Here is a 52061-nt window from a genome sequence, read left to right on the forward strand (position 1 = left end):
TCCAGGCCTGATTCCTGCACACACTGACTGTGTAGACGCGGGACACTTTACTTACCCCTTTTAAGCCTTGTTTTATTCTGCTGTCCGATAGCCACAGTCATATCTCACCCAGGGTGCTGTCCCAAAGAACTGGATATGTAGATCATATATCCTGGGTATATTCTGAGTGTCAGCTTTTTAAAAAATGTTTGTTTATTTATTTTATTTTTTAAATTTACATCCAAGTTAGTTAGCATAGAGTGCGACAATGATTTCAGGAGTAGATTCCTTAATGCCCCTCACCCATGTAGCCCATCCCCCCTCCCACAGCCCCTCCAGCCACCCTCTGTGTGTTCTGTGTATTTAAGAGTCTCTTATATTTTGTCCCCCTCCCTGTTTTTATATTATTTTTGCTTCCTTTCCCTTATGTTCACCTGTTCTGTATCTTAAGTTCCTCGAAATGAGTGAAGTGATATATTTGTCTTTCTCTGATTTATTTCACTTAGCATAATACCCTCTAGCTTCATCCACATAGTGGCAAATAGCAAGATGTCATTCTTTTTGATGGCCGAGTAATACTCCATAGTATATATGTACCATATCTTCTTTATACACTTATCCGTCGATGGACATTTGGGCTCTTTCCATACTTTGGCTATTGTTGATAGCACTGCTCCTATAAACATTGGGGTGCATGTGCCCCTTCGATTAATGTTTATTTTTGAGAGAGAGGAAGAACACAAGCAGGGGAGGGGCAGAGAGAGAAGAGGGTAGAGGATATGAAGCGGGCTCTGAGCTGTCAGCACGGAGCCCAGTGTGGGGCTTGAACTCATGGAACTGTGAGATCGCGCCCTGAGCCAAAGTTGGATGCTTAACTGACTGAGCCACCCAGGCACCCGGGTACCAGCTCAATCAAAGACTCTAACGGTATTTCTTGTGACACGTGCATTAGAGGAGCACAGGGGTGACACTCTCGTCCTGGGGCTTTCAGGGAGGGCCAGGGAGAGGCAGGGACATGTGGGCTGAGTCTCAAAGAACGAATAGGAGTGTGTCAGATGGACAAGAGGAGAGTGACCTTCATCTACCGAGAACAGCGTGGGCAGCTTAGAGGTAGGAAAATGCAGGGCATTAGCATCCGGGGGGGGGGGGTTGGCAGCGGAGCGGAGGGAGAAGCCGGAGTGGGCAGCTGAAAGCTGTGGTTAAGGCCCCCAGAACCTCAGAGAAGTTAGGGCTTTGTCCCCGGGGAGCAGGTGATGACCCACGATTCTGGCCACAATGTCAGCGGGGAAAGACCGGAGGTCTGGGGACCCGGGCGTTGAGGCAGGGAGATACTTAGGCTGGGACTGAGGGAGAGAATGGCTTTGAGGATGGCCTCTGATTTCTGGCTTCGGGGGGTGCAGGGGACAGGGTGCCTTCCGCGAGACAGAGCGGGGCAGGCAGGAGCGCCTGAGAGGTTTGGGGGCAGGTGTAGAGAGCGACATGAGTGTTGGACTCTGGCACCTTGAAAGGCCTGTGGGCTGTGCGAGCGGACACGTGGGGTGATCGGAATGGACATGCTGGCGCTCAGAAATAGGCCTTGAATGGATCTGCTGGCTCCCGGGGACCACGCAGGTGGTGACCTTGCAGTGGGTTAGACACCTGACGGCCGTTTGCAGGAGGGGCCTGGGCAGATCTTTCTGGCTTCTCTGTGCAGTTCAATCAGCTTTGGGCTCTGTTTCTTCTTCCTCCTGTCTCTTTCATATACTCTCATCTATCTATCTATCTATCTATCTATCTATCTATCTATCTATCTATCTATCTATCAATCATCTATCCACTCATTCAACAGGCACGGACTGAGCGTGAGCCAGGCACAGTCATAGGCCCAGAGGTACTGAGCTGAAGCACCTGGAAAGGTCTGCGCCCTCACGGAGCCAGCGCCTTGAGGGATGACCAGATGACAGGGCGCTCCGTGGTCCTGGGGTTTGGGATGCAGACTCGGAGGTGGGCGGGCAGGGAAGGGCTCTCAGAGGCAGGACCTCCCCCTCTGTCCCTCCGCCAGAAGCTTTGACATGTGATGTCTCCCCCTTGGAGAGTCTCAAACCCCCATTTCATCTCGGGGCTGGACACCTCCACGTGGGTGTCCCCCTCCCTGCCCAAGGTCCTCCCTGCCTGCTCTGTGTTGCCCTCCGCCATCTCCAGCCACAGCCCCGTAGGCCCAACCTGTCCCCTCCCTCTCACTCGCCCCTCCCGTCAGTCCCCTGCCCTGCTCACGGTGGGCCTGGCACCAGGCTGCCCTCTGCGTCCGCTTCCCTAAGCTATCGCTCCAGGGTGTCTTCCAGACTCACTGGGGTTACTGAGAGCCTCCTCTGCCCCCTGGCCATCTGCTGTCACCGACCCTGTCCGCGTTCTGCTCCAGATTCCGTCTGTGCCCTCTTCACCTGCCTCCATCCAGCCCCTGACCCCTATGCCCCTGCGTGATCAGCAGACCCTTCCTTCTCCCCACACCCAGCCCCTCACTGTCCCATATCTGGCCTGGCCTCATGCCTTTCCCCTTTTCTGGAAGGTTCTCTGCCCCTGCCCATCTCCACATGTGAATTCCACTCCTCCTTCAAGATCCAGCTCAGGACCTTCCTCAGTGAGAAAGCCTTACCTGACCCGCCTCTGCCCTCACTAAAGCGGCCCTGGTTCTGGGGCGCCTGGGGGGCTCAGTAGGTTAAGCGTCAGGACTTCAGCTCCGGGCATGATCTCATGATCCGTGGGTTCAGGCCTCGCGTCGGGCTCTGTGCTGGTAGCTCAGAGCCAGGAGCCTGCTTCAGATTGTGGGTCTCCCTCTCTCTCTGTCCCTCCCCTGCTCACTCTCTGTCACTCTCTCTCTATCAAAAATAAATAAACACTTAAAAAATGATCAATCAATCAATCAATCAAAGTGCCCTGGTCTCACCCCTCCTCCTGCATGTTTCCTGAGCCTCATGGAGCCTTGGGCTCTAGTTCCCCGCCCCCCAAGCCCTGCCTTAGCACTGTGTGACCTGATGCCAGGCTCTGGTCCACCCGGCCGCACTGTCCCATCCTGCACTAGCCTGCTCGGTCACTCCTAACAGTGACACACATGCTACCATAGTCGGTAGCTGGGATCCGTCGCCAGGCAGGCTGGCGCACACCTGTTCACGCTTTCTGCACACATTTGCCAGTGACCCATGGCCCCGGGCCGGCGACAGAGCAGACACAGGCCCTGGGCTCGGGGAGCCCATGCCATCAGCCCTGACTTGCGCTCAGGGATGCTGGGTGCCCAGGAGTCAGGAAAGGGGCTTCAAAGGCTGGCAGGAGGGAAGGCTTCCTGGAGGAGAAAGCATGTGAGTTAAGGCCTTAATGAAATGTTGGGGCTCACGCATGCGAACAGAGGAGGAAAATCACCCCAACGTTGGCAGGAGGCTGGAAGGCTGCCTGTGGGGTCATAGCCTCGACTTCAGATGGTCTCTGGGCGGACCTGCGCCACAGCCCCCTCTGCTGTGGGTCCCCCTGGCTCCCCGGCCCGCCTCCTTTCCCCAGCCTCCCCCACCTTCACCTTCTCCCGATTCCTTTGTCTCTCTTGCCACTGCTTTGAATCTTGTACTAGTTCTAATCTTTCGTTATCCCTTGCTAATGGGGGGGAGGAGGGGGGGTTATGGTCCCTCCTCCCCAGCATGAGAAGGCCAGCACACCCCTGCCTCTCGGGGTGTCCCCGACTCCCCACCGGAATGCTAACCCGCTGCCCCTCGTGGGGGGTGGTTATTTCACCTGACCTACTCCTGTGCCGGCTTCGCTGCTCACCTCGGCTTTCTGGAATCCTGTTCCGCCCTTCTGAGCTCAAGGCCCATCTTTCTAAGGTACTTCTGGAAATTCGTCCAGCAAGGGTTTCTGAGGGGTCAATACTCAGAGTCTGTGTGACACTATCTATTTTGCTCTCTCTTTTCATTCCTGACTCTCCATCCCCGACACACTTTCTGCACTGCCCACGGCCTCCAGTCAGGCCCGACCAGGCCTCTGCTCACCGGACACGAACAGCCCCTCCCGGCTGTACTCTAGATGATTCTTTTATTCCTTCTCGTCCTTTCCCAAGGGGCCTTGCCTGATCTGCCCACCTCCTGACTCCATCTTGCTCATCTCGAACCCGGGGTTCCTTCCAGGAATCATCTGTTGGGAAAGATAATTTAAAAAAAATTTTTTTTAAATGTTTTATTTATTTCTAGGAGAGAGAGAGAGAGAGAGACAGCGTGAGCAGGGAAGGGTCAGAGAGAGAGGGAGTCACAGACTGAAACAGGCTCCAGGCTCTGAGCTGGCAGTCAGCACAGAGCCCGACGCGGGGCTCAAACCCACGAACCGCGAGATCATGACCTAAGCGAAAGTCGGACGCTTAACCGACTAAGCCACCCAGTCGCCCCTAAAAAAATTTTTTTTAATGTTTATTTATTTATTCTTTGAGAGAGAGACAGAGCATGAGCAGGGAGGGGCAGAGAGAGGGAGACCCAGAATCTGAAGCAGGCTCCAGGCTCTGAGCTGTCAGCACAGAGCCCCATGGCAGGGCTCAAACTCACAAAGGGTGAGCTCATGACCCGAGACAAGTCAGACGCTTAACCGACTAAGCCCTGCAGGTGCCCCTACGGCAATAAATTTCCACCTAAACGCTGCTTTGGCTGCATCCCGTAAGTTTTGGTGTGCTGTGTCTTCATTTTCATCCATCTGAAAATCTATTTTTTTAAGATTTTACTTTAACTAATCTCTGCACCCAATGTGGGGCTCAAACTCCCAACCCTGAGACCAAGAGTCACATGCTCTTTCGACTAAACCAGCCAGGCACCCATCATGTCAAAATCTTTTCTAAGTTCTTTTGATTTTTTTTCCCCCTTGACTTTGAAATATAATGATTTGGGAGTGTGTTTTTGATTTCCACAAATTTGTTTCCCAAATTTCTGGTTATAATTGATTTCGAATTTCATTCGCCTGGGTGCAGAGAACACACTCTGTATTATTTCTATACTTTTAAATTTATGGAGGCTTATTTTTTGGCTTAGCATGTGGTTTAGCCTGAACACCACTCCAGGTGTATTTGAGAAGAATATATATTCTGCTTAGGTGGGTCTCTTTCAGTTTCAAGGATGCTTGTAATTACACTGGGACCACCTGGATAATCTATCGGAAGGTTAGCTGATTAATGAACTTAATTCTATCTGCAACATTAGTTTCCCCTTTTTCATGTAATATTCACAGGTTTTGAGGACTAGGATATGGACATTAGGAGAGGTAGAGGGTGGGGTCATTATTCTGGTTAACATAACAGGCAAGAGCCACAAGAAGCTTCTTTTTCGGGTATCATGTTTGCCAAAAACAAACAAACAAACAAACAAACACAGACCCATTTTGGGGGAAGGCAATAGTATGGACACAAAGTTACTTTTGGCTTAAAGTTATTCTCATGTTTTTGCAGACATTGAAGTATCTTCTTTAATTCTCAATATTAAGACTTAGGACAGGGACACCTGGATGGCTCAGTCGGTTAAGTGTCCGACTTCAGCTCAGGTCATGATCTCACGGTTTGTGGGTTTGAGCCCCTCATTGGGCTCTGTGCTAACAGCTAGCTCAGCACCTGGAGCCTGTTTCGAATTCTGTGTCTCCCTCTCTCCCTGACCCTCCCCTGTTCACACTGTCTCTATTTCTCTCTCAAAAATAAATAAAACATTAAAAAATTAAAGACTTAGGACAAAGCACAAGTCAAATCCTTTCTAAAATTAAATTTGATTACTGTCACATAAGACTCACTATTGTTTCACAGCAGCTTTTCTGTTTCATGGCTTAAATATAAAATAAGTAAAAAGAACACAAGAGACAGGTTTTTACATGGTAAGCTGTCAAGAATTAAAGCATGGGCCGTTAGTAAGTAGCTCTTGAAACCTCACAGTTGGCTGAACCACAAATATTCTCTCCTGAAGTCTTCGATCTCTGTTAGCCAAGCTTAAAGTTTCTATTTTACTGGAGGGAAAGATACCACTACAGGCAAAAGACAGAAGAAGGCCTTTCCAAAGCACACATACATAATACCAACGTTTATTATGCATATGTGTGTAAGTATACGCGTACACATATGTCCATATATAATTTTCTGTTTGTAAAAGTAACTCACGCTTCTAAAAACTTAAAAAATCACATCACAGAAATATGTTGAGCTGTATGAAATTTCCAATATTTCGCTATTTTTTGTTCTTTTTAAAAATGTTTGTATTTATTTTTGAGAGAGAAAGAGCAGGGGTGGGGCAGAAAGAGAGAGGGGGGAGACAGAAGATCTGGAGTGGGCTCAATGCTAAGAGGAGAGATACCCAAGGCGGGGGGGGGGGGGGATGAACTCAGCAACCGTGAGACCGTGACCTGAGCCAAAGTTGGACCCTTAACCGACTGAGCCACCCACACGCCCCGCCTTCACTATTTTTTTGACCTATGCAATCAGGGATTTCATACTGTTCAGCCTAATAATGTAGCAAGGAGAAATCTCTGTAGTCTCCATGCCTGGAGGGAATCAGGGGCATCCGGTATATAGTTCTCCAGGCTGGAGAGTACGTCTGTGTATGTTCACAGTTGGTCATGTTATTATCACAATGCCTTAACATGAATAACCTTGCCACCTGCCTTCTAAACACTTTGGGGAGCAGAGCAAATCCTAGGGCTGGTTCAGCTGCTTCCCTTCTCTGGAGCCTCCGTTTCCTCATCTGTGACAGTGGAACTATTTTATTGCCTCTGGGCTCCAAGTTCATCACGTTTGCCTGCTCTGCAAAAATGGGGTCTGGGCCCTTTATTTTCCTTTGCCAGATGGAGCAATGCTGAGTTTTGCCACTAGAGGGCGTGGGCGGCCGTTTCTTGAGGAAGAGGTTTTACTTCCTGGTTGTGATGCGCTTCTCCCCGCGGCTTCTGTTCAGACGAACTTCTACAGCTCAGCTCCTGCCACGGGTACAGCTTTGCCAGCAGCCGCTCCTTCGGGCTCAGGCAGCCAGCAGCGTCCGCCAGCCGCTGCTTCCCCTAGCGCCCCACTCCCACCCTGGGATTAGTGGAGGGCCTCTTCCCCAGCACCCTAAAGGATGGCTTTCCAGCAAGTTCCATGGGGCCTGTGCAGTGCCTTAGCAACTTCTGTACTATTCACTATTCGGTGAGCGGCAGCCGGCCGGTCCCTCTCCAACGAGGTCTGGATCTCAGACCCGGGCCCGATGGGGGCCCTTCTGGCTAGGGGAGAAGTGCTCTATCTCGGCCCTGGGGATGAGGGCTGCTCCTTACATCTGCTAGGCTGGTATTGTTTTGCATTCCCTTTACTTCTTACCAGCCGATCCCTTGTTACTCCAATCCCCTGTTATAGTTTAAAAAAATTTTTTTAAACATTTATTTATTTTTGAGACCAGAGCATGAGCAGGGGAGGACAGAGAGAGAGGGAGTCACAGAATTCGAAGCAGGCTACAGGCTCTGAGCTGTCAGCACAGAGCCCAATGCCAGGCTCGAACCCACGAACCGTGAGATTATGACCTGAGCTGAAATTGGCTGCTTAACCGACTGAGCCACCCAGGCGTCCCGCTAATAATTCTTTATATTAGGCTTCCCCTTTTCAAATTACTTTGTGGTTTCCCTCAGCCTGAAATGGATCCCACATACTGTTATGAGGATCGGAAGGAGGGAGAGCGCTTAGCTCCATGCCTGACACGCAGGGAGGACTCAGAAAATAGTGGTGGTGTCCTCATTGTTGTCCCTGTCACTGTCATCTCGCATCTCCACGCCAGTACCTATAGAGTAGCCTCTTCCTTATTAGCCGCGGCTGTGGTTCCGGAGTATGGATGGAGTTTGGAATCCCTCAACTGCTGCTGGACATTGGGATTACTCCACTCTTCCATGACCACGAACAGCCCTATGATCCACAGAAGAGCAGTCCGCCACTGAGCACTCACCACATGCTTTGCACAGAAGCAATTACGTATAGTGACTCAAATTCTCACAACGCGCCTATTCTATTAGTTTCCAAAAATTGGGTGGCTTAAAACAGTGCACATTTATTACCTTACAGTTCTGGATGTCAGCGATCTAAAATGAAGGGGTCGGCAGGGCTTCAGGGGGAGAATCTGTCTTTTCCAGCTTCTAGAGGCTGCCTGCATTCCGTGGCTCATGGCTCCGCCCGCTTCCTCCCCTGGGGAACATCTACTCCTCACTGCGATCCCGCCTCCCCCTTAGAAGGACCCCTGTCACGACATCCAACCCATGCGGATGATCCCTGATAACCATCCCCATCTCAAGATCCTTGACTTGATCACAGCAGGGAAGCCCCTTTGACCCCGTAAGGTAGCATATTCACAGGGTCCAGGGAGTAAGAGGTGGACACTGTGAGCAGGCTGTATTCAGCCTACCTCCCCCATGGAGTAAATACCATTACTCTACCCGTTTTACAGATGAAAACACTGAGGCACAAAGAGCAGGTAACTTGCCCAAGGTCACAGAGCTCAGAAGCAGCAGAGGCGGGATACAGGGAGTCTGACTCCATAATCAAAGTTTTCTCAACTATGCAATTTTGCATAAATCTTTGCCTACTAGAATGAGGGCTTGGGTTGCATACATTTCTAGAAGCAGAATTACTGGGGCACAGTGTAACACGTGTGGCCAAGTTGTCCTTCACCACAGCCGTGTCACTTAATTCCCACCAGCAGCTCCTAAAAGCCAGGTCTTCTCACCCCAACTCTCGATGCTTTGAGGGCAGAATATTACTTAAACACGCAAAACCAAAGGATTTTTACAACTTCTTATCAACTTAGTAACTGAAACATGTTTCTCTTCAATGAAAGGACGGGAATATCACTCTCCCAATAATAAACAAAAAAATGACAGTGGAAATAAAGGATCTTCAGCGTCGTGGAGAAAATAAAAATAGTTGGTTACCTTAACGTATCACGGGACCGAAAATACTGTCCTAACACTGATGGCGAGTCCAGCGTTTGTTTCTTCTGTTCCGCCTTGTCAGAGGCACCCGTTTAAGGGTTTAATGGTCCTGCTTTGGGGGATTTTCTTTTTCCCTCTCCAGTGTCATCATCTAAAGATCTCTGGTTAATAAATCACTTCCATCCTTGAGCCTTTCCAGTTTCTCCCTTTTTATTTTGTATTCAAGCCACAGTCTTGTCGACAATTTCCTTTTCAAGGCCTTCCATTTCCCTTGCCGCCGTGCTGTTTATTGGGGGCCAAGTACGTCTCCTAACCACAGTGGCGAATGCGTAGTTACTTTACTGGTCTTCATTTTCTAGAGGAGGAGAAGGCGCGGAGTGACTTGCCCAAGACCCCATAAAATGGGATTCAACCCAAGACATCTACCTCTAGGTTCTGCCTGCTTGACACCTTACTGTATCTCCTCTGAAGCAGTTGGCCTTCTGATGCCCCGCAGAATCCGCGCCTCCTGCCCTAGGATGTCTATAGGTCGTGGGGGGCTTGCGGGGCTGCTGGGACTTGTCCTGGCCGGCGAGGGGGGCAGCCAGCAGCACAGAGCCCAGGCTGCCATCTCCTACTGTGTGGGCTTTCAGAGCTTCGGGGTGCTCCTCTGCACATGAGAACACCAGCCCCCCCTCATAGGGCAGTTTTGGGGAATTGGTGATACCCCCATTTTATAGGTGATGACATGGAGGCTCACGACGTGAGTGTGCAAGGTGAGAACTTGGGAAAGGGACATAGTCCCCTTCCGAAGACACCAGTGTCTCTGTGCTCAGTTTCACCCCAGAAGCAGGGTTACTTAAGAGAGAATCTGTAGGGGGTGCCTGGGTGACTTAGTCGGTTAAGCGTCCGACTTTCGCTTAGGTCATGATCTCGCGGTTCATGGGTTCGAGCCCTGCATCGGGCTCTGTGCTGACTGCCAGCTCAGAGCCTGGAGCCTGTTTCAGAGTCTGTCACTCCCTCTCTCTCTGACCCTCCCCTGCTCACGCTGTCTCTCTCTTTCTCTCTCTCCTAGAAATAAATAAAACATTTTAAAAAAAGGGGGGGATTCTCTCTTCCTTAAAAAAAAAAAAAGAGAAAGAATCTGTAGGGACATTCCCCTTTCTGATTCTTCATTTGTAACTAGGCTTTCTGGTGTGCCCGCCCAGACTGTTCTAGACTTGGCCCCCACCTCCCTCTGTCTTTCTGGGCCCTGGGGACTCTCAGATCTCCCCCAGCCCAGGGGTCTTCCCATTCTGCACCCGTTTCGTCTCCAGGCGAGGCCCCTTGCATCGCACAGACCAAACATTTGCCAAGAGAACGTGCCGCTAACTAAATGCCACCACATGAGCCCTATGTTTTTAAACATGGTCCCCTGCAATCATGCCTCCAAAATGTCACCTCTCCATCATTTCAAACCCCAAACACACAGCTCAGGCTCTGGTTCACCTCTCCAGTACGATGATGTTCTAGACTGTATTCTGGCATTTAAGACCTCTGCTTGATCTCTTCCAGGGATAGTAACCCCACCCCCACCCCCGCCTCCCAATACTGCAAATTCCATATTCACAATGTTGTCTTGTCTTCCTACAGGAGCTACACACGAAGATCTCTAGCTGTTATGTCTATTCTGCTCCAAGCAGCCAACACCCTGTCTAACCCCTCCTTCTGTGTGACTGTCCCTCCAAGTACCTGGACAAGGAAAGAGAGACGTTGAGTCTCTGCTGAGTGGCTGTTCTCTACCAGGTGAGGTGCAGGGCACTGGGCACTGTCCATCCCAATTTATAGATGAGAGAGCGAAGCCTCCTGGAGCATAACATGAGTTCCCACAGCCAGTGAGAGGGCCTGAGCAAGAATTTGAACCCAGCTCTGCTAACGTCGGCATCCCTGCTCTTGAATCTGCTTCCAAAGGCCTCCCAACTAACATTTCATAATCAGTTCCAGGATCTCACTCGTGCTCCATAGGATGTGGCTGCAGGACTATCCCCAATCCTGGGTCCCCTGAGCCCCTACCTGAAGAGGGACCATTGCCCACCCAGTCTCTCCTGGACACCGGGCTCTGTCCAGCTAAGTGTGTGACTGGCATGTGAGCTGCTGACACCATTTTGCCACTCACAATCCCTTCCTGCACAGGCACTGGGGAGCTGGGAGAAGATGCTGGCTTTGTAGACCAGAGAGAGCAGGCGCCCTTCCTGGCCCTCTTGCCTCTTCTGGACTTGCTGGGCTGTTCCTTCTCCATTCTTCTCTCCTCCTGGGGTTACTGCTTGCTTCTTTCCTCCCTGCTACAGGGTTCCTGGATCTCCCCTGGACCTTTGCTTCACTCCACTTGCCTCAGTGATTCTCAGGAGCTCTATTCTCCCCTAGTCACTAGATGATTCCACCAACTCTGATGCCTTACTGGATACTGGAGCCACCCACTGGCTGGTGGGAGAGAGCATATGGCTTAGGGACAATCGTCCTGTCCTCCCTAAGTCTCTACCCCACTTCTCACTGCACCCCTTCACCTCTGTCTGTCTACAGCTTCCTCTTGCATGGTTCTCCCTATCTCTCCTTCTCCCTGCCTCCCTTTCTCCGTCCCCTGTTCCTTCTCAAGTTCTCATCCCCATAATAATGCTGGGAGATGGACTCTACTATTACCCACATTTAATTTTTTTTTCAATTAAAAAAAATTTTTAATGCTTTATTTCTGAGAGAGAGAGACAGACAGAGTGAGCAGGGGAGGGTCAGAGAGAGGGGGAGACACAGAATCTGAAACAGGCTCCAGGCTCTGAGCTGTCAGTACAGAGCCGGACGCAGGGCTCGAACCCACAAGCCGTGAGATCATGACCTGAGCCGAAGTCGGACGCTTTAACCGACTGAGCCACCCAGGCGCCCCCTACCACCCACATTTTAGACGTAAGGACACAGAGGTTCAGATTTGGGTGAACTGCCAGGGCCACACACCTGGTAACTGGCGACGCGGGGCCAGCAAGCGCTTGGCCCAGCTGCCCTAGAGCTAGTCTCCGCGCAGCTTAGACACCTCCCACCAGCCCCGCCCCACGCCCCGCCCCATTTATATGCTCCGCCCACCGCCCAGTCTCCGCCCTCGCCCCGCCCCGCCCGGCTCGGCAGCCAGAGAACCCGGAGCTGAGGCGCCCCAGCCTGCGGCGGCGGCGGGGACGATGTGGTTCTTTGCCCGGGACCCGGTCCGGGACTTCCCGTTCGAGCTCAGCCCGGACCCCCCTGAGGGCGGCCCGCCTGGGCCCTGGGTCCTACACCGCGGCCGCAAGAAGGTGAGCGCGGCCCCGCTCCGCAGGCCGCGGCCGACCTCGGCCTCGCCTAGTCAGCGCGGCCGGCCCCGCCGCGTCGCGCCCCGCCTGACGTGGCTACGGAGCCTCCGGGGCAACCGGCCGGGGGAGGGGGACGGGCAGTGCCGACGTGGCGGGCAGAAGGACCGAGGGACGACCGGCGGACGGAACCGGGGTCACGTGGGCCCGGCTCAGTCCCTGAAGGCTGACCTGTGGGGAGACCCGGCAGTGGCCCTTTACTCCCGCCACTTGTCAGCTGGGGGGGGCAGGGAGCCCCATCTCGGAACTGGAGTGGTCGTCAGGGCCCGGCCCACGTCCCTGAGGTCCCTCTGCCCTCCTCCCAGGCCACAGGCAGCCCGGTGTCCATCTTCGTGTACGACGTGAAGCCCGGTGCCGAAGAGCAGACCCAGGTGGCCAAAGCTGCCTTCAAGCGCCTCAAAACTCTCCGGCACCCCAACATTCTGGCCTACATCGATGGGCTGGAGGTACCTGCTGCCCAGGCTGCCCCATCCTTGCCCCTCACTTTCTCCCAGTCTCCCAGCCCTGTCTTCTGTCTTCCTGCCCCTCCGCTTCCACCCCTCCTGCCTCCGCACCCCTAGATTTGATTTCCCCTTCTCCACCTCTCTCCCTGTGCCTCTCATGTCCCCTTCCTCTCCGGCCATGTCCCCTTCTTCAGACAGACAAGTGCCTCCATGTAGTGACAGAGGCAGTGAGCCCACTGGGAATGTACCTCAAGGAGCGAGCCGAGGCCGGTGGTCTGAAGGAGCTGGAGCTCTCCTGGGGGCTCCACCAGATCGTGGTGAGGTGGGAGGGGGGGCAGTGGTGATGAGGGCAGGGTGGGGGGCTCCTGTTGCTGGAGTGTGATGGCTCCTTCTGCCCCCAGAAAGCCCTCAGCTTCCTGGTCAATGACTGCAGCCTCATTCACAACAACGTCTGCATGGCCGCTGTGTTCGTGGACCGGGCCGGCGAGTGGAAGCTGGGGGGCCTGGACTACATGTACTCGGCCCAGGGCAATGGCGGGGGACCCCCCCGGAAGGGGGTCCCTGAACTTGAGCAGTATGACCCCCCGGAGTTGGCTGATGGCAGTGGCAGAGCGGTCAGAGAGAAATGGTGGGTGGCTGCCCTATTCTGGAAGGTCCTGTAGCCTCAGGACCCCTCAACTGTCTGGCACACACACCTCTGCCCCCTGCTGCCCGCCCGGGGAGGGAACTAGGGTCCTCAGGGAGGTAGGGCAGGAGAAACGCAGGCTTTGGGTGTGTTTTGGTGGTCCTGAGTTTGACAGATGTATGAGCCGGGGTGGATGTCCTTGCTCCTCTGAGCCTCACTTCCTTTACCTGTCAAATGGGACTAATGAGCCCTGCTTCTCAGGGCTCCTGGGACGATCAGCTGAGAGGCATAGCCCAAGGTCTGCCTTGCACTTAGTGTCTGGTGCGCTGAGAGGCATAGCCCAAGGTCTGCCTTGCACTTAGTGTCTGGTGCCCAAGGCGGGTTGGAGGTCTGTGCTGGCAGGTGGCAGGGCCTTGAGCGGCTCTGGTCACACTGCCCCAGGTCAGCCGACATGTGGCGCTTGGGCTGCCTCATCTGGGAAGTCTTCAATGGGCCCTTACCTCGGGCAGCCGCCCTGCGCAACCCTGGAAAGGTGAGTGTCCGACCCAACCCCAGCCCCTGTCTGGCAGCCAGCCAGCCCCGCCCTGACACCGACCCTTCTCGCAAAGATCCCCAAATCGCTGGTGCCGCATTACTGCGAGCTAGTTGGAGCCAACCCCAAAGTGCGTCCCAACCCAGCCCGCTTCCTGCAGAACTGCCGGGCGCCCGGTGGCTTCATGAACAACCGCTTTGTGGAGACGAACCTCTTTTTGGAGGAGATTCAGGTGAGCCCCCCACCCCACCCTGGGCCTTGGTCCTGTGTTCGTCATTCCAGTCCTCCCGCCCCAGCTTGTGGGCTCCCTTATGATTAGACCCTGGGAGACCAGCACGGACCGGGGGGCCAGGCTCTCTGGCTCCGACTCATATTTACTGTGTGGCTTGTCAGATGCACTTTCTATCCTAGAACCCACTTCAAAGGATCTCAGTGAGGACTCAGTGAGTTTGAAGTGCATAATATGGTGCCTGGCACATAGTGGGTACTTCGTGACTGGCCCTGGCACTCCATTAACTGCACCTGTACAAAGCGGCCCTGATGGATGCCATGCCCGGTGCCGCGCTGTGCCGTGGGCAGCAGAGTCCGGAGGGACAGTCAGACCTAGACCCCTGCCCGCAAGGACCTGGCAGGGAGCAAACGGACCAGGTCTCCACCCTTAGGGACTCTCGCTGGGGGAGAGAGACAGGAAATACACAAATGAGGAAATGTGTGCTCCCAGGACGGGGATTAGTACCAGGAAGGAAAACAGTGGGTCAGGGTGCTCAGGGAGAAACTCTCTCCGCGGTGACATTTGAACTGAGACCTGAAGAGGGGGAAGGTGGGAGCCATGGTGATGGGGGTTGGGGAAGAATGTTCCAGGCAGACGGAGCAGCAAATGGAAAGATGTGAGGAAGGAATCCTTGGCTTAATCTCCTTGAACTTGAGTTTCCATATCTGTATAATGGGGTAATAATAGTGTCTGCTGGCCTGGAGGTTGTTGTAGGAAATGCGGGAGGAAGGCTCAGCCTTGGGTATCTGTTCTGTTCTGACCCGGCCATGTGGGGGTGGGGGTGGAGGGCACGGAAAGGTGACTGAGAAGCTGGAGGGGGAGAGGAGTGAGACACTTGCTGGACCTTGACGGAGCAGGGCCCGTGGAATCCTGACTTGCATGGGTGCAGGGAGGGCCTTCAGAGCAGGGAGCCTGAGCTTCATCTTGAGGGGAAAGCGCTGGAGGTGCTGGGCCCTGTGTCTCCTGGGCCGTGTGGGGGCAGTGGGGACTTTGTCACATGGAGTTCTCCTCCTGACTCTGCCGGGCCACCCTTCTTATACTGTGCTCCATAGGAAATGGGCTGTTTCTGGCCAGGCCCAGGGAGAAAGGTGGGAGGGCAGGGCCTTGGGGCCCCTCTTCCTGTCACCGGGCTGGCTGGTGGAGAGAGGCCAGCTATGCGACCTGAGTGTGGTTCAGTCTTCCTCGGGGCCTTGGCACCCCATGACCCTGGCTGTCAGAGCACCAGGTCTGCCTCCCACGCTTGACTGAGCTACTTAAGGGCCCACCAGTTCCTCCTCACTCCCAGCCGGAGGTCAGCTCTTCTGGGCCAGGCAGTGGCGTGGGGAATGAGAGTACAGCAGAAAGCACAGAAGCTTTGGAAGCCTACAGGACCAGGGTATAATCCCTGGCTGGTCACTCTTGGCTGGTGACCTCGAGCCTCAACCTCCTTGCGTATACACGAGGGAATGACAGCATGTCCTCGCGGGGTGCAGCACAGTGGAGGTGCCAGACCACTGAGTCCCTGTCTGCTTCTTTGCTGTGTGACTTTGGACAGATTCCTTGCCCTCTCTGTGCCTTAGCTCCCTTGTTGGATTCAATGTGCATTATGTTGGCACCTATCCTATAAAGTTATGGGAACATTATTTAGCCCGTGTAAAGGTTTTAGTGTGTGACTCTGCCTGGCATAGTCTGTTGTCAGGAGATGTGAGTTGTGGGGATTAGGCAGATTAGGGGGACCATTGAGCCTGGCCTGTCTGGCTTAGTGGGAGGACCAGGTCTCGGGGTTAACTACACCTGATCCCTGCCTGCTCGAACACCCACCCAGCCAGGGCCACGTGGATGGGCTAAGCCCCCTCCCGTCTCTGAGCCTCAGTTTTCTCATTGGTGTGCTGGTGTTAATGCTACTTACACCTTGTGTTGTTGTTTGTGAGGAGCAGAGGCAATGCTGACAAAGGTCTGATGCCCCAGGTGGCTGCTTTCCTAGTGACAGGTCAGGTGCAATGATGAGAATGACAGTCACTCACTGACTAGGCACCCGCAGCTTGCCAGGCACAGTGCTGGCAGCTTTCACGTGCGTTTTCCAGTTGAATCTGCGGAACAGCTCTGTATGGTTATTATCCCACTTCACAGATGGAGGAACGTGCCCAAGGCCACGTGGCTGCTAAATGAGGGAGTTGGGATTTGAACCCAGGCTGTTGGGCTCCAGAGCCCATATAGTTAAATTCCCTTTCAGGCTGGGGGTGACTCTCTGTCCCTGCCTGTAGCTGGGGCTGATCTAGGCTGCTCTCCTCCCTGTATCCCGTCCTTGACACCCCCAGATCAAAGAGCCGGCTGAGAAGCAGAAGTTCTTCCAAGAGCTTAGCAAGAGCCTGGACTCTTTCCCTGAGGATTTCTGCCGCCACAAGGTGCTGCCCCAGTTGCTGACCGCCTTCGAGTTTGGCAATGCAGGGGCCGTTGTCCTCACACCCCTCTTCAAGGTATGCGGGGCCCCCGGGGCCCAGGGACTGGCCCGGTGGGTCTGAATGGTAAAGGAGAAGGCTCTGGGGGAGGGGCAGCCTGGTCAGGGCAGATGCACACACGTGAGGGGCTTCTTGCTGATGTCCCCTTGGTCCAGAAATCCAGGGCCCTTGATCAGCTGTTAGGGAGCCTGTGTGGCCTCCTTGTCCTTGAGGAGGCGAAAGCCTGGGCCTCTAAAATTCTTTTTCTGAAGACCCCTTGCCTGAGAGCCCACAGACCTCCTTCTGTTTCCCCCGCCCAGTGCCCTTGGTCTGACACGTGCACCATGGTTTCCAAGGCCCAGGAGATCACCTGCTCACCACCCCACTTGCCCTCCTCCCTCCTGACCGCTCAGCACTCAGTTCTCTTGACTTCTAGGGGCTGGTTCCTCCCCTCTTCCTCAGACCCCAGCCCACCCTTACCTGGGCACCTGCCGGTCCCCACTCTGCCCACCCTGGGAGAACACTGTCCCCTGAAGGGGCTTGGCATGGGGCAAGAGGAAGACAGCCAGCAAATCCTGATGGCCGGGAGCTTCCAGAAATCAGAGGCAGAATTCCGTGTGCATATGTGTGCATGTGGTACACTGGTGCCTGATTACAGGGAAGGGCATAGAGCTTTCATCAGCCTTCTAAGAGGGGCCTAGACTGGAAAAGTTAAAGGCAGGGCCGCCTGAGATGGAGTACGGGCAGAGGGGGTGCTGCAGAAGTGCCCGATGCCCTCCCCCATCACTCCATTCCCACCCTGGGAACAGCAGGGAGTCCAAGGAAGGTAAATGAGCCTAGTAAATTCACCCCACTTCTGTGGATATAGCTGAGCCCCCTCTTCCTGCTCTTTTCCAAAGGTGGGCAAGTTCCTCAACACTGAGGAGTATCAGCAGAAGATCATCCCCGTGGTGGTCAAGATGTTCTCATCCACCGACCGGGCCATGCGCATCCGCCTCCTACAGCAGGTTAGGGGCTATGGGCAGACCCTGTCCCCTTCCACCCCACCCAGAGCCCACCTTGGCTGCTGGGGAGACCCTTGTCTCACTTCCAGCCCCAGGCTGGTGGCCTGAGCCCCTGCCCTGGCACCCCAGAAACCTTTCCCCAAACACACACAGGTGAGGGACTGGTAAGGCTAGGCACTCAGGAAGTTGAGACAATCACAGAGCTCCCTGGCAGCTTTGGGAAGGCACAGCCTACCCAGACCACAGGCACCAACTGTCCCGCTCCCCCAGTCTCTTGGCTTGGTCACTTTAGCTGTCCATGATGTCGGATAGTGTCACTCCTGCCAATCCCTGGGCAGCTGGGAGCATCAGACAGGATCTGTGGGATCAAGGGTGGGGGCGTCTTATGAGCCAGCAAGTACCTAGAGGCTCCCAGGTGTCATTCCCTCCCCAGCTGCCAAACATGCAAGCCCTCCTCCCACCACTTTCTGGCTTCGGGTTTCTAATCCCTTTTCTAGAATAGACCATAGAGGCTCTAAGAAGGGGCATGATGCAGGACCAGAGGCCGGGTCCTCCAGCCGCCAATCCTAGGTTCTTCCCAGCACCCTCCTGGCCCATCCTCATCACTCCATGTGGTGTGAAAGCCAGATATAGGCCAGGTTCAAGGTAGGGGGCTCAGGAGACTCACCTGGCTGGCCATTGCCTGCCAGGGGGAAAACCAAGCCATGAGATGAGCTGGTGGCTGTGGTCAGGGTTGGGGGGCGGGGCGCTGACTGTGTTCTCCCCCGCACTGGGCCACAGATGGAACAGTTTATCCAATACCTCGATGAGCCAACAGTCAACACCCAGATCTTTCCCCACGTTGTACACGGTTTCCTGGACACCAACCCTGCCATCCGGGAGCAGACAGTCAAGGTGGGTGTGACCTGGTTTTTGATGGCTCAGAGGGGGCTCACTTGGGGACACAGCGACCTTGGTTTTGGCCTGTGGTCTGAGCAGGTTAAGGGAGGGGCAGACCCTGCATGTAGGGCCCGGCTCTGGGTGCAGCTCAGCGGCTGGTGGGGAAAGCAGGTTGGGATCGGCCTATAGTCCTCCGTTCAGCAGACACTGGCTAAGCACCTCTCTGTGCCCAGCCCTGTGCCCCATGCTGGCGTGCACTGTGCCTCATGGAGGTTCTTTTTGAGGTGACAGGGAGTGGGCTTGGCAGATGGGACGCAGAATTACGAAAGATACGTTATGTTAGAAAGTAACAGTGTGAAGAGAAGCGTTTGCAGTTTAAACAACAGCGATCAGGGAAGACCTTGCTACGGAGGTATCATTTAAAGAAAGGAGGCGAGGGATCAAGGCAGGTGGAGAGCTGGAGGAAAGTGTGCCCTGCACAAGGAACATGTGCAGAGGTCCTGAGGCCAGTGCAGAAGTAGCAGCAAGAGGTTTAGCATGGCTGGGGGCGCCTGGGTGGCTCAGTGGGTTAAGCATCCAGCTTTGGCTCAGGTCATGATCTCATAGTTTGTGGGTTCCAGCCCCACGTCAGGCTCTGTGCTAACAGCTAGCTCAGAGCCTGGAGCCTATTTCAGATTCTGTGTCTCCCTCTCTCTCTGACCCTCCCCTGCTCACGCTCTCTCTCTCTCTCAGGAATAAATAAAACCTTTAAAAAAAGAGAGAGAGAGGTTTAGCATGGCCGAAGGGGCATGGTTGTGAGAGGTGGAGTCTGAGAGGTAACGGTGGCCCAGGTCTGAGGGGTAGCAGCTGGTGGACAGAAGGGGCCGCATTCCGAAAGTGGGGCAGACAGAATGTGCTGATGGGCGGGTTGGGAGCCAACTATGGCTCCGAGGTTTCTGGCCTGGGCAACTGGAAGGTTAAGTTGCCATTTACCTAGAAGACTGGGAGCCACAGGTTTGCGGGAGGAGGTCGGCCTAGTGAGGCAGGTGCAGATGTCGATTCGGCCCCTGGTTATATACATGTGACGTTTAGGGAAGAAATCTGGGCCCGAGCTGTTCATCTGGGCTTTGTCAGCTAACAAGAGCATTCAAAGCCACAAAAGGGGCGAGATCACCTAGGGTGAGGTGGAAAAGAGAAGAGGCCTGGTGAGCACCTCTGGGGGTCTGAACAGTAAGACCTCGGCCATAGGAGATGGAGAAGGAAGAGCTGATGAGGTCAGGGGAGAATGAGGAGAGGGCGGGGCCCTGGAGGACCAGAGATGGCAGTTTCAAGGAGGAAGGAGAACTCAGGAGTGTCAGAGCTACTGAGGGGTCACAGCTGGTTTGGACGGAGAATTGGGCCCTGCATTTAGCAACACGAAGGTCCCTGGTGACCTCCTCGAGCCAGTGGGTAGAGTGTGTGTGGGGGGCGGTGTTTCTGTAGAAGTCTGAGTAGAGTGCACGCAAGAGAGAGAAAAATGGGAGACAGGAGTGTGCACAAACTTCAGAGGTTCTGCTGTAACGGGGACAGAGAAGTGTCCCCTTGTGCGGCATTCTGGATAGGGGCCAGGACCAGGTTGGGGGGGGGCAGGTTCGGGAGGTTCCCTCAGCACCCAGTGCCACTGTTGGCCCGCACGCCCTCCCCGGAGCCCCCTCCTGCATGTGGCCCTTTGACTGGCCGTGGCCCACCATGTCCACACTCCCGCACCCTGCAGTCCATGCTGCTCCTGGCCCCGAAGCTGAACGAGGCCAACCTCAACGTGGAGCTGATGAAGCACTTCGCGCGGCTGCAGGCCAAGGATGAGCAGGGCCCCATCCGCTGCAACACCACCGTCTGCCTGGGCAAAATCGGCTCCTACCTCAGTGCCAGCGTGAGTGCCCTACATAGATCCCGGGGGTTCTATCCCTGTCCCCGGGACCACAGGGTCCTCCAGGGCCAGGCCTCCTCATGCAGGGGCTGTGATCCTCTCAGAGACTCAGGCCCTGGGTGCTCCCAGCCCTGATGCGGGAGGGTCGACTGAGGGGTGTCAGGTCACACAGCTAGCAGGTGGCGGATCTGGGAACTGAACCCAGGCTCACTTGGCCCATGTGCACCCCCCACCCCCCCAACTACCCCCCACCCCGCCCTGGCCAAGGTTTTTAAATGCAGATGTCTGCAGTGCCCAGCCAGTTAATAGGAATGAGTGAATGGTGGCGGTAGCCCTGGCGGGCACCTCGGTCCCAGAGCAGCTGTTGCTCTGGCCCCTATTGTCCTGAGGCAGCAGGAGCAGGCTGATCTGGGAGGAGAAGCCAAGATCGAGTTTTCAGGAAAAATTCTCATTTGTTGGTGATTAGCTCCCAGTTTCAGATGCTGGGGGAGCCCATGGCTGGCCTCTGCTGCGGGCAGTTGGGCTGGGATGTCTGGGTCCCAGTACTGACCCTGAACTCAGGACCCCTCTCTCCCACCCCATGCCAGACCCGACACAGGGTCCTCACCTCCGCCTTCAGCCGGGCCACCAAAGACCCATTTGCACCTTCCCGGGTGGCCGGTGTCCTGGGCTTTGCTGCCACCCACAACCTCTACTCGATGAATGACTGTGCCCACAAGATCCTGCCCGTGCTCTGTGGCCTCACCGTGGATCCCGAGAAATCCGTGCGGGACCAGGTGAGGCACAGCTTGGCCCAGGCTCTGGGGCTCCGGCAGCGGGGGGGTATCTGGGCCCTAGCTGGCCCGGTGGGCTCATGGGAACCCTGGAGTCCCCAGCTCTGCCCCTTCCGACCCCACAGGCCTTCAAGGCCATTCGAAGCTTCCTGTCCAAACTGGAGTCTGTGTCAGAGGACCCAACCCAGCTGGCTGAAGTAGGTGAGTGGCCCCCCTTCATGTTCCCTCTTCCTTCCCCCACATCCTTGACTGTCACCTGTCATAGCCCCTGTCCGTGTCACAGGAGTCTCTGAGAGCTGTAACAAGCCCAGAGAGTAGACCCGACCCTACTGCTCCCCACCTCCCCCATCCTAGAGATGGGGGCACAGGCCTGGAGAAGGGGGGCCGCTACAGGTTGCTCTGGGCCAGTTACTGCCTTCCCCATGAGAACTCGAGGTGACTCTACTTGTGTCCTTGTCCCTGCCCAGAGAAGGATGTCCATGCAGCGTCCAGCCCTGGAATGGGAGCTGCAGCCAGCTGGGCAGGCTGGGCAGTCACAGGGGTCTCCTCGCTCACGTCCAAGCTGATCCGTGCACACCCAACAGCTGCCCCGGCTGAGACCAACGTCCCCCAGAGACCCACGCCCGAGGGTGAGTGTGCCCCAGAGTGGCTGCATCGGTGACTAGGAGGGCTCCGGAGTGCTGGCACCCAGGAGCTATTACTGTCTGGCTTCTTCTGGGGTGGCAGTGGGGACGTAGGGGACAAGCAGAGTCTAGTCCCCTCATGAGCTTCTGCCTGCACCTCCCCCCCGCCCCCCCCGCCCCCAGCCACTTATGCCCTGCTTTGAGACCTTCCTGGGGCCTAGTATCTGGGAGCTCAGTGAGCCTCTGCTCCTCAGGACTTCCTGCCCCGGCCCCCACCGTCGTCCCTGCCACATCCACAACCTCAGGCCACTGGGAGACGCAAGAGGCGGCCACGGACACAGCGGAGGACATCGGCGGTGGTGCCGACAGATGGGATGATGAAGACTGGGGCAGCCTGGAGGTGAGCGGGGCTGGGGGGCCTCCCCACGTGACTCCCGGGTAAGTCCAGGTCAGAGGTTACAGGCTGCCTTCAAGGAGCTCAGGTGGCCTTGGCCGGTCACGCCCATCCTCATCTGCACAGCATCCCTGCTGAGTAGGTGTCACCAGTGGCCCTTGGGGGTAAGAGTTGGCAGCTGGGCCCTCAGGGGAGCAGGGGCGGGGATGGTGGGCAGTTTGGGGGACAGCCCATTCGTCTTCCTCACTCTCTTCTGCTCCCTGTTCCTCTGCCAGTAGCTCCAGGGATCAGTAAGGAGAGGCCACCCCCAGGCCTGTGGGGGATGGGCTGAGGATGGAGTGGGGCTACCCTGATGGGAATGGGGGCCCGATTTCCACTCTGCTGACAGCAGTCTCGGGTCTGAGGCCGTGGGGATCGGTGTGGAACATGTAGATCTCATTCCCCAGCCTCCGAGGAGTGATGGCATGTCCACTCTATAGACGGGAAGCAAGGCTTGAGGAGCAAGTGAGATGGAATACCAAAGAAGAAAGGGGGGAGCCCGAGGCTGGGAAGGGGCTGGCAGGCCTGCTTGCCCTCTGGTGGGGGGGGGGGGCCGGAGCACCTACGGTCGCGCTCTCCTCCCTGCCTTGCAGCAGGAGGCCGAATCGGTGGTGGCCCCACAGGAGGACTGGAGCACGGGGGACCGAGCCAGCCGTGCTGGGCAGGTAAGCAGAGTGGGACAGGGGTGTTCCTGTCGGGGTGGGGGGAGGCCAGCCCCCTGCACCCCCACCATTGGGCACTACCTCCCCGTCTTCTGCAGACCAGCAACCTGGACCCAAAATCCGAGTCAGACTGGAGCAGCTGGGAAGCCGAGGGCTCGTGGGAACAGGGCTGGCAGGAGCCAAACCCCCCGGAGCCACCGCCTGAGGGCACACGGCTGGCCAGCGAGTATAACTGGGGTGGCCCGGAGCCCAGTGACAAAGGCGATCCCTTTGCTGCTGTGTCCTCACGCCGGGAGGCTGGCGCCCAGGTACTTGGCCCCTGTCCCCGTGAGTGTTCATTCCGGGGTGGACCTCTGCCGGGGAGCCCACCTCCACTCCGGCCAACCTTCCCTTTCAGCCAAGACCTGATTCATGGGGTGACGACAACTGGGAGGGTCTGGAGACAGAGAGCCGTAAGTGCTTTCTTCCCTCTCTCGAGGCTGACAGACTGGGGGCAGGGGCAGGCCCCTGTGATCCTGAAGCCCTCAACCCGTCTCCCCGGCTCCTCCTCCTGCTCGCAGGGCAAGGGAAGGCCGAGCTGGCCCGGAAGAAGCGTGAGGAGCGTCGGCGGGAGATGGAAGCCAAACGCGCAGAGAAGAAGGCAGCCAAGGGCCCCATGAAGCTGGGAACCCGGAAGCTGGACTGAACTTGCCATGTGGGCGCTGGTAGCCGCGGAGAGCAGGCCCCGCGGATGTATTTATTGTACAGACCATGCCAGCCCGGCCAGCCCGGCCAGGCACATCTCACGTGTACATAATCAGAGCCACAATAAATTCTATTTCACACACCTGTGCCGGGCTCAGTGTAGCCCCTCCCAGGAGGCTTGGGGCTGGCGCTGCCCCGCGGAGTCCACGCCCACCACAGACGTGAACATCAATTCGCTTGGAGAGCCGAGAGTGCAGAGGCATGATTTGATTTATCAGTTTCCAGGAAACGCCCTCTGGGAGGAAGGCCGTCATGAGGCCCAAGCTCCGCGTGTGAACGGGGCGGCGCCCCCTCAGAACTCGGGGCGCAGGAAGGGGTCTAACAGCCCTGGAAAGCTCCTGGGTCCGAGCCCCGAGTTGGAGGTGAGGCGGGAAGCTGAGTTCACCCCGAGGGTCAGGAAGGAACCCCTCGCTGATGGCCGGGGGGGCCCCGTTAGCGGCGGCGCTGGGGCACGCAGGCCCCGTGCGGGCGGCTGCGTGCGAAGCCAGCTTTGCAGACGCAGCGGAAGGAGCCGCTTGTGTTCACGCAGCGCTCGCTCTTGCACAGCAGCCCACGCTGGTTCAGTTCTCGGCACTCATCGATGTCTGCAGGTGGGGGCGACAGGTGGGAGCTTCGCCAGGGCGCCAGCGTACGCAGCCCCCTTAGCGTGTGGCCTCCTGGGTTACACAGGGCCCCGGGCCTCCCCCGGCCCCTCCACCAACGTCGGGTCTTGGCCTGGGTGCCACCCCCCCCCCGCGGCCCGGCTCACCGACACATCGCGCGCGAGAGGCGTCGAGCTGGAAGCCGCCGGGACACTCGCACACGGCGCCGCCGGGCCGCGGCACGCAGCGGCCACTCACGCAGCGGCACTCGTCCGAATCCTCCTCCGAGCTGTCCTCTTCTGTGCAGGCGGGGAAAATGCAGACATCAGCCTACACCTCCGCCAGCAGACCTCCGGGGACACCCCGCCCGCAATCCCCCGCCTGTGTCCTCCCTCCATACTCACCTCGAGGGGGCTTCCCTAGCAGCAGGGGGCTCGCATCCCAGAAGGAATTGCTCTCGCTCTGCGACGTTGGGCACTGGGACCCTGGGAGGGGCGGGACGGTCAGCCACACTGACGCAGCACCCTGGCCCCCGCCCCCGCCCCCTCACTCCTCCGCAAACCCCTTCGGGGAGGCTCACCGGAGCCGCGCGGCGGGCAAGGGCGGCACTGGGCTCCCCAACCGCGGCCCTGGCGACAGCAGCAGTCGTCGAAGGTGAGGGCTGGCCCGGCCAGGGGTCCCGCGCACATGCCATCTTCTCCGCGCTGGGCCCAGCACACGTCCCGTCGCTCCGGGGCACGCTCTGCCGAGGGAACCCGGGCATCAGCTGGAGGCCCCAAACCAGGACAGGAGGCCCGGCTCCATCCAACCCTCGCGGGGAGCCGCGACCCCGGGGCTCCACCACGCGGACCAGGCCCTGGAATCGGCCCGGGACAACTCTCGCCCTCACCGGCTGGGTTCTCGGGGAGCTGGCAATCGCGGCCGGAGGGCCCGGGCACCCAGGGCGGGCGGCACTCGCAGCGGTAGGAACCCGGCAAGTTGACGCAGCGGCCAGGGCGGCAGGCTGCGGGGTCCTGACACTCGTCTACGTCTAGGGTAGCGAGGGCATGGGTGGGGGTGGCGGTCACAGCTCGGCCCAGCCCCCGCTCCCCTCCCTGTTTCCCCAGCCGGCAGGCCCGGGCCTCACCCATCTCCTCCGGGCTCAGACACTGGCGCTGCGCCGGGCTGTACTCGGCTGGGGGCGTGCAGGCACAGCGGTAGCCGCCGCGCGTGTTCTCACACACTCCGTTCCGGCAGTTGGACTCGTCCAAGCACTCGTCCACGTCTGCGGGGAGGAAGAGCGCGAGTGGAGGGAACCGGCCCGAAGTCGGGCGGTTGTGCGTGTCTCCCGGCTGCAGTCCCACCGCCACTGGGACCGTCTGCGCTCACCCACGCACTCCAGTAGGTTCCCGTCGTAGTAGAAGCCTTGCTTGCAGTAGCACTCGTAGCCGGGCTGCGTATTCACGCACTTGCCCTCCTTGCAGATCTCTGCCCCGAACAGTATACACTCGTCGATGTCTGCGGAGTGACAAGCCGTGGGCGCCCTGCGGCCTCTACCTCCCGCGCGCGCTCAGGCAGGCAGCCAGCCAGCCAGCCAGGGAGGTGTGGGCGGGGCTTACCGCGGGGGCGGAGCAAGCTCAGTGGGAGAGGCTTTTCCTGGGGCTGACGAGAGCGCAATAGGGGCGGGGCAGACGATGACGGTGTGGGCGGGGCTTACCCCAGTTATCACTACCGACCTTGGTGGGCGGGGCGGGGCGGGGCGCGTCCGGCGGGCGGAGCCGTGCTGGAGCTTACCACGGTGGGCCGGGATGCCATAGTTGACAATGTTGTTGTCTTGGGTGTAGCCCTTCCCGTCCGGGCAGAGACTGTGGAACTCGGCTGAGGGGAGAGAGCGGCCGTGGGGAAGAAGGGAGGCGGGACTGAGCGCGTGCGTGCTCCTGTCGGAGCGCTCCGCCTCATTTCCCACCTATACTGGGAGGGGCCGTTTCCCGCATCCGTTTCCGAACGAAGAAACTGAGACTCTGGGGAGGGCGAAGGCCTGCCCGGCTCCTGACCTGAGCTGTACACTGGGCAGGGATAGATCTCGCAGTGGTCTCCCCAGCCAGCCCCTAGCGAGCAGCAGCACTCCTGCTGGGTGACATTGGTGGCCAGTACACTGTCGCAGAACACCGTGTCATCGAAGTTAAGGTAGCACTCCTTCTTGTGGTGGGGCTGCTCCACCTCTGAGGGGAGGGGAGGGCAGCTCAGGGTCCCGCAGACGGCCTTGCCCACCGACCTCATTCCCCTGCGGCCCCACACTCCCTCGATCCCCTCAGCCGCCCTGTCAGAGCCAAGTTCCAACCTCAACGTGAGGTTCAGGGCTCTCCCGCACGGCCCAGCCCCGGCGGACTCTCAGGCAAGAGGGATTTCTTCTCGTTCCCCAGATTCCAGAGGGTGGGCAGGATGCGTCTCTGGACCCCAGCTGCAGCTCAGGGGAGCTGTCTAGTCTGAGGAGGGGCCCAGAGGACACTCACCCTCACAGCCGTGCTGGTCCTGGGTGGGCGTGAAGCCCTCGTCACAGACGCAAACGTAGGAGCCCTGCAGGTTCTCGCAGGCCCCGTGGGGAAGGCACAGGCCCGGGTCCTGGCTGCATTCATCTATGTCTGTGGGGAGCGAGGGGAGCAGGAAGAGTCCAGTCCCTCCTTGCGGAGCCGGAGGCAGTGGGGAGGGGTGTGCCTCCAGGGACTCACACAAGTTCGGAACCCGGAACTTGCACTTTGATCTCAGAGCACACGCAACAGAAGTGCACTAGTGCCTGTCTGTGCACGTGGGTAGATGTGTGCACATTCCCTGTATTCTTCCCAAAACCTGCAGTGGCTGTTACTGGCAGCAGAACAGAGTCTTCACTCTCAGCTGGGCATTCGAGGACTTTGAGTCTGGTCTCCTGATATCTTTCCGTTTCATCATCCCGTACTCTAACCACCGACACCCCAACCCTATGTTCAGGGCCCTCTCCCCTAAAATCACAACCAGCTCCCTCCAGATCTCCGTGCTCTGCATACAATGTTCTTTGGGCCTGGAATGCCATCCCATGCTTCCCTCTGCTTAGGGAACTATTTATGCTCCCGAGGACCATGTATATGTTCCAAGTTCCAATTCAACGGTCACCTCTCCCTTGCAATTAATCACTCATCCAGACCTCTTTTGGCACCCAGCACCCTGAACAGTATGAATCAATTTATATGTCAGCCTCCCCAAGGGGAATTCCTGGGTCACTGCTCCATTCCTAGTACATAGTATAGAAGCTGGCAAATAGTAGGTTCTCTGTCAACTCCTGTCCGCTAATACATGTAAGGGTCACCGCATAACTACGTCATTATTACTATTGCTATTGTAGGTGGAGCGGAGGGGGCGAGTGAGTGGGTGGATGGACAGATGGATGGAAAGACAGATCATTAGTGTGTCTAGGAGATCACTGCCATTCCTTCTGAGGAACTCTCAGCCAATACCCCCATACCTTGGCACTTCCTGCCGCCTACCAGCCGGTGCCCCTGAGGACAGAGACATCGGTAGGAGCCATTGGTGTTGATGCAGTCACCGCCAATGCAGGCAGCAGGAAAGTCACACTCGTCAATGTCTGTAGGGGACCAAAGAGGTGGAGAATCTCGGAGCTGACCCCACTCAGCCTGAGGCTGCCAAGGCTCCCCGCCCAACGTTCAATCTGGGGGTCAAGTCTACACCCCACGCCCGGGATGCCGGCTGGATACGGGAGTGCCTGACTTGTTTATAGGTAGGCCCCTGAGCTTGGAGCCTGGGCGTAGAAGTCCCAGAATAGGCAGGAACAAGTTAATCCCCAGCTCTAGGCCCTACTCACCCTCGCATCGGCTCCGGTCTCTCGACAGATGGTAGCCGGAGAGGCACTGACACTGGAAGGAGCCTGGCGTGTTGGTACAGATGCCATTGTCACACACATCCCCGGCCTCGCACTCATCCACATCTGCAGGGCACAAGGTGGGGTCAGCATGGGGATGGCCTTAGGCCTCTGCCACCCTTTTCCCACTCATTCCTATGGCGTGGGGCACCAGAGCAGAGGCCAGTGGAGCTGCAGGGAAGCACAGGACCCTAACCCCCCTCCATGTGACACACCATCCCCTAGTGACCAGGCCAGGTGCTGCCAGGGACCCTGCACCATGTCTGAGTCCAAAGAGCTCAAGCCTCACCAACCTTCATCCATCCTCTCCAAACAAGGACCCCCTGCCCACTCCTCTCCCCACACTGCCCTGATCTTCCTTGCCCCAACTGCTCTCCTCTTCCCCAACCTGCCGTGGCTCCCCTTCTGCCCGTGTAAATAAGCTCCTCTGTTCTTTGTCCTTCTCACACAATAATTTCTTCTGCTTCGGCAGTAAAGGAACTTGGCTTTCCCCTGAGAGCATTGCTTCTCTGCAGTCATTTCTGCCAGAAGCCGGTTCTTGGCCACACCTCCAACCTCTTCCAAATCACCACGCTTGGCCTCTGAGGTGCACCTGACCCCATGCCAGCCTTCACTTTCTCTACCGCTGTCAGCACTCACCCTGCTGGTCTCTCTCTCTCTGTCTTGCACCCCATCCTAGAAGTGTCCCACTATCTCTGCTAGTCTCAAGTCCCCTACCTTGCCGCCTTTCGCAGGGGCCCATGAACATCTCTCCTTCCTCCTCACCGGTCTGGCAGGACATGCCTGCCTCCGGGCCCCCAGATCCTGGGTGCTGAGAGGGGTGCAGGCAGCTGCCAGGCTGTGCGCCTTGGGCCACAGCCACTCCCTCTGGCCTCTGGCCCCGCCCCATCCTTAGTGTGGCAGGCGCTACCCTCCCCCACCTCCCAAGCCTGGAGCCCCTAGACAGCTCCCATGCCCTTGGGCAGTCCCAAACCTCTACTGGTCATTGCAAGTCCCCTACCAGACTCCGGCCCTTCACTGTTCATTGAGAAAACTGAGAGTAATCTCTTCTAACCTCCTGAAAATCATTGCATCCGTTCCCCTCTGGCTCCCCTTAGAGCAAGAGAGGGCCCTTTTCCTGTCCACCGCCCCACCGCCGGCTGCCCTTGTCATCCCCTGGCCCATTTTCACGGCATCTCCTCAGCATACAGCCCGAGACCCCACTCTGGAAGCCCCAGGTTTCACTCTTCCTCACTTGCTAGCTGCCAGAAAACTCATGCCATGGAAAACACCCTGTCAAGGCCACTACTAGGAGGTTTCTCATCTTACCACTTAGGCCTTAGTTTACAAGAACCTCCCTGTTGCCTTTGGCTCATCCTCCTCCGCCCTGGAAGCCTCTCCTCCGCCAGTGTCTCAGCTGGTGCTCCCTGGGACTCCTCCCATCCCTCCTCCTCCATCTCCTGTTCCTAGGCCCCTGCCTTTTGCTACTGTGATATTGTCCACAAGGCTCTGTGAGGCTCCCCTCACTGGCCTCACCCTCCTTGGCTGAGAAGACGCACCCTAAGGCTCCAAGTCCCCCAAAGTCCACAGTTCCGGGAGGGGGGGGTTGGATCAAGGCTTCCAATCTGTATGGCCCACCTCCTGCTGTCATCTCCGGCCCAAAGGCCCGCAGGGACCACCCACTCACCTTGTCCAGCATCAAATTTGGGTGTCTTCCTTCTCAAATAGGCACTACCTCCAGACACCCTGCCCCAGTGGACAGCACCAGCACAGAGTCACCCAAACTAGACACCTGGAGGGTCCCTTGTTCCCCTCCCCCCTCCCCTGGACCAGGTAATCTGCTTTAATATTTCTCTACTATCTCATCATCTCATGACCATCCTGAGACAACTTCTCTCATCAGGTCCACCACCATCTGTCCTGAGTCACCAGTAGAGCTCCGGCCACCCTCCACACTCAGCATCAGGGAACTTTCTAGAACAAATGGTGAATCTTGTCACCCTTCCCCTGAAAAGGCTTCAGGGGCCTCAGAGCACCCACAACCTCCTGGGCAGGGCTTAGAGGGGCCTTCCAGGGGCTGAGGACCAGGGGCTGGGGTCCTGCCCCTCACCAGCCAGCTCAGCCCCCACCCTCTGCTTATACCTTACACTTCCCTGCACATTCAGTGCTGTTTTCCCACCTCTGAGTCTGCTGGTAGTGACTTCCTTTGCTTGGCTAATTTCTATTGGTCCTTTAAGACAATTCAGGTCTCCCCTCCTCCCCGCCCTGCATCCAAATTCCATCCAGGCCCACAGCTTTGCACTCTCTGGTCTGTGTCTACTTTTGCCCAGTTTCTCTGAATCCCAGATCCAGCATGCCTCTTGGTGCATAAGAAACATTAGCGCAAGGGCGCCTGGGTGGCTCAGTCGGTTAGGTTAAGTGACCTACTGACTCTTGGTTTCCGCTCAGGTCATGATCTCACGGTCACAGGACGGATTCCACACTGAGTGTGCAGTCTGCTTAAGATAATCTCTTTCTCTCTCCCTCTGCCCTTTCCCTCTCTCTATAAGAAGGAGGAGGAAAAGGAGGAGGAGGAGCAGTGCAGAGGGACTACTAACGCCCCTCCCCACTCTTTTATATCTTTTTCCCCTTTTGAATGTAAGTAACCTGCTTTGCAAAAGCAGCTTCAAGCCTTGCCTGCGAAGACCCTTCCTACACCGAAATTCTGGCGGTCCTTTCATCGGCTAGGTTGGCTGAGAAAATGAGTGGCTAGATCAGTGAACTGAAGGGTCAATTGGCTATGTCCTGCCCACTGTGTGACAGACTCGGTCCCCAGCTTGCGCGCGGCGTGGGTGCGGGCGGCGCTGAAGGGGAGGGCTGGGGCTCACCCAGGCAACTGCGGCCGTCGGGCGCAGGCGCGTAGCCCTGGGCGCACGTGCAGCGGAAGGAGCCTGGGAGGTTTTCGCACCAGCCAGGCGAGCAGGGGCTGCCCTCGGCGCACTCGTTCACGTCTGCGGCAGAGAAGACAAACCCCGGTCGCCACCCCACTGGGCCTGGCACTGTGCCGGCGTGGGGGGTCTCCCCCGCCCAGCATGGGGTGGGGGGGCGCCTGCAAGACGACTCTCACGAACATAAACTCTGCCCCCGCCCTAACCGGACCCCGAAACTGACCTGTCGCCGGGACCACTCCCGGATGGGCCCCGCCCACTTGCCTTCGAACCCGCCCATCCGGGACCTAGGCCCCGCCCTCACCGCGGCAGGCCCCGCCCCCCTGGCTGCGGTAGCCGGGCTGACAGGCAATGCACTTGAAGCTCCCGGGTTTGTTCTCGCATTTGCTATCCGGGCAGGAGCTGGGGTCTCGGCACTCGTCGATGTCTGCGTGGGTGGGGCGAGAAGGAGGGAGACCCATTTGGGGACCACGTGACCGACCCGGCACTCAGTATCCTTGGCAGGACCTCCCTCCGTTACGGATCAACGGGGTCAACTGGGACCTCGGGGCTCCCGCACCCCAACCTCTGAGAGGCCCAGGGCTGGAGTCCAGGCCCTCTGCCCCCACTCCAGGTCGAGGGACAGCTGAGGACCCCCCGTCGGCCCGGATGGGGTCTCCCCCACCTTCGCACATGGGCGGTCGTGAGGCTTTGAGCCGGTAGCCGGGGTAACAGCTGCACTTGTAGTGACCGGGAAAGTTGAGGCAGAAGCCGCCGTCGCCGCACAGGTGGGGCTTGGCGCACTCGTTCAGGTCTGCGCAGGGGGAAGAGGGCGCGAGGGGAGCGCCAGGGGCGGCGAAGGCGGTGACGCGGCCGTCGGGAAGAGACCCCCCCCCCCCCCCCCCCCCCCCCCCCCCCCCCCCCGGCCTCCGCGCCACGCCGCCCGCCCGGGCCGCGCTCACCCACGCACGAGCGCCCCCCGGCGCCCACGTGCAGGCGGTAGCCGCGGTTGCAGTGGCAGTTGTAGGAGCCGCCGGTGTTCATGCAGATGCCCCTCCCGGCGCCGCACGGCTCCGCCTCGCACTCGTTCACGTCTGGGAAGGACGCGCAGGCGGCGAGACGTCAGCGGGATATTAGGACCCGGGGCCGCCCCCGCGCCTCCCGCCCGCCCGCACGCCGGCCCCCGCTTACCCACGCAGTAGCGGTGCTGCGGGTGCGACCGGTAGCCCGGATTGCAATGGCAAGAGTAGTCCGAGGGGCCCGGGACGCACTCGCCGTGGCCACAGATGTTCTGGTTCAGTCGGCACTCGTCTGTCTCTGGTGGGGGAGAGGGGGAGAGGAGGGGAGCACGGAGACTGAGCCGCGAGCACTCAAAGCACTCACTTCCTGCCACGTTCCCCAGGCGGACTTCCATACCCCATTCTTAATAACCCAGATACCTGAGCCTGGTCACACCATGCCCTCAGGGCCCTGACCACTCATACTCCAATCCTAGGATTTGCTACACCTCCATCCCAGATAACCCCGACATCACGACCCCAGGTAGCGACCCCAGGTCTGCGACGTCCCTAGCCTCAACTACAGGATCCCTGAATTTCTATTCTTCCTCACTCTCTTCTGTCTCCCGTCACCCCAGGCCCGATTGCGTCCCTTCAGGGTCCTTCAGTCATCCCAACACCGCTACCCACGGGGCTCTGAGACACACCCCCTCTCCAGCCACCTCAATATTTAAAATCCTACAGCATTAGTTACTCCCATATCCTCTAGCCCAGTAAACCAGCACCCTTGCCTTAGGGACCTGGGTCCCCCATTCCAGAATGGTTGATTTCCTCCCCCTCCCAAGGCAGGCAGGAGCTCTTTCTGGGGAAACTGGCTTGCCCCACCCGTTGTGGATAAGTAGGTAGTCAGATCCAGAAAGCCCCCTCACTTTGTCAACAGTCCTGAACTCTCGGGCTCCCCCACTCCCTCCCCATGTGCCCTTTCCCCCCCTCCCCCCCTCCCCCGCAGCCCAGGCCAAGGATCCTGAACTCTGCCCTACCAAACACACATGGTGGGCTGCTCTTTTTGCCTAGAGTATCTCTCCCTACACCTCCCTCTCCTCTGAGAAGCCTCCCAGGTGACTCTTCCCCCACACTCCCACAGCCCCCGGGGCTGTCACTGCCTTGTCCTAGCCTGTAGCCTCCTAGATTTCAATCGGGCTGGTGGCCCCCTTGGCTTTGGAGTCCACACAGACTTGGGCTTGAATCTGGCTCAGATGTGTGATCTGCGGGGCAAGATGCCAAACCTGAGCCTGTTTTCTCATCTGGAAGATGAAGCTACCTGGGCTCACTTTGAGAGTATGAGAAAGTTAAATGATATTTAGTCCGTAAAACTCGCCGGTCAGTGCCTGGCACAAGGCAATCGCTCAGCCATAGCTAGCAATTATCATGATGCCCCAAACCCCGCAGACACTTCCCACAGCCTCTGGGATCAAACCCAAGGCTCTGAACAAGGCTCCATGCATCGGCCCTCCCTCGGTTCAGAAACCCCAGGCCGTGTGTGGTTTTCCCTCCCCCACCAGTGTTTCATGTGTCTGTGCCTTTGCCTAAACTTCACTTGGAACGTCCGTTTTCCCAACCTGCACACCCATTCCTTCCCCACTCCTTCTCATTAATTTCTAACACTCTTTAAAGCCCTGCTAGCCTTCTGTTATTGCCACCCTACATATTTTCACAATCCCCAGACTTCTCTCCTTCTCTGCTTTTTCATGGCATTTATGAGACACCCTAGATTTTTAGTTACTGATCTGTCTTCTGTTTACTGTGCGAGAACAGGGGATTTTTGTCTTTTGCTTACTACTGTATCCTCAGCACCTAAAGAGTGTCCGGCACATAACAGGTGCTCAATAAATATTTGTTGAATGAATGAATAAGCACCTTCAGACTGGGCAACCGCCACAATACCCGGATCATTCAAGGTTGCACACCAAGGCCTCCCCAGAGCCCAGCCCAGGGCCAGGGCCAGGCGCACAGGAAGCCCAGGGGAAGGGTAAGAGCTCAGGAATGATGGGGGGAGGGGGTGGTAATGGAGGGCGGAAATGAAGCCAGGGACGTGGCCTCTCCAGGACATGGCCTCTGTGGCCAGGTCTTACCTGTGACCTGGGTAGGAGCAATCTCCACTGCACTGCGGGAAGGGGGCAGGTCTGGCAGGAACCAGCGCACAGTGGGAGGCGAAGGCCTGGAGATCAACTCTGTAGGCAGCAGTGTATGCCCATCAGGGGCTGTGGAAGATGGGAGAGCCGCCCCCTCCGGGCAGGCCAGTGGCTGGGACTTCACACCCAGCTTCACTATCCCCGGACAGCTAAGCTGTCAACCACCCCCAGTGACAGTACTTGAGGACTAGCTCCTGCAGGGCCCAGCTCACCAGGGTAGGGCCTGGCTGGAGACGTGGTGGCGGTCGGGTGGCTCTGCTGTGCTGATTGTTCCTCCATCACTGGCTGTGAGGGACAGCCACATGAGCCCTCTGTCTCCTTAGCTTCCCCGCTCCTCCCACCTGGGCTCTCATACTCACTGAGTCCGTGCTCACCCCTAAAAGGGAATAAGATGGGGCCATTAGCACAGGGCTGGGAAGAGGGAGTTAGGACTGGGATTGGCAGTCGGTGTTTGTGGTTAGGGTCTCTTAGGAGTTCAACAATCATGTCTCTGGGTCAGGTGTCAAGAGTTAGATCCTCAAGTCAGGGGGCATTTGTGTCAGGGATCGGGGAACCGGTATGGGGAGCGGTGATTGGTCAAAGGCCTGGGGTTATTGAGCAAGGTTTAGGTGGGTATAGCTAGGGTCAACTCCTTGGGTCCAGGAGACAGGAGGTCAGATCTAGGGACAGCATTTGGAACAGATCAGTGCCCTGGTTTGGAAATCAAAGGGGTTCCAGCGTCAGAGGAATAGATCTGCAGGGCAATGGGTGGTCAGATCCTGTCAATCAGGGGTTAAATCCTGCAGTCACAACCTTGGTTAGGGTCAGCTCTGTGGGTCAGCGGTGAAGTCAAGGATTAGGAGGGGGAGGATAGACTCTGAGATCGCATCTGTGGATCCGAAGTCAAGGGATCAGGTCTAAGGCGTTCGTTCATCATCTGTCAGGGAACGGAAGGGGTCAGGCCAGACCTCGCTCTTCTTCCGTGTCCTCGGGTGGCGGGGCCCGGCTGGGGCTCTCAGGCAGCTGCTGGGGCTTGGGTGGCCCATCAGGGTGCAGGAAGAGGGAAAAGTCACTTTCGCCCTGAATGGTGAGGGTCTGGTGGGAAGTGAGGATGTGGTACCCCTTCCCAGCTGGACAGATCTCCTTGAAGGCAGCTGCGGCCAGAGGGAGGGGCAGAGAGGTGAGTGTCTCCTGGACAGGCACATGGACGGCCCCTTCGCCCCACATGCCCCAGGCTCACCAGTGCCATCGGCCGGGCAGCGCTGGCACCTCGCACCCCAGGCCTTGCCGACGCTGCAGCAGCAGAGCTGGCGGGTGAGGCGCGTGGTCAGAGGGTGCTGGCACTGGTGCTCAGGGCTCACCAGGCGGAAGCACAGGCTCTTCTCCTCTGGCTTGTCCGCTGCAAGGGCCAGTGGCAGGCATGGACATCGGGGCCCAATGGCTGCCCATGTCCCTCTTCCAAGCTGCCCCAGACCTTGCCTCTCTGGCCCAGACAACCAGATCCTCATGTGGCCTCTGACCTCAGGTGACCGTGAATTCATGTGATCCCTGAACCTGTGTTTCTCTGACCTCATGTGCCCCAGGAAATCTCTGTGACCGCTGACCCCACTGACCCCTGATTCTAGATGCTCTAGCTTTATCCCTCCTCCCCATCAAGCCAATGATCTCATACGACCCTCACTCTATATAGTCCCTGGCCTCATGTGATCTCTAACCAGATCTCACGTGACTCCTGACCCCACTTATCCCTGATCCTATCAGCCCTGGGCCTTGATCCTCCTGCAATCAAGCCTTGATCCCACTGTGCCCTCTGATCCTTGCTGCTTGGAGGGCCACGCCTTGTGACCTCCCAGGGACCTGAGCCCTCATTCTCACCAATGCACTGCGTTCGGGAGGGGCCCAAGCTATGGCCAGGTGGGCAGACGCAGCGATAGGAGCCAGGGTTGTTGAGGCAGTCACCATGGCGACACATGCCTGGCATCGCGCACTCGTTGATGTCTGTGAACAGGAATGTGATCCCCCTAGTCTGGGGCCACAGGGTGACAGCAAGCTCCTCCAAGACCCTCAGGGTCCTGCCCCAGTCCCGCCTCCTCCCTCAGTCACCTTGGGGCCTCCCCCAGTGACCACTGGCTTGCCCCTCCAGCCCAGAGAGTCTCCTGGCTGGCCGTACCCTGACAATGGGTGCTGTTGAGTCGCTTGTAGCCCTGGGGGCAGTCGGCGCCCACCTCCCCACGTACAGGTCCTGGTTTCTGCACCCCTGTGTCTGCAGAGAGAGGAGGGCGTGGCAGCGGAGGACCCTGGGGGTCCGGCAGGGGAGGGGCGAAAGGAGGGCAATGCGGAGGAGCAGAGGGGGACGCTGAGAGGAATTCGGTGGGCACGGAGAGGCTCAGGCTGCACCCGCGGGGTCCTCCCCCTGCAGGACAGGAAGAGGTATACGGGTGTCCCAGAGCCCAGGCACTCACACTGCAGCTGGGGGCACTTGTGGCACTTGCTCTGGCCCCAGGCGGTGCCGATGCTCCCACAGCAGTCTTCCTGCTTGGTGAGGCCGGGGAGGGGGTTACTGCCGCACTAGTGGAAGTTGGGACTGGGGTCACAGGGCGCCCAGCCCCACGCAGCTGCCCTCCCCAGGCCCTTTTCCTCCCCTCTCAGCCCGGGGACCCCCGTTTTGTGCAATCCCCGTTTAGCTGGGACAGGACAACCCTGAGAGACCGAAGTCCAGGTGGACTGTGGATTCACTCACAGGCTGCTTGGGCAGGGTGTCCTGGAAGCAGCGGCCCAGGGGCTTCTGGGTGGGTGGCCGGGGGTGCTGGGGCTTGGGGTGTGGCAGCAGGTGCTGCGAGGGGGCTGGGCCCTCGGCGTTTGGCCCCTCGATGCGGTGAACTTGGACCGAGGCATCGGGCGGGTGGTGCACGCGCACGTTCACCACGGGGGGCGGGGCCTGCACTGGGGGGCGGGGCACGGTGGCTTCAGGGCTGCCCCGCACCGCGGGTTGCGGTTGCCCATCCTGGTCCCACCACCCTGGTGTCCGCCCACTTCGGCCACCCCGGGTCTGCCCGTGGTCCGGTACCTTCCGCTGAGATCTGTCCCGGCCCGAGGGGCACCAGGAAGGCTGCATGCTGGGCAGGGGGCCCCTCCCCGGGCCCTGGCGGATCAGCGATCACCTGGACCGCGTAGATGGCGTGCTTGCTGGCCACAGACTCGCTTTCTGGCGCCAGGGGTGGAAGCGCGCCTGTGGACAGGGCCCCGGCCCGGCCGAGCCCAGGGCCTGCGCCGCCGGTGACCCCGCCAGCTCCTCCAGCGGGCACCTGGCAGAAGCGACCGGTGAAGTCCGGGGGACACAGGCACTGGTTTCGGGAGGAACACTGGCCGCCGTTCATGCAGGGCAGAGGGCACACCACTGGGGAGGGGAGGCGGATCAGGAACCAGGCCCACCGGCCCTCCCAGCCCCCAGGCCTGATCCCTCACCCACATCCTGTATCTTTCCCTCCTTTCGCTACCTCCTTGCCACCCACTGGCTCTGTCCTCCTTGGGAAGCTGGGTTTGGGACCACATGGAAACTGCCCTATGGCTCTTCTCCCTATGTTGGCCTCTGGAGTCTTAGGTCCTGTACTCAAATCCTAGCTAGGAGGCCACGTGCCAGTTGTGTGGCCCTGAGCCCTGTGCTTCGGTGTCCTGGTCTACAGGGCTGTCTGTTGTGTCTATTAAATGAGGGAATGTCTGTACCGAAGCTTAGCTCAGTGCCCTGCACGCTGAGGGGCTTTAATAAGTAGTAGCAAATGGTGACGACGATCGTGGTGATGGAGCGGCCTTTTTCTCCTCTGGATTTTCCTCCAAACCTTCCTGGGAAGGTGATCTCTATGTGGCGGGTCCTCCTTTTCCAAATTCTCCCCATTCAGACCTCAGCCCTCTCTGCGTTCGCCCCTCCCTCCCTCCCTTTGCCTTGACACCCCGGGGCCCACACCTCTAACCTCTCTGGGACGTCTCTTGGGCACCTCCACCCAGGGGACACTGTTGGGAATCAGCATCCTTCTCCCCCCGCCCCCCGACTTTGGACTTCCACTGGGGAATCCCAGTCAGCCAAGGGCTCCGTCTCTCCGGCCCCACTCCATCCAGTTCCGGCCTCTGTACCGTCTCATGAGTCCATCTCCCTCCCCGCCATGCCCTCTGCCCCTCTGGTGCCCTGCGCCTTGCCACCCATACTCCTCCCTGGCTTTCTGCCTGTCCACAGCCCGCCCCCCCGGAGAAATGCGCCTCAGGCAAAGCCCCGGCCTACTCCTTGCTTCCTTGCACAAACATTTAAGGCTCTCCGTGGCCCAGAATGAACCTTCTTTAAGTCCATCCCCTTCTGCTCTTTCCACATGCACCCCATGCCCCAGGGCCCCTCTCCCTCCTCCTACAAATGTGTCACATCTCCTGCCTCCATGGCTTTATTTATGCCATCCCCTCCCTTGGGGCCCTGTCCCCCCCACACCTCTACATATTCAAATATTATCCTTCCAGCCTCAGTTTCTCCTCCTGGGAGCTTTTCCTCATATCCCCGCCCCACTTCTGTTCCCTCTCCTGAGTTATCGCCCTCTGCCCAGCTCTGCCTGGCACTTGACTTGGTTATATTTGTCTGTCTCCGACACCATGAAGAGTGTTTTGGAGGGTAGGGCTGCGTCTGCCTCAGCTCTGGGTCCCAGAGGAAGTTCGGGGTGAGGGGGGGGATGACTCAAGGACTGACTGAGTGGCAGGCTGGGACCTATGTCTTTCTGTCACACACACTCATATCCCACATCCAGCCTTGGGGCCCTGAGCTCACACACCAGCCCCAGCCCCTCTCCTGCCTGTGCATGGCTGCCCTCACTTCCCAGGATGGAAAGATGGAGCTGATGCTCTCCCGGACACCTGCAGGGCCTCAGAGGGCCAACCCACGTCCACGGCCATCAGGGCCTGGCTATGAGCAGCCCAGCCCAGCCCAGCCTGTCCGGACTCTCAGGGCAGAAGGGGTGTGTCCTGGGCTGGGGGAGGTAGGATCCTCTCCTTCCTGCCTCCCAGTGAGTCACCCATAGCGGTGAGGGTGACCTCTCAATGACACCCGCCCACTGTGGCCTGGGCTCTGAGCCTGGGGGATGTGGGCAGCACAGATGGAGACCAGCAGCCCGGGCAGGATGGCCAGGGGGTCTGGGAGGCTGGGCCCATATATACTCACATGCATGGTCATCTCCTCTCTCTCTCTCTCTCTCTCTCTCACACACACACACACACACTCATTCTGGCACCAACACAAGCTCACAGAAACACTCCCATAGTGACTGGAGACAGACACTCAGGACAACACAAAGAAACATGTAATTAATCAGAGTGCCGCTCCAAAGTCCATGCATGCGCACGCACACACGCACATCTCATGAGAACTGTGAACCACATCGGCGGGGTTCCTTGGGTCTGCCCGTCGGTATGTTGAGTATAGGAATGTGTAAGAGGGGCCGTTTCGCTGGTGCCATCCTGGGCCCGGCCTAATTACCCTGTCCAGGAGGGTAATTACTGCTGGGACACCTCCCCCAGCCTGGCCCACAGGGCCTTGCGGGGAGGAGAGCTGAGCCCCAGGCCTTGCCCTTTGAAGACAGATGCGGAGGAAGGGGTAGGCTCCAAGTGGACCTGGGGAGTCATGGGGGATTGTTGGGGAGGGGAGACTCGGAGGCAGAGCTCCTGAGAGCTTCCGGGGGAGACATAGAGGGGGTGCCAGGAAAAAGACGGACTGAGGACAACAGCCCCCACCTCCAGGCCTGCCCTCCACCTGTTAGGCCCCAGCACCCCTCCCCTCCAAGACCTTGCCAATATCTAACTTCTTCACCCCCAGCCCTGCCCTTGGCTCCTCCCCCCCGGAGCATGCAGGTGTCCACCCCTGGCACGCCCTACCTTAGACATTTTGAAAAGGCTTTTCCTGTTTCTTCCAGCAATTCTGTTTCTTGGGGGAGTCTTTACCCCTTCTCGGAGACCTCCTGGCCCCAGCGCACACCCCTCAGAAGCCCCTGGGTGCTGACCCTGACTCCCTCTCAGAACCCAGCACTCTCCCAGAGGCCTGTGTCTTGCAGGACCCCAGCATGACTGCACACCTTAGGCCTCGACCTTGACCCAAAGCTGTGAAGCCCTGGTCCACGGAGCGCTCCAGCTGTGGCGGCAGGACTCCAGCCTCCCAAGCTGCTCGTGTCCCCAGGCCCCCAGAGCTCTGCATTCCGCACCCCGGGCCCCCAGTGGCATACACCCTACTCCACCGGGCAGCCCGCGTTTGTCCTGCTGCCTGCCGTCCCGCGCCCCCCACCCGTGCCCGCGGGCCCTCACCCACGCGGAAGCCGGAGCCCGTGAGCGTATCGGTGCTGTGGCCGTTCTCTCCGATGAGCGTCATGTTGGAGCCCTGCTGACAACTGTCCCGACACTGGCCCTTGAGACAGGTCCGCTTGCAGATCACCGGCGCAAAGACCACCTTGAAGCGCTCCCGGGCCAGCGCCCCGCCCCCGCCGGCGCCCCGCTCGCCCGCCGGCCCCCCCTCGGCCCCGCCGCCCGGGCCCAGCAGCAGCAGCAGCAGCAGCGCCAGCAGCCCCGCCGCTCCCGCCCCGCGCATCTCAGGGGCCAGGCCGCCAGCAGCCCCGCGGGGCCGGGGCATCCGGGGCCGCAGGACCCGGGGTGGCGCGCCCGGGCCGGGGCTATGGTCGCAGCGCCCCGGGTTGGGGGGGGAGCAAGCCGGGAGCCCCGGGAGAGAGGGCAGCGAGGGAGAGGAACAGAGGAAGCGCGCGGGGAGGGGACGGCGGGCGCGGGCGGGGGGCCCGGTGCGAGGCAAAGAGATGGAGGCTGGACTGCGGGGAGCCCAGAAACTTCCAGAGCCCCGGGAAGGAGCCCAGCCACGAGCCGGGGGTGGGGGTGGGGAGTGGGGGCCGGCGAGGGCTGCGAAGGCCCCGAAGTGAGGCGGCCGCGCGGAGGCCGAGCGAGTCGAGGCGGAGAGGAGGAGCGAGGGGAGAGGAAGGCCGGGCGGCCGGCCCGCTCCGCGCCTCCCCCGGCCGGGCTGGGCTCCCGCGGCCGCCGGGAAGCAGGGAGCGCGCGGGGCGGACGCAGGGAGAAGTGAGCAGTTGTTTTCCCTGGCTGCGGCGCGGCGGCGGCGGCGAGGGGGCTGGGACGCTGGCCCCGGGCCAGGGAGACAGCCTTTTTTTTTTTTTTTTTTTTTTTTTTTTTCAGTTTCAAGCGTCGCCGCTGCCGCCCGGAGGAGCGAGGGCGTGCGGGCGGGCGGAGGCCGGGCGGGGGGGGGGGCGGTCCCCACCCCAGATGCCCGCCCCGCCGGAACCCGCCGCCGCCGCCGCCGCGCTGGACGCTTTCCAGAGCGCCCTCACCTGGGCCGCCGGCCGGGCCGCCGGATTCCTCCGGGCGGGGCGGCCGCGTCAGAGCGGGAAACCGAGGCTGGGGGAGGAATTCGGGCCTGGCCGGGTCACGCGGCCGCCGGGCGGCCAGGTGGGGCTGGAACCCCAGGCCTCTCGGCCCTTTCCCAGCCTCCCTTGCGCACGTAGGGGGCTCACCACCCCAGAGTCACTTCTCATTAGTGCCGCTCCACTCCCCTCTGAGGAGGGGGCTCCAGGAGAGGGCACCCTTTGGCCAGGGCCTCCGTGAGGGTCCGGAAGAGAGGCAGATAGACCCAAGCCGGAGGCCCGGCTTCCCTGCCAACACCGCTCCTCACCCCCCCCAATGTCTTCCTGGTGCCCACCCTGCCCCCACCCCCTTCGCCTTGTCTGGCCGGGCTGGCGGGGCTGGCTCTGGGCCTCAGACACTCTGGAATCGCCAAGGTCTGAGCTCAGGGCCTGGCCCCCTTCCCAGGCTAACAGCCGGGAGGAGGGGGGTGCTGCTTGAGGGCCCAGGGGGCTGGGGAGGGGCACAGCAGGGCCCCAGGGCAGGCGTTGGCAGGGGCCGAGGAGGGGCCTTGGGTTTGGTAAAGCCCCGGAGGAGCCAGGCGTGGCCACCGGTCTGGAAAGCAGGCCCTGGAGGACTGCAGTGTCCCAGGGCCCCCACCATGCCGAGGGCCTGGCCAGGAGACCCCAGGACTCGGTGTCTGACACAGATCGCAGCAGGGGGTGGGTGTGACCAGGGTAACCTGAGCAGCACACTGCCAAGTCAGAGCCACACCAAACCCTCTCCTGTTGGGCACTGGGGGTGGGGGTGGGGAAGTCTGACCGAGGGGAGGGGGTTCAGGAGCTTGCCTCCAGGAACACCTGTCTGAGAAACTCATGGTTTTTACTTGGAGGATGGATTTCTTTGGACAGCTTTGGAGGGACTGCCCGAAGTGCTCAGTGGGCTCTGACCTGTTCCTGCGGCCTGGTGCCCCAGGGATGGGATGAGGCCGCGCGTCCTAAGGGGATGTGAGAGACAGCCCCACCCTCCCGCAGGGCTCAGATCACTCACCGAGGCAGGGAATAGTAGTGAGAGCTTACCACCTGCCGGGTTCAGGGCTGAGTGGGTCGTAGTCATTTTTTCCTCATACTCATCTGAACCTGACCCTCCCCTGTTGAGAGCAGGCTGTGGCTCCCCTTGGAACACAGCACGAACAAACCAGGGTCGGAGTCTTCATCTCTCCAAGACTCAGTCTTCTCACCTGTGAAATGGGGATCTATTCATTCAACAAACTGGGAACCCACCGCGTACCAAGCTCTTGCTAAGGTATAGGACCAATCCCTGCCTTCCTGGAGCCTCTGTAGAGGAGGAAACTGACACGTGACAAGTCGTCAATTGACACATGACGGTGGCTACAATAGAGGCCTGCCGGTGCTGTGACAGAGAAGAGCAAGAGTGTGGTGGGACCCGGAGGTCCAGGAAGCCCCTCTGACAGAGGGACTTCTAAGCCGAAAGCTGGAAGAGGAACGGGAATTCAGGGCCACGTGTAAAGCCAGCCAAGCGGGAGGGAGGCCCGCAGGAGGCCTGAGGGATTGAGGGCAGGGATGGACAGAGGGCATGCAGGGCTGGGGGATGGGAGGGGAGAGAGATTCAGTTCTTCTAGGAACTAAAAGAAGGCAAGCAAAAAGGTGCAAGGTGGGAGAGAACGTGGATGTGGGAGGCCACCGCGAGGAATTTGGGTTTTATTGTCACTGCAGTGAGATTGTACCAGGGCAATTGCTGATAGCTTGGACACAGCGGAGATGTATTTGAGAGGGGGAATCTAGACACTGGGTAAGTGGCGGGTACCCGACAGGCAGGTGGCACGAACGGCTCCGGGTGTCTGGCCTGAGCCCGCGGGTGGGGAGGAAGGTGGCGGAGGAGAGGGAGATGCGGGGAAGAGCCTGGAGCTCTGTTTGGGGCTTGCTGAGTTTGAGATGCTTGTATCACCCAAAGAGAGACATCTCAGCCCAGGGGTCTAGAGCTCAGACAGAAGGTCTGGCCCGAAAACATAGTCTTGGGGTCCCTCGCATACAGGGGCATCGATGGCCATGGGAAAGGATGGGCTCAGCCTGGGAGAGAACAGAGCCCTGGGGGAAGCAGGGAGGCCCCCACTCCTAGGTCGGAGAGGAGTCAGACAGGGCAGCAAGCAGGAGGGAGCACGGAGGAAAACCAGGGACACGATTGGGAAAAGGTGAGGAGTGGTTTTGGGAGGAGTGTGTAGCCAGCAGTGTCGCCTGCTGCTGAGAGCAGGATGGGGTGGTGACAGCCCTTCTTCAGGGGCTGCTGAGGGGACGCAGTGACTTCGGGCAGTGAAAGCAAGCACCTTGCCCAGTACCAGGCACATTCTGGGTGCTCAGTAAATGTTATTCTCTGTCGTCATCACCAGACTCCTTAAGCTCAGTGGGGAGCCAGCAGGGAACAGAGGGCACCCTTGTGTGGCTGATTGAGGGGCCTGGATGGGAGGGACCATTGATGGAGGGCAAGGAGACCACCAGGGGCAGCAGAGGGAATGAGGGAAGCCCTGGCCGCTGAAGGCTGAAGGGCAGGGGGCGGGGCGGGGAGGGGCTCCTGCCAGACTAACCTCAGCCTGGAGCCACAGGAGCCTGGCCACCAGTCCACCTGCTGCCTGCCTGCAGGGAGGGGGCTGGGCTGAGGCAATATTACTCTAGTCTCCTCTTGTCCAGCCGGGCCTCGGAGAGGCTGAACCCCGAAGGAGGCCTGCGGGCAGGGGGCCCCAGGGGGAGCCTCAGCACATGAGATTGGCCATGGAGCCAGGAGGACAAGGAGGCAGAGTGGACCAGCAGGGCAGACTTCGACAGTCCGGCTCTTGGGGTCTGCCCGCTGTCTGGGCGCATCTCCTGTGTCGTTACACCCAGCCATCCCGCCTCCCCAGAACCCACCAGCGTGCTTCCGTACCTCCTAGAGAGTTCTCCTTCAGTCAGAGGAGACCATGACCTTTTCAGTCATTCCAGATTGTTTCTGCTGCCTAACAGGTCTCCTCACTGCCACTTCCGCCTGCCCTGGTTCCTCTTCTACCTGGTGCCAGAGTCGCCCCCCCCTCCTTTTTTTGTAAGTTTGTTCATTTTGAGAAAGAGAAAGAGAGAGTGGAGTAGGGCTGGGGTGGGGCGGGGAGAGAAAATCCCAAGCAGGCTCAGCACCATCAGTGCAGAGCCCGATGCTGGGCTCGAACCCACAAACTGTGAGATCATGACCCAAGCCAAAATCTAGAATCTGACGCCCTGCTTTGGGCTCTGCACCCTCAGCACGGAGCCTACTTGGAACTCTCTCTTCCTCCCGTGCGTGCTGTCATGCGCATGCGCGCTCTCTCAAAATAAATAAACTTAAAAAAAACCAAAAACCGATTCCAACCATGCTACTGCCCTGCTTAAAAAGCCTCCAGTGGCTTCCCTTTGCTCTCTGGACCCACAAGGTCCTCTGTGCCTCAGAGTTGCTGAGTTCTTGACTCTGCAGGGAAGGGGGTGGGGGTCTAGGAGGCACTTCTTTACGTTATTTTCTAAAACAGCCACCCCTGGCTCTCTGATTCCCATCACCTATTTGTTTCCTGCTGGTATTCACCCCAGCCTGAAACCTTCTTCTTTTTCTTCATGTTTATTTATTTATTTTGAGAGCAAGAGCACCCAAGCATGAGCAGGGTGGGGGCAGAGAGACAGAGGCAGAGAGAATCCCAGGCAGGCTCTGTGATATCAGCGCAGAGCCCGACTGGGTGAGATCATGACCTGAGCTGAAATCAAGAGTCGGATGCTCAACCCACTGAGCCACCCAGTCACCCCTGAGACATTCTTCCATATAGGTGTGTTTACTTCTTTATTTTCTGTCTCCCAGCCATCCCAGGAAGGCACACCTTTGTGTCCAGATCCCAACAGGGCCCGGGACACAAAAGGTGCTGAAGTTTGTTGACTGGCTAAACGGAGTGAGCCGCAAGAGCGCCCATTATGTACCATGCGCTTTCCACTGTGACATTATTACATCCTCCCAGGGAGCCCCCAAAGGCGGATACTGAGGCTTTGAAAGATGAAACAATTAGACTCAGGTCATCAGGTGAGTCAAGTGTGGGAACTGAACTCAAGCCTGTCTGATCGGAAACATACACAGGTGCTCTTAGGAGGGAGGAAGGAGAAGGGTCCCAAGAAATGGCCTAAAGACAGGTGCGTGGGGCCCTGAGGGCCCGGACTAGCTCCGCTGAGGTAGGAGAACCATGAAGCAGGGGACCCAGGCCCGGGAAATGTGCAGACCTGCTTTTTTTGTGTGTGTGTGTGCAGACCTACTTAAATGGTAGGGAAGGCTCTGTGTGGAGGGGATTCTCGAGGCCCAGAGAAGGCAAGGGACTTGGCCAAGTTCACACCGCCAGTCAACAGCAGAGCCAGGACTCAAACCCAGGGCTCCCAATGCCTCATTAGGGGAATGGCGGGACAGGAGAGCAGCAGCCTGCCTAAGGAAGTTATATTTCAGGAGGCAGTGGGCACAGCGGTGGTTTTCTGCCCTTAGATTTTTCTGGCTGCATCTTGTACCAACTATGGGAACTGGGAAAACTCTTCAATTTCTCTATGTCTTAATTTCCTCACTATTAAACAGGGATTCCAATGAGCTGGCATTTAGGAAACCCTTAGTGGGTGCTGCATGTAATAAGTACTCAGTATACGGAGTCTGGGAACCATGATGGGCTGCTTGTGGGGAGGTGGGTACTACCACTGGTAGAGGGGCTCTGTGCCACCTTTGGAGTTCTGAGTGTCTTTAGGAAGCTTCTAGGCTCTGAAAAAAGGCGTAGCTCTGGGGGGTGGGTGGGGGAGCTGTTCATCAGTTCTGAAGGTGAGGGTGGGAAGTTTCAGAGGCCTGGAAGGGACCCTTCTGCCCTGAAGCATCTCTCTCCAAAGACACTTGGGTAAGAGTGGCTTTCACTGAGTCCCTCCTGTGTGCCACATACTGTGACAAAGGGATGGGATTGGAAAATAAAATGAACCTTTCTTCATGCTTGATCAATAGGACAGGATCTTGGCCTTGCTACCCCTCTGCACCTTTCAGGTTTTAAAAAAATTTTTAATGTTTTATTTATTTCTGAGAGAGAGAGAGAGAGAGAGAGCACCCGAATAGGGGAGGGTCAGAGAGAGGGAGATACAGAATTGGAAACAGGCTCCAGGCTTTGAGCTGGCTGTCAGCACAGAGCCCGATGTGGGGCTCGAACCCACGAACTGTGAGATCATGACCTGAGCCGAAGTCGGACATTTAACCGACTGAGCCACCCAGGCGCCCCAACCCTCTGTACCTTTCAAACACAGGGAAAGCCCACCAAGAATCAGGCTCTAGAGGTGCACTGCCTGGATGGAGTGCCAGCCTTATCACATCCCCGCAGAGTGATTGTGGAGAAATCTCTTAACTTGTCCAAGCCTCAGTTTCCTCATCTGTAAATTAGAGATGATGAAAAGACCTAACTCACAGGGTTCTCCTGAGCATTAAGTGAGATAGTTTGTGAAAAGCCGTCAGCATAGTGCTCGCTCCAAAGAAAACACACACCAAAAGTTGAGTAGTAGTATTTTTATCACTGTATCATCTTGCCATTTCTTATTCCACAGAAATTTCAGGTTAATTAACCTTGCAGTGAAAAACAAGAAGAGAAGATGACCCATTTTGGGTGTCTGTTAGTATGAAAATACAATAACATAAATTATGTTTTTCAGCGTCACAGCTATTCAGCATAGACCACTTGGTACCATGTGAACCTGACCTCCAAATGAGGCAGTCACTGGTGGCTGTCATTGAGTTGAGTGAGTATATCTGCCACCACGGTGTTTGCTACCACTGAGGAACGGACCTAACGACTGCCATGTCAACAGTGCCACAGGTAGGGACAGATGTTGGGCTGGCTACATGACAGTGTGATAGATTCTTTGGTGAGGGAATAGTCTGAAAGAGTCCAACCCCACTGCTTCCCAGACAGCTGGCCTGCCTACCATGGCTACTGTGAATAAGCTTTACCACCAGCTTTTCTAGGATCTTCTTTGTACCCCTGTCAAGGACTGGGAAGGGGCTGAGATTGCCCTCTACGTGCAGACTAAGAAGTGACCCCACCATTGTTTTGTGCATGCTGGCAGAAGACACGAGATTCTTGGATCAGAGACAAAGGACTTCATTACTCATGGCATAGTAAACAGTGTGATCATCAGCCTATTGACATTAGTCTCCTTGTCCCTAAGTCCCACGGAGGTGGCATCCACACAGTGGATTGCATTATGGCGAGGACTCTAAATTTAGAGAACCCAAATATTTTCTCTTCTTTCCTTTTCTTTAATATAATTTATTGTCAAGTTTGCTAATGTACGGCATATACAGTGTACTCTTGGCTTCAGGAGTAGCTTCCTGTGATTCATCCCTTACATACAACACCCGGTGCTCATCCCAACAAGTGCCCTCCTCAATGCCCATCACCCATTTTCCCTGCCCCCCCACCCCATCAACCCTCAGTTTGTTCTCTGTACTTAAGAGTCTCTCTTATTTATTTATTTATTTATTTATTTATTTATTTATATCCAAGTTAGCTAGCATCTAGTGCAACAATAATTTCCGGAGTACATTCCTTAATGGCCCTTACCCATTTAGCCCATCCCTCCTCCCACAGCCCCTCTAGGAGGAACCCTCTGTTTGTTCTCTATATTTAAGAGTCTCTTATGTTTTGTCCCCCACCCTATTTTTATATATATTTTTTGCTTCCCTTCCCTTATGTTCATCTGTTTTATATTCTAAATTCCTCATAAGCATGAAGTCATATGATATTTGTCTTTCTCCAACCGATTTCTCTTAACGTGATACCCTCTAGTTCTGTCCACATGGCAAGATTCTTTTTGATTGCTGAGTAATACTTCACTGTATATATCTATAGCACAGCTTCTTTATCCATGCATCTGTCGATGGACATTTGGGCTCTTTCCATACTTTGGCTATTGTTGACAGCGCTGCTATAAACATTGAGGTGCATGTACCCCTTCGAAACCGCACACCTGTATTGTTTGGATAAATACCCAGTAGTGCAATTGCTGGTTCATAGGGTAGTTCTATGTTTAAGTTTTTGAGGAAGCTCCATACTGTTTTCCAGAGTGGCTGCACCAATTGCATTCCCACCAGCAGTGCAGAAGAGATTCTCTTTCTCCATATCCTCACCAACGTGTTTTGTTGCCTAAGTGTTAATGTTAGTTAGCCATTCTGACTGGTGTGAGATGGTATCCCATTGTGGTTTTTTATTTGTGTTTTCCTGATGATGAGTGATGTTGAACATTTTTTCATGTGTTGGTTGGCCATCTGGAGGTCCTCTTTGGAGAAGTGTCTTTTCATGTCTTTTGCCCATTTCTTCACTGGGTTATTTGTTTTTTGGGTGTGGAGTTTCAGAAGTTCTTTATAGATTTTGGATACTAACCCTCTATCTGATATGTCCTTTGCAAATATCTTCTCCCATTCTGTCAGTTGCCTTTTAGTTTTGCTGTTTCCTTCGCTGTGCAGAAGGAAAACACAAAATTTTTATTTTGATGAGGTCCCAATAGTTCATTTTTGTTTTTGTTTCCCTTGCCTCTGGAGATGTGTTGAGTAAGAAGTTGCTGCGGCCGAGGTCAAAGAGATTTTTGCCTGCTTTCTCCTCTAGGATTTTGATGGCTTTCTGTCTTACATTTAGGTCTTTCATCCATTTTGAGTTTGCTTTTGTGTGTGGTGTAAGAAAGTGGTTCAGGTTCATTTTTCTGCATGTCGCTGTCCAGTTTTCCGAGCACCATTTGCTGAAGAGACTGTCTTTATTCCATTGGATATTCTTTCCTATTTTGCCAAAGGTACTTAAAGGTCTCTTATGGTTTGGCTCCCTCTCTGTTTGTAACTTATTTTTCCCTTCCCTTCCCCCATGGTGTTCTGTTAAGTTTCTCAAATTCCACATATGAGTGAAAACATGTCTGTCTTTCTCTGACTGACTTATCTCACTTAGCGCAATACCCTTCAGTTCCATCCACACTGTTGCAAGTGGCAAGATGTCATTCTTTTTCATTGCTGCGTAGTATTCCATTGTGTGTGTGTGTGTGTGTGTGTGTGTGTGTGTGTGTGTGTGTACCTTCTTTATGAACCCAAATCATTTCTAATGGCTAGCAAGCATGTCTCCTTTGCTCTGGAGGAGACATTGTCTCCATCTTCTCTTCCATGGCTGCTCACTCTACCAACATCCTTGAGAGGAGTCCAGGACAAGGGAGAAAGGCCCTTTCTTGCAAAATGTGCAGAAACTTAAGAGACTCCTGGAGAACTATTTTGCGATAATAACCAGTCCTCGTTTCTGAACTGTGTTTGATTTGGGCAGATTTTCCCATGAGTGTACCATACCATTCGCAAACCTGATCAACAGAGTCTGGGACCAAATCTGTTCAATTTGTCCCACACAGCATTACTTAAGGCTTCTCTCATCAGGAATTCAAGCAGCAGAATGAGGCCAATTTATAGTACTGACCTCAACCTCAACCATGCCCTTCAGGGTCCTAGTTCAACAAATTCATAAAGCATCAGATCTCCCTTAAAAAGCGAGGTTGTGGGGGGACCAGCTGATCATCTGACTCTTGATCTGGGTTCAGGTCTTTTTTTTTTTTTTTTAATGTTTATTTTTTTTTGAGAGAGAGACAGAGCGTGAGTGGGAGAGGGGCAAAGAACGAGGGAGCAGAATCCGAAGCAGCCTGCAGGCTCCGAGCTGTCAACACAGAGCCCGATGAGGGACTCAAACTCATGAACCATGAGATCATGACCTGAGCTGAAGTTGGACACCTAACTGACTGAGCTACCCAAGCGCCCCCCCCAGTTCAGGTCTTGGTCTCAGGGTCTTGAGTTCAAGCCCCACATCAGGCTCCATGCTGGGTGTGAAGCCTGCTTTAAAAAAAAAAAAAAAAAGCCCGGTTGCTTGCTTCTTAGCTCTCTGTATCAACCTTTCCACTTAACCAGAAGTTTTAACCCAAGTAGATACAGCAGAATATCTCACAGTTGCACAGACTCTGCCGTGGCTGGCAAGGAAGAAGTCCAGGGAAATTCTAACATAGTTAGTGATTTAAAACTCTCCTAAGGGGCGCCTGGGTGGCGTAGTTGGTTAAGCGTCCGACTTTCGCTCGGGTCATGATCTCGCGGTTCGTGGGTTCGAGCCCCGCGTCGGGCTCTGTGCTGACTGCCAGCTCAGAGCCTGGAGCCTGTTTCAGTCTGTGACTCCCTCTCTCTCTGACCCTCCCCTGCTCACGCTGTCTCTCTCTCTCTCTCCTAGAAATAAAAACAAAAACAAAAACAAAAAAAACATTTAAAACTCTCCTAAAAGCCTTCTAGGCCAAGGGGGTGCCACGGATTTCTTCAACTAAAGTCAGATAAATTTCAAGTCATCCTGTTTTCAAGGAAGAGGCAAGTTGATATTTGACTTCCACACAAATTGTACAGTCTCAAGGGTGGACATGGTGCTTCTGGGAAGAAACCTGGCACCCCCCCCCAAGTGGGACCCACATCAGTTGGGGAGCACAATGGACAGTGCCTCCAATGTAGCTTCTCCACAAGCTAGTAGCCTTAGAGATACTAGTCCAAGTCAAATAATTGAGTCTAGCCTTTGTTTTTGGAGGGACTGACTGAGGGCTCACGCTGTTTGGGTTGTCCATGCTGCCAGCCAGACGGGATTCATCTACCTCAGGGAATCTCTGAGTGACGATGGCTGCAGGATTGGGGATGAGAAACACCTGGAGATGCCGGTGTTGGCAGGTGATTCGTCTAGGAAGCAGAGGAGCTGAGGCTACCGCCTGCTGACTGCAGTCTCTCGGCTTAAGCAGAATGGCAATCAAACCAAGGTCAAAGCTGTCGAGTGGAGGATAACAGACCCAGACGTCAGTTACATTTCAGGCACTTGTGACAGTTTGCATGCATTGGACCAGGATGTTTTCCTTAGTAAGAGAGGCTCCAGGTGGGTTGGAAAGACGAAGATCATCAATGTCTCTCCTTCATGTCTCCTGTGTCTGCGGTGCTCCTTCCCCAGCTGCCGAGGCGGTTGTTTTACTTCCATTGTTACAAAATCAATCTATTTTGTACCAGTAGCCAGAACTTCACCTTTTCCCGATCATTCATTCCCTACAGACACCTTTCATCTGGAAGCGTCCGGTGCAGGAAGGACAAGGACATTTTTATTTATTTTTTTTTTAATTTTTTTTTAAATATTTTTTTATTTATTTCTAGGAGAGAGAGAGACAGCGTGAGCAGGGGAGGGTCAGAGAGAGAGGGAGACACAGAATCTGAAAAAGGCTCCAGGCTCTGAGCTGGCAGTCAGCACAGAGCCCGACGCGGGGCTCGAACCCACGAACCGCGAGATCATGACCTAAGCGAAAGTCGGACGCTTAACCGACTAAGCCACCTAGGCGCCCCTCAAGGACATTTTTATAAAACTTACAGGGCCTCATTATGTCCCCCAGGGCACATGTGGGTCACTGCTGGGGACTCAAAGAGAGAGGCGTACCCACCAAGCACTCTAGCTCTTCTCACGATCCAGGACCACATCCGTCCAGCAAGAGAACCTAGGGGGTTGAGCCACAATTCAGTGTAAATCTTCTAGGTCCCCTTTGAACTGCTG

General features: G+C 57.0%; 2 protein-coding genes and 1 long non-coding RNA gene across 10 annotated transcripts; 2 read left to right on the forward strand and 1 right to left on the reverse strand.

Annotated features, from left to right (window-relative positions):
• The first annotated feature begins 12013 nt into the window (after window positions 1-12013).
• Window positions 12014-23609, forward strand: SCYL1 (SCY1 like pseudokinase 1). 4 transcript variants are annotated; one of them, XM_039244740.1, is made up of 18 exons: window positions 12014-12182; window positions 12542-12682; window positions 12874-12996; window positions 13081-13307; window positions 13746-13836; window positions 13913-14068; window positions 16405-16563; window positions 17424-17531; window positions 18309-18422; window positions 20140-20295; window positions 20880-21068; window positions 21191-21266; window positions 21533-21694; window positions 21943-22088; window positions 22715-22786; window positions 22882-23091; window positions 23181-23235; window positions 23344-23609. In XM_039244740.1, the coding sequence occupies exons 1-18, from the start codon at window positions 12072-12074 to the stop codon at window positions 23466-23468; spliced, it is 2421 nt and encodes an 806-aa protein (XP_039100671.1). In that variant the 5' UTR covers window positions 12014-12071; the 3' UTR covers window positions 23469-23609. The 4 variants fall into 4 exon arrangements, with proteins under 4 accessions (XP_039100671.1, XP_039100672.1, XP_039100673.1 ...); XM_039244741.1 differs by having other exon boundaries at window positions 22718-22786; XM_039244742.1 differs by having other exon boundaries at window positions 13997-14068.
• LTBP3 (latent transforming growth factor beta binding protein 3) lies at window positions 23483-41175 on the reverse strand. Of its 4 annotated transcripts, none has more exons than XM_039244737.1 (28): window positions 40376-41174; window positions 37119-37448; window positions 36792-36994; window positions 36514-36619; window positions 36222-36314; window positions 35927-36049; window positions 35292-35450; window positions 35020-35205; window positions 34432-34448; window positions 34285-34357; window positions 34013-34111; window positions 32074-32199; window positions 31845-31976; window positions 31568-31696; window positions 31208-31330; window positions 30844-30966; window positions 27941-28063; window positions 27584-27703; window positions 26601-26729; window positions 26142-26309; window positions 25882-25965; window positions 25477-25605; window positions 25235-25372; window positions 24998-25138; window positions 24689-24850; window positions 24513-24593; window positions 24276-24404; window positions 23483-24111 (listed from the first exon to the last, which is right to left on the reverse strand). In XM_039244737.1, the coding sequence occupies exons 1-28, from the start codon at window positions 40695-40697 to the stop codon at window positions 23960-23962; spliced, it is 3900 nt and encodes a 1299-aa protein (XP_039100668.1). In that variant the 5' UTR covers window positions 40698-41174; the 3' UTR covers window positions 23483-23959. The 4 variants fall into 4 exon arrangements, with proteins under 4 accessions (XP_039100668.1, XP_039100667.1, XP_039100670.1 ...); XM_039244736.1 differs by having other exon boundaries at window positions 24276-24407; window positions 40376-41173; XM_039244739.1 differs by lacking the exon at window positions 24998-25138 and having other exon boundaries at window positions 24276-24407; window positions 40376-41175.
• Window positions 41176-45297: 4122 nt separating this feature from the next.
• Window positions 45298-47629, forward strand: LOC120240208. 2 transcript variants are annotated; one of them, XR_005530592.1, is made up of 3 exons: window positions 45298-45505; window positions 47140-47303; window positions 47453-47629. It is a non-coding gene; the product is annotated as an uncharacterized LOC120240208 (long non-coding RNA). The 2 variants fall into 2 exon arrangements; XR_005530593.1 differs by lacking the exon at window positions 45298-45505 and adding an exon at window positions 45551-45612.
• The last annotated feature ends 4432 nt before the right edge of the window (window positions 47630-52061 follow it).

Source organism: Hyaena hyaena, unplaced genomic scaffold, assembly GCF_003009895.1.
Source record: "Hyaena hyaena isolate Hyena2069 unplaced genomic scaffold, ASM300989v1 scaffold_248, whole genome shotgun sequence".
NCBI classification, from domain to species: Eukaryota; Metazoa; Chordata; class Mammalia; order Carnivora; family Hyaenidae; genus Hyaena; species Hyaena hyaena.

Coding starts and splice junctions, on each gene's coding strand:
- LTBP3 (XM_039244736.1), bottom strand. CDS start 40,697: ATGCCCCGGCCCCGCGGGGCTGCTGGCGGCCTGGCCCCTGAGATGCGC. Junction 31,331..31,567: donor ACGACCGCCCATGTGCGAAG/GTGGGGGAGACC, acceptor CCACCCACGCAG/ACATCGACGAGTGCCGAGAC. Junction 24,851..24,997: donor GCTCCCCGAGAACCCAGCCG/GTGAGGGCGAGA, acceptor TTCCCTCGGCAG/AGCGTGCCCCGGAGCGACGG.
- SCYL1 (XM_039244740.1), top strand. CDS start 12,072: ATGTGGTTCTTTGCCCGGGACCCGGTCCGGGACTTCCCGTTCGAGCTC. Junction 22,089..22,714: donor AAGACTGGGGCAGCCTGGAG/GTGAGCGGGGCT, acceptor CCTGCCTTGCAG/CAGGAGGCCGAATCGGTGGT. Junction 22,787..22,881: donor GAGCCAGCCGTGCTGGGCAG/GTAAGCAGAGTG, acceptor CGTCTTCTGCAG/ACCAGCAACCTGGACCCAAA.